Source organism: Ostrea edulis, chromosome 2, assembly GCF_947568905.1.
Source record: "Ostrea edulis chromosome 2, xbOstEdul1.1, whole genome shotgun sequence".
In the NCBI taxonomy this organism is placed as follows: Eukaryota; Metazoa; Mollusca; class Bivalvia; order Ostreida; family Ostreidae; genus Ostrea; species Ostrea edulis.
The window spans coordinates 15569844-15632368 of NC_079165.1; the positions used below are offsets into that span (position 1 = coordinate 15569844).

General features: G+C 34.3%; 2 protein-coding genes across 2 annotated transcripts; one reads left to right on the forward strand and one right to left on the reverse strand.

Moving 5' to 3' along the window:
• Positions 1–9185: 9185 nt before the first annotated feature.
• LOC125679754 (uncharacterized) lies at positions 9186–40081 on the forward strand. The gene is made up of 4 exons (XM_056153315.1): positions 9186–9215; positions 10494–10751; positions 19233–19517; positions 39515–40081. Exons 1-4 carry the CDS (start codon positions 9186–9188, stop codon positions 40079–40081), a joined length of 1140 nt encoding a protein of 379 aa, XP_056009290.1.
• Positions 40082–42340: 2259 nt separating this feature from the next.
• On the reverse strand, positions 42341–60579 carry LOC125679661 (hemicentin-1-like). Its single transcript, XM_056156200.1, has 7 exons — positions 60490–60579; positions 52564–52833; positions 52145–52420; positions 51282–51560; positions 49193–49474; positions 46796–47047; positions 42341–43216 (listed from the first exon to the last, which is right to left on the reverse strand). The coding sequence occupies exons 2-7, from the start codon at positions 52661–52663 to the stop codon at positions 42963–42965; spliced, it is 1443 nt and encodes a 480-aa protein (XP_056012175.1). The 5' UTR covers positions 52664–52833; positions 60490–60579; the 3' UTR covers positions 42341–42962.
• Between the last annotated feature and the right edge of the window lie 1946 nt (positions 60580–62525).

A 62525-nucleotide genomic window follows, 5' to 3' on the forward strand; every position in this document is an offset into this window, starting at 1 on the left:
ATTCCACGTTACACTATTAAAAAAGTTAAAATGGAACAAACATTAAAATAAAACCATCATCATCAAACAACTTACATTAGTAAATAATTAATGTTATAATACGGTTAGTGTTACAATACAATTAATATCACAATACCACTAACCTTAAAATACAACTAAAAATACAATAAAACGAACGACACCATGAAACTAACATTAAAACGTATGCCAAACTAGATATAAAGGTACAATATAGGATCTAAGATGTATTCAGTGCTAGGTGAAGATAACGAACAGTGATCAATCTCATAACTCCTACAAGCAATACAAAATAGATAGTTGGGCAAACACGGACCCCTGGACACAGCAGGGATGGGATCAGGTGCCTAGGAGGTGTAATCATCCCCTGTATCAATGTTATGATACATCTAATGGTGCAATACAACAGACGTCGTCCAACTATCTATGCTTTCACCTCCTAGGCACCTGATCCCACACCCGGTATGATCCCTGGACATACCGGGTGTGGGATAAGGTGCCTAGGAGGTGAAAGCATCCTCTGTATCAATGTTATGATACATCTACTGATGCAATACAACATACGTTACAAGACTAGTAACTTTACAATAAAACCACAGCTAAAATAGTACTGGCGTGATAATCCTACTAACGTTACATTGCTACTCATGTTACAATGCAAAGAAATGTTTCAGAACAGTTCATGTTACAATAAAACTCCATGTACGTTACATCCTGATAATAACCAAGTCGAATGTTTGTATATTCTTTGTTCTTTTAGCGATTTGAAAACATGGGATTGAAATTGTAATTTTTGAAGTCAATTTCAATCCATTTTGGATTGAACATATTTTATTGCATATATTTAATATGCAAAGGGTTCGAATACAAGTTCTAAGAACTTGCGATTTTTCTCACCTACGATTAGTTGATAACATATGCAAAGACTAAAATATATTACTATCATGAGAATCTGCTTGGATGAGAGATATATTTCTGTACAGCAGTAAACATTCCATTTCGAAAGAAAATACGTTACGTCACATAATGGAGGCCTATATCACCTAATATTGCTACACATGCATGGAAAAGGAAAGAGAACAAATGTAGATAACGCCCAGATTTTCATTGAAAATAAATACCAAAAAATTGTATGCTGTAAAAACAACAGAAATTGATTAGTAGATGCAATTCTTGTTTATCGCAAATTATCTATGTAAAACCATTCAATAGTGGTTAACTTCAATAACCTCTATTAGATTCCTTTGTGTGTGTAGTGATCGACTTACTACACATTCTTTACGAGGGTTATGATAATCAAATATATAGACATTAAAATTTACAACAAGTATTCAATGATCACTTCAGAGGCACGTATTGATCGTTTTTCAAAAAAAGGGGGAGGGGGCAGCCAGAAGAAAAACATTAAAAAGTATTGACAAGCATAACATACGGCGTTAGATTCTAATTCGGGAGGGGGGACGTGGGCGATGCATGTGGGATATAGTATACGGGTTGTCTCCAAAATAATGAAAAATCTCCCAAGCTCAGTTTCTTCCATCGTGGGGCATTTTTACTATATCTACAATATATTTCCAATCCGCAGTCGTAGACCCTGTGTTGTGTTGATGGAAGTGAGGTCAAGCGGACCTAACCATGAACTTTCAAGAAACATAACGTTAACGCAACATCAAATTAATTAACGTCCATTCCACACCACCATAATGAATCACATTTATCTTATATACATGTTCGTGTACCTTCCATTGTTATTTACGTAACAGATGAATGAAAACGTGGCAATGACATTTATTTGTTAATGAATCTTTGCATAAAACATTGTACAAGTTATGCAAAGAGAGACAGTATACGACTTTATTCAAAATCTATCAAACCGCAAGTAATACAACAACATCACATAAAAATACATACATTGTTTATTCTTGAATGTAAAAATTATAAATATATATGTATTAAAGTTAATAAATAGAGAAATGAATACTACAACACGTTCATTTAAAGGGGAAACAACTCAAACATAGGCATCGCCCATAGCTATTTTGAAAGATGTGGTCTTCAATGCGTAAATATACTATTACTATTAAAATGAGACTGCAATATTGCACAATGTTTTTAAATATGAAACATTTTAATGCAAATGATGTTAATAAAGAAATAATATGATAATAATAATATTAATAAACCACTCATTTAAAAATCCTGTCATCTTACATCATGTTTAAGTAATTTTAAAGAATGCAATTAAAAATATTTACACGTTATAAAACATATACAAATGTTTTTATTATATTATTTTTTATTGAATACGAGCCGTGAATCTTGCATATTGATTAAATAAAACACACGTTAGGTGTTTGATTTTTTTTCAAATTAAAAAATATATATCCACTCATAAAAAATGAAAAGAAAGTACAATATAATGCTAGATAAAAATGTTTCCATGTGGAGATGATAGAATATGTGTTCAGGAGCGGGTGTGGGTGTGGGTGTGGGTGGGTGTGTTATCTGGATGACGCTGCAACAGACGATGAGTCAAACTGAGACAGCGACATTGATGAGAGCACCACAAAGGAGATGTTTGAACTTCTAGTCTTGAAATAAATAAAACACTTCTTCATATGTACTTGCTTGTTTTATCAGGAATGCAACCTTTAGAATACACATGCACATGTACTTTGAGATGTTTCCCAAGTTAAAATTTTATTTATTTTGAGTACCGGATTTCGATACAATGTACATACATGTCAAAATACATCTGTACAATATTATGTAATATATATTTTTCATGATATTCACAGTTTGGAATTTTGTTCAATATTTCTATCATACATCAAGTTTCATCATAATAATCCCCTCTCTCTCTCTCTCTCTCTCTCTCTCTCTCTCTCTCTCTCTCTCTCTCTCTCTCTTGGTTGATAAGATACTCATCTACTTCTTGGAGTATCATGTTATAAAAAACGTGGATTGGGGTGGACTGAGATATTAAAACATTTATATTAACAAAGCACCAGGTTTTTTTTAAAAATAAGGACCTTATTGTAATTATAAAATGTGTAAATGTTTGTTAGGATGAGAGTCTAGGGGAGAGTTGGGGGTGTTGGGTGTTGGGTGTTATGAGGTGTGTGCGTGTAGTAATTGTTTTCTGTACAATGTATATTGTATGTGTTTTTGCTTGGCCCGCATGAATCTAATATAAAAATAACGTACCCATTTAAACATTATGGATATTGTTTATCAAAATTAATTTCTTATTTGTATTTATAGCAATATGGATACCCCCCCCCCCCCCAACTCTCACACTCTCAACTGTCTCGCGGGGGTTGGGGGTGGGGGTGGAGGGGGTATTACATGTGAGTAAATGCCGCACTTGAATATAAATTTTTCACAGTTATCCATGATTCAGATCGTCATTGCTATGATTTAAAATCAGTGGCAATGTCTTTGATGATCTGAGAATTGAAACTGACAAAATCGTCCTCCGAGTGGTGCATATATGGCGACTCTTACATAGCTCTTATCCTTGGACGAATTTGGCTCCACTTTTTTGGCACGTTGTTTTTGGCTATATTTAGCTCTAAAACTTCATAGTTATTTCGGATTTCAAACATTTCGGTTGAGCATCACTGAAGAGACATTATTTGTCGAAATGCGCATCTGGTGCATCAAAATTGGTACCGTATAAGTTTTACATTATGACCCCTGGGTCGAGGCCTCTGCTGGTGGACTGTTAGTCCCCGAGGGTCGCTACAGCCCAGTAGCTAAGTACTTCGTTACTAGCTTGAAAATACGAATGTATATTTAATTGCTGTTACAACATTTAGAAATTCATTTCAAAAACTAAGGATTATCTCCCTCATGCATAGCTCTTATCCTTGGACGATTTGGCTCCACTTTTTTGGCCCGCTGTTTTTGGCTATATTTAGCTCTAAATCTTCATAGTTATTTTGGATTTCAAAGATTTCGGTTGAGCATCACTGAAGAGACATTATTTGTCGAAATGCGCATCTGGTGCATCAAAATTGGTACCCTATAAGTTTTACATTACAAAGTGAAAAATAGACACGTTGTTGTCCGATGTTTTCAAAGCATCGTTTTATACATGTTTGATAAAATAAAGAATAAAGAACTTACAATAAATTGTAATTGCTCATATACCGAAGAATTACTAATCATATAATGCAATGTTCTGAACTTACCTGTCTCGATCTACAAAAATAACATTCCACTTGATGCGGTATCGGCTTTACTCGTACCAAAACTCGTTCATATTCCGATTTGAAATTATCCAAGATCAGTAGTTTTGGTAACTGTTATCAACTAGTTCAACGTAAATGTATATCAAATATTTTAAAAATATTTTGTTTTGATAGAAATAACCAACCTAATATAGCCATGAAAACTTCGAAGCGTTGACAACGTTATGTAATGATGTTTTGTTCAATTGCGACGTTTAACGAAAAAATCGTTGTAATACACGCTATTTTGAAGACCGGTTACAAAGAAAACTTTAGCGTTATCAGAAAAATAAAAGATAGCTAGAGAAAGTTTGAAGTCTCTAGATTTATTTTACAGTAATATTTATTTGTTTTAAGCATGAGTCATTTTGGCACTTTTTGAGCCGGACTCTTTATAGCTTTACATTCAATGCAGAACATACACAGAGCAAACAGAGAACAGTGGAAACAACAAAGGTTTAAATGACGCATACCTAGAGCACACAGGCACATGATCCCACCTCTGGTACGCTCAGGGTATATGTTAGCCGAACTCTCTATTTTGTATTCCGTATAATAGTTATGTTCGTTATTTTCACCTTTCGTCTGAATGAGTCTTTCAGATTTTGGGAATATAGTAACAATGGATAGAAGAATTGAAGAAGTATATTTAAAACAACATAACCCACTTAGAATATAAGAGGACGGGAATAGGGAAATAATGAATTGGATTCTGAAGTATTTGCATGTTTCAAATATCAGAAAAAATTAAGAATAGTTTTTTTCAGCCTATAATATTTAGCTTCAAAAACACATGTATGTGGCCCAGATATTACTGGCCTCTTTTAAAAGACCGCAGATTATTTTACATGTAATTATTATTATTGTTTTCATTGCAGAGATGTAAATTTCTATTGTACTCATATTTAACTCATCTTTAGAGCATATCAATTTTTACGTAGAAAGCTGTTCTGGAGCTTAAGAGTATAACGTTTCTCAAGAAAATAATTGTAATGCGAGTTATCAGTGGACAAGAACATTAACCTATTGGATTAAAATCATCAAAGTACATGATATATCTAGATGAGACAACCCAGTAAGGGTATATCATGAATTAGTAACATCGGTGAAATACGCTCATACGCTTCTGACATATTTTCATAAATAGAGAGATGATGAAAGACAATAGGAAGGAGAATCAGTAGCATTCTTATTTCGTGTAGGACAATACGCCAGTTTCGAGATACGAACTCTTCTGTGTAGGAGGTGCATTTAGTGAAACTTTGAATGACGAAGTGGGATAGAGTGGACCTACAGTCAGCGAGAAAGATGACGAAATGTATTAAAAGCGGCTTCTCTTTTAATATGTAAATGTGGGAAATACAAGTTATCGAAAGAAATGTTTTACTAAAGTGGAAACATAAAAACAATGTCATATTTGCAAGTAATGTCTTAGATATGGTACTTATGACCAACGAAATAACGTGATATGATACGAATTCAATGTATTTAATTACTCCCTAAATACTTATAACTTACTTAGTTTGTGTATCAGTCGAATTTGGGTGATCTAAGAGTGTATGAGAAACTTAATGAGTACATCCACTTACGCAGTGATAAATATTAGTCCCACTCCCGCGTGTAAATAAATTGTTTCGCGCCTCACAATATACGAGAGTTCTCCAAAGGGAATTAACTCGGGTGTATCTCGAAACCGGTGTATACGGGTAAACACGAAATGTATGACGTAGTCCCTCCAATCTACTGGTCACATTGCTTTTGGTGAAATACAAATATTGTACATTATTCACCAAAAACAAAACTTTAATGTATATCAGTCAACCTTTTCTTTAGCTGTGGGTAACCTGGTTGCATATTTCTATTGTTTACATGCTGTGCAATATTCATGTGACACACACACAAGTCTATTCATATTTGTTCTTTGTCATTTATTCTAAAGAAATGACCTATTTCATCTTTATACGGGAGTTGGACTTTTATGGATGATGGTAGACAAACATAAAGGTAGTCAACTGAAAGATCGATAGGTTGACTGGTTGACGAATTGATAGGTGGACAAGTTTAGAGGGAGACTGATTGTGTCATTGCACATATCTACATGTCCTTATACCTTAGGTGTGGCGATGTGACTTCCGTGTAACTTCGGTAAAATAGGTCTTTTGCGTCTTGAGAAAGGAATTGAGTCTAAAATCATGAGCCAGGAGTAGACGGCTGATGTGCATAATATACATAGTATATTTCCACTATCTTTCCTAGGTAATGTTTGTATATTCAATGCACGTCCCGTTGAGAATTGTTCATTCATAAAGAGACGTCACCAGCTGTAAGTGAAGTATCACAAATCTACACCTATTCTTAGCGGTTATGGCCGAGGCAGTGAGGGATTTTAAAGTCCCAACATACGCCTGTCATGACACGGGACCCCCGCTTTTATGGTTGTATCCGACAGATCCGTGGTTCTTACTTCTAAATGCCGAGTGTTTGACGAAGGAGAAATCGCTACCTTTGTTAATGTATTGGGTTTGACGTGGACGTGGCTCCAGCGTTGTTCGAACCCACGACTTCCCAGTTACGAAGCGAACTCTCTACTACTGAGCTAAGACGACCCGTCATCTAGGTGAGGTACGAATTTAATTACTTTCTTGTATGACTTTGTGGAAATGAAAAATGTAGATTTCAATGTCTAGTATCAATGCTTGCAAATTCTCAATTTTGCTGATTATGTTGAATAGTCAGTAGTGAGTTTTTTTTTTCCTGATTGGATATGACAATCGACAGTTTTGTGTCGTGGAGGATGTGTCAAATGGGGAAGAAAATGTTTGTTTATAGATGTATAAAACACGCGATACTTGACCTCTTTTAAGTAGGTCATTATGGAAATAGCTTTAAAGTGTTGATTGATGGAACATTATGATGATGAATTATGAAACTCTTTCGAATTATACCTTTCAATTGCATATTGGTCTTCGATGGTTTCTTACCAAATGCAGGATCTAGTAAATGTTATGCACTATCTTCACAAAAATACTAACCGCTATCAAAGAGAAACGTCAGGTGCATGTGCTGCAACACATGGGAAGTTGAAGATAACGGGGTGATTTCAGCTTCTCCATCGTCAACTTACATTATTTATGTAGATATAAACCATTATCACCTGCATATTGTGTTTATATCTCACAATTGATTCGATACGCAAGAGCTTGTTCTGCGTATAGTGAGTTTTTAAATCGAGACAAGTTACTGACAAACAAGTTGATATTTTGGACGAATACGGCATATCTTAATTCGTTCCGCTTTTAACATTGATTGGCAAGCCTATAACCAAAACGAAAAAAGAAAGAAAGATAGTCTGCGTTGTAAATACGTTTGTAGATTAGTGTAGTTGTAGTTTTAGATGTGTTTATATGTAGGTTTTGTTATTAGTCAATGTTAATATTGGTCACATCTATTCGTTTGCCCCGAAGAAGGGACAGGTCGTCCCGGAATTTTGACAATTTCGTGGTTCGTGTCGTTGGTCATTTTAGTGATCCGTATATATATATATATATATATATATATATATATATATATATATATATATATATATATATATATAGTTTTCCCCATAGAGTTCACATTTGTGCTAATCATGTTTTGATTTTCATCATCACTGAACCAATATGAAATATAGTTATTAGAGACTGATATGGCGAGTATTTTGCCGCAATGCTCAATGATATTGTTATTAATATTCTATATCACGTGATTTATATATTCAATAATCTCGTGGTGTATTCATATCTCGTGATTTACATGCACATTCAATATTAATATTCTGATTTATAGTAATAACAGCGAGTTTTTACAGGAAAAAAATCCACGTATAATAGAAAATTAGGAACTGGTTCACGTTTTTAAAAAGTAATTTTCATTCTCGATGTTTTTAAAAAAATGAAAATACAACTCATTTAAAGATGACAACCAAAATCTGGGAAATAAATATCACGCCATGAAAAGTATGCCGGTGTGAGGTGTCGCTGTTCATCCTCTCGACAAATTAAAGGCAATAATTTGAAAAAGCAGAATCCGACTTAATTCATCAAACTTTTCCCTAGTTAACTGCTATACTTGAATAATGGAAATACTTATTTGCTTTGTTAAACGGAAGATGAAGGTTGCAAACATTGATAAGAAAATGCACAATCCGATCTCTACAATTATTTCTGCAATGTCTGTCACCCTTATCTCCCGCTTAACAAACCATGAAGATATTTTATGTATTTTTGTATGGTATTTATGCAAATATTTCATAAGATAAAAATGATTATTCAAACGTAACATCTGAAAACAACCCGACCTTGACATGTCTTCATATTTGGTAATGATTTCCATATTTCAACGATGGTAGAGAGAAATAGTCCAAAAATAACCACCTTTCAACACATAAAATAAACCATCACAACAGGAATGAATATTGAATTACAAGTTCACTTACATATCATTGCACACTGCTAGTTTATTTATTAATATTTTAAATAGTACTTCATGAAGTGTATATTCATACGTGGTCAGACAACATCATAAATGAATTTAGCTAGATTGAAACAAACTGTCTTCAATTTAACAGTGGATGTAGATAAAGAGATATCAAAAGATTTATTTAGAATATGAAAGGCTTGCGTAAGCATTGCGTTATATTTCACGCGTATAATAGACAGAAAATATCCCTTATTAAACTCGTATACTCAGTTGAGTAACTCTCTTATCTACAGAAGATGGATGCTCTATGTAAGCAAGAATATACCCAGGTCCGACATCACATGTAGACGGACTCATCTGATGTGTATAAAACTCCGTATCGCAGGTAACCGTGACGATTGATCATGGCAAATAGGTGGATTTATGTTATTTCTCTGATGAGATTCTGCCACATAAATGAAGTGAAATGAGTAGATGCGTTCTCAGAACACGCCAGGAACGATGGTAAGTAACATATCGTGGTCGCTAATTTATATTACAGAAATTCCGACAAAGAAATTATATCACGGACGGCTTAAATCGAAATAATTCCTTGTCTATGTACATACATTAATTACATGTACTTATATTGATATACAATGCTCGCATAGGGCGAGCTAGTTTGAATAATCGCACATGAAATATAATATCAAATTTGAATAAAATCATTCAAAGTTAAAATGACGCATATCGCCTTATTTTCATTTTAGTATTGGCTGGTTGTATTTCAGAATTTTTACAGGTATCTAGCAATTGTTTGCTACTGGAAATGTACGATCCAACATCTACTCTATTTATTTATTCATTTGCGAATTAATCGTGTTTCCTATATGTAATGTTAAGTCTATTACTGTTTGTATAATCAGCGTTATACTTTATTTTTATCTTTTGATGTAAATGGCGTTTCGTTTATTGAGTTGTTTTCTACTAAGCGCATGCACCTTGACAGGTGCCATATCTGTTCCTAGCTTCAACATTTGGCATTGTTTTCGGGTTTTTCGTGGGTTTAGAGGACTATATTAATTTCCCAACCGACGCCGATTTCACTGAAGTGTTCAACCTGACATCTTGGATCGACAATGTAACTGTGGGAGACAAGATTTTGCATTACCTTTTACTCTGCCCAGATCAAGATATGTGTATCGGAGATTAATTCAAACGGACTTATCCTTTCTCCTTACAACTAGCCTGCGTTCCATGCGAATGTGACGATTCGTGCGTGAGAAGAGAAACATGCTGCCCCTCCAAATTCTATAGACAGATACTTGCCCCGGATTTCATTCGATTTCCGCTTACTTTTGATGACAAACAAGGTCCCCAAATGCACTGCCTGGAACCATTGTGGAACATGAACACTGAAGTTAAATCTGGACAGTCGTACTGGATGATCAAGACCTGTCCAGATGGCGCTGCTTGTATATCCCCACCATCTAGAAATATTACGAATTCTACCCCAGTCACGTCCTTAGTTACCATGGAAACATAATTAGTGTTGAATGTGCTCTTTGTAACAATGAAGAATTATCCGACCTTGTTTTCTGGGAGAATAAAAAGTTATGCAGCAGTCGATCCGCCCTCCTGTCAAGAGGAAATCCGGATAAGCTTTTTAAGTCTGTATTTGAACAGTTTCCGGTCTGTAGTGTTGGTTTCTACCCGCCTGCGTCCGTTCAGAATGTGGTGCACTCTTGCTTAACGTACACCCATGATGTGAAATGTGAGAACATGATAAAAAATAATATGCAGAATTACCTCATCGAAGTTTGCCGGGAGTACTACTTACCTTACTATGCTTACAATGGATTCTACAGAAACATATATTGTGCAATGTGCGAGTTTGACGCAAAAGATCTGTACATTCAGTACGAGGTTTTGGGAACATTCAGCGACATTGATATCATACTAACCTCCTTTTCCGCCCTGTTAGATTTTAAGATAGAGGAAAAAGAACCGATCGCTAACAACATGAAATGTGCAGCTAATCAAATATTTGATGAGAAATTGGTAAGTTGTTATTTTATTTCATCTTTTTATTCATAAGTAAATATATATTTTCAAAAACGAATCCATTTAGACCATGATATCAAGATATACCATGACAAAATCCAGGTACATTGTGTATTATGAAAAATTCGTGAGATACCTTGACACAATGCAGGTACATTGTATATCGTGACAAATTCCAGACATATATTAGGCAATCCAGGTATATTGTATTTCGTGACAAATTCCAGGCATATATTAGGCAATCCAGGTATATTACATATCGTGACAAATTCCAGGCATATATTAGGAAATTCAGGTATATTGTATATCAAGACAAATTCGTGGGATACTGTGACACAATCCAGGTACATTGTGTATCAGATAAATAACAAATATGCCGTTACAGAATCTATGTACATTGCATATTGGAAATATTCCAGATAAACCGTGACAAATTACATGTACATTGTATATAGTGACAAAATCTAGATACATTGTATATCGGACGAATTCCAAGTACATGTACATCGTTACAATTTATTATACAAGACGTGAGTAGTATAAGCTCCTCGATGGGAAGTACTCGGCAACTCCGTAACCACAAAGAAACCACGTATGTAGATCGACGCCATCAGAGGCTGTTGCTATCTGTGCATAGATTTAATATTGACGTCACAATCGTACGTTACAATATAAAATGCGAGCTATGGAATGCATCATTTTACATATCTAAGGTATTCTACCACTATCGATTTCAAATTATATTCTATGTACTAGAGTGAATAAGTCATTAACGATACCAAAACTGAATTTGTGTTGAAAATCTAAATAACACAGGGATTTGGTTTTAACTATCTAACTTCATACACATGCGCGCTTCTGGTTAAGGAATACATCGACTAGATGTAGTCTTTGCACCGATCTACGTCTGAGTCTTTTTTCCAGTTACAGGAAATGACGAGTGTGATTCGATTGATAACCTACCTAAATGGGTGGTAAAACGAGTACACTTTGGTATCAACAGAGAACACTGCACTGAGCTCAGGAGGACTATGCCGTCATAATGGCATAGTGGCACTATAACGTAGGGTTGTCGGGCTAGGGATTGGAGCATTATGATGGAAAAATGACAATGAAAAATCGACAAAGCCTGAATAACGTAAAATTAGCTCGGAGGAGCAATACAACGTATTGTCGGCCTGGTAAATAGTGTTAAGAATAACAAATGATTTTAATCCTCTGTAAAAATAACCCATGATATTACGTTGATTGTTAGTTTAGTTTGAACAGTTGTAAGTTTTAACAAAGTTTAAAGTCCGCAATACCACACAAACGTTCAATTTTTATGCTTCCTGCCCAGCTTTCTCTTTTTAGGAGATCGCTTGCATGTTTTTCAAGAGGGTAGTGGGTTACTCCATCTTGCGGAATCCTTCTTTGGTAATGTCGTGACGAGGGCTTTGTGCCCGGTACCTCGCCAATCATAGCGTTTGCCAATTCTAAGATATCTAGGCGGGGACGATCTCTGATCCAGTGTCCTAACTGTCTGTATTTGTAACAGGGTTTTGTTTACTTTAGTTTTCTTGATTTTCTGGGAGCAATATTGCGACCAATGTCCCGTTTCCTCACACGTGTAGTAAAGATTAGTGAATACAGCTAGCTAGTTCCTTCCTATTGGTGGGTCTGTCCGATAGGTCTTTTGTTCCTCGGGCTCTACCTGCTGCTAGTTCCTAAACTATTTTAAGAGAATGCACATGTGTTGGTAATATCATATCTCAGGACGGTGATTTAGTTGACTTTGCCGCCTAAAGTGCCACTGATGATGGCGAACTCTCCCATGGCCAAGGGGGATTTTACAGACCAATCTCTAGTCCTGTGGCATCTTGTGTCTCAGGAAAATACAATCTTAACCCTGGGTCAGTATTAGTCTGGCTGGGTAGATAATCTACAGCCTGGGCCATCTCCAGTTGATTGACAATGTAGGGTTCCTCCCGCTTCTCATCAGTCAGGTAGTCTTTCTGTGGTGCCATTTGCTGTTATACCATGTGATCTATATTCTGAGCTCTGTCAATGATTCTACTTGTTTCTGAACCATGCCTCCTAGAAGGTGCCTGTAGACAGACGGAGCTCTGATACCTGGGGTCCACTCATATAGCCAACATAATTTCTAGAACATTCTAGGGTATCATGTAAAAACCTGTTTTATGTAAACGTCTGTTGCATTTTGAAAAAAAAATAGCTTTTCTAGAATAACTGTGGTGTTATGGAAAAACTGTTCTAGAACATTCTGCCTCGCGATTATGACGCAATTATTGCAGCGCGTGCTACATGTAGTGTGCTTTAGTGAACTGCATTCAACTAATATTGGTGTTTGAAGTAGTGCTGAAAACGGGTTATGTATGTGTATTTTATTTTAGTAGCACTGAAAGGGTGTTTTGTTTCCTTTCTATTTTAATTAATCTGCTGATATTTAATCTGTACAGAATCAACTGTATATTTTACCCTAAGAAGACCGTAAAAGTGTCTGGATGACGGTAGCTGATGATTGATAACGATTTCAATCTAGGATTCACGGTATCAAGGAAATCGCGCATCCCGTATGCGTAAATACTTTTAAAAGTGTAAATGATTTTTTTTTTTATGACTTTGTTGTATGCATCCTGCTTTTATATGTTATAGGGACAAAACTGTTAAAACATATTATCTGAGTTTGATGAGTTTCTCAGATAGGGAATTCTATTTCATTACTTATGAAGAAAATTCTAACAGTTGGATTAAAATCATTTGCAAAAAAAGTTTCTATTGCACATGGAGTATTTAGCATTTTGATAGTTTTACGCGGTGGAGAAATGAATATTAAGAGGTCAAGAAAGTGTGTTTGACCCCGAACTCTTTGGTTCTCTTTTCTTTGGATATCCGGAATAGAATAAAAATACTTTCGATGATGAATTCAACCTTTCAGAATACGTTATTCTGAATATTAAATCAAATGAAATCGTAGAAAACTGGGTCGATAATTTCCCCACTGAGGTAGTCTACCCCCTCCCCCTCACAAATGGACAGCAATGAGGGCCCTGCCGATGGTGGAACAGGTGTGGTAGCAGTACGAAAATCTTGGTCGCAGAAACTGACGTAGAGCCAGTATCTCTACCGACATGAGACCTTGTTAAAGGACCTCAATTCCCCATCACCACCCCGGTAACGCATCCAGTACCACCAGTGACGCCAAGGGCACATACAACATCATCACTGATGCTTGGATATACCCAGGTGCCGTTGAGCGATTCACTAGTGTCACCGGTCGATTCACCAATGTCACCGTCCCAGAGAAGCCATCAGCGAGTCCGATTCAGGCGGCCGTTTCACTAACCGATCGTAGATCGTAAACGTACGATTACGTTTAAGATCATTTGACTCGCACGTATACAAGCGTTTCACGAAACCTATCGTAGTCGTAACACTTACGATTGCGATTTACGTCTGACTTTTTAGAACTCTTTTCTCTATAGAGGTAGATTTAAAATTAATCCTACCATGGAAAGAAATATCCATTCATTACTTCTTCATGGTTTTAAGCATATCCTTATCGTCTGCAGTAACCCATGCAAGTTGTCAACAAAAATAATGGAAATTTTGAGCCCGATCTCTAGTGTAACGTAAAGAAAATTCCTAGAATGTTTAAACAATTGATAGAATAATTTTTATTAACTTTCATGTAACTAAAATTGGGGGGAAAATGATACAAGAAATAGTATAAAAGATTTACATTTTAGAATTTTAAATGTCATGTATCGATCTGCTCATGTGAGCCAAGTTTCCATCAATAAGTAAACTATGTTCAAGATTACTAGTAAAAAAAAAAAAATAAGATAATGAAATGATATTGATAAAAAGAAATAATAAAATGAAAATAAAATTGCAGACAAGTATAGGAAATTTTATCCTGCATCAAACCATGGACATGTACTCCGGCTTTAATCATTGTTATAAAATACGATGTAACACTAATAACATATCTATTCACTTATTTGTATAAATTTCAAACAAATCATGGGCTCAATTTGTTTCTTAAATGACTTGAAATTTATTTTCCCCATACGTTTGTATTTTATATAAAAAAGTTTATGTAAGCATACGCTAACTATGATGCATAATCCAGATCTTTTATTAAAAATTATTATCGATATTGCACTTTATGATGATTGATATTTATGTTGTGTAACGTCCCTCACGTGAAATTTCGCTAATATGGAGACGTCACCATTGCCGTTTTACGTTTTACGGCCATTGATCAGGGAGGAATCTTTATCGTGCCACACCTGTTGTGACACGGGACCTCAGTGTTTGCAGTCTCATCCGAAGGACCGCCCCATTTAGTCGCCTCCTACGACAAGCAAGAAGTACTGAGGACCTAGCTATTCTAACCTGGATCCTCACGGGAGTGCACTTTATAACAAGGGGTCGGAACCCCAAGGGTCCAATAATGACCCTTCCCTTGTCTGTGTATACATATAGGTCAAGTATATATGTTTAATTTCTAATGACCTTCATTAAACTACAGAAATGATCCACTTGCAAAATTGGGATTTTAACCCCTCTCCCATTACCAAATCATTTTATTATCATATTTTTCCTTAAAATGTGCATGTATTATGCAGTTAGTCAGTTGCATCAAAGGTATTGATCTGACGGGGAAAAATAGCTGAGTACGTCGAATCGCAACGTCTCGGATTTAAATCAACTGTTACTAAAGAAACTTAATTTCTGAACATGTCTATGAGAATATTAATGTCTTGAATTCTGCCTAATGTTAAATATACATGTAATCTAACGGTGATGCAGGCAAATGTAGCAATACCCCCCCCCCCCTCATTACATTTCTATTACATGCAAAGTTTGACATATTGACTAATCCCCCCACCCCCACCCCCTCCTCATTTTTTAAAGTATGAATTGATGCATTGCCTATACATTTATTTCAGCAGACTGGTCACAGGGGCTAGGCCCGTTTTGAACCCGAACTCTGTGATACAATGAATTTACTATATTTGTGGTATCACAGAGCCCGGGCCCAAAACGGACTTGACCCCTGTGAGACTGACGCGTAATAAAGAAGGACAACTCTAATTGATTTAAGATTCGGGCTCGGATTGTCAATATTTTTGTGCGAAAGCAGACTGCAAGTCATTGTGATTGTTTTCTTCCTACAAAGTATAAACAAACTCAGTCAGGTAAATACTACCACAAAATGATCCCAGGCGGGCCAGCATGGCGGCCATATTGCTCATTTGCGTGCATGTAGGAGCAATTACGATAGCCCTAGACCACTCGTAGGGTTACGATCAATACTGATCGTAAATCGCAAATCGTAACTTTTAGTGAAACGGTCGTACGTGCTACGTTCACATTTAAGTCTACGTTTACGATCTACAATCGTTTAGTGAAACGGCCGCCAGATTGTCCCGGGCACACCACCACCATCACGATCAGTTATTCGCCTTGCAGTTACGACTTTTCCAGTTAGGCCATTCCACACACGTGTGGCACGTCATCCTCTGCGGGGGCACACAATTATTGTCTCCAAATGGTTTCATTTCGTGTCTCCGATGCGATTCAGGTGTCCCATATGTTGGCAAGATGAGTCACAGTCCTACATCAAGTACAGAGAATGCAGACAATGCCCTGTTTTCTGAGGTGTGTGGTAAAATTAAAAGCCAGACACCACACCCTGGGACGTTGTCCTTTATGTCGGAAAAACGGTCAGTCTAATTCTAGGCAGTAGAAATCCAAAAAATAAAATCGGTTTTAACAGACCACGGTCCCTTTTCAAGGTCACCTACTATTTATGAAAATACATTTTAAATGAAAAACTATTCACAATCCAAAGTATAAAATTATTTCGTGAGACAATCCAAACCTGTTTATCATGAATATAAGCACATTCATAAATTATTTTCTATAACGAGTCCAATTTACTCCATTTAATCTTACAAAGAAACGCAAAAGACTTGTAGGGCAATGTTACCAATGACAATTCGTCAAAAAAAATGTTGAAACAACAGTTTTTGTTGTCCACGGTTGTCTTGATAGAGTGGGATACGTTGAGTATCTTCGCCGTATTCCCAGTGTGCTAGGAAACAATCACATCAGGGTGTGAATAACTAGGTATGATGCAAAAGATGCAAAAAGCATTTTTTTTTTTATCTCTGATGGTTAGATGGGAATTTTTGCATTATCCATTTTTTGTTGAAGAAGCAACTGTCTATGATGTCAAAAAGTATAATCTTTAATCTATCGTGAGGAATGGTTGTGTGAAGAGTAAAAAGTCGCTCGTTTTGATGTTGTTGATTTGAGAAAAGTTTTGTGATTTCAAGTTTATTAAAAGTTCTCTAAAAAAAAAATTTTGAATCTACATTTGATTTACACCACTTCGCGCAGTACGTTTGAAGTTTCTCCTTCACAGCTTTTGATATTTTTGTGAGGAGGAACGATGGGGACATGGTAGAATATTTACTGGATCCAGCAATGTATCTATGTTTGTAAGGGTTTTTATGAAGTTTAGGAATTCAGTATCTATATGGTAACTCATATTCATTTGACCCATTGACTGGGATATTCAATGTGTCAAAAACTGAAGCATCATTTTGAAGAATTTAGTCTTTTGAAAGTGCAGTTGGAGTATAGGTACGATTACCAAAAGTGAAAGTAATGCCAGGTTTGTTTAAAATACAGTTGCAATACTGTCAGCTGGATCCAAAACATGTTCCTCATGTAACCTATCTAATTCTTTTATCACTTCTGGTTTACTGAACAGAGAGGGATAGATATGTACTTTTATTTCCATATGTCTAATGCGGGATTTTCATATTCATCTGATACTTTTAATCCACTATGACAATGTATCATGTTCTTTTTCATATTTAGCCTATCGTCTGGTATAATCCTCAACAGAACTCATAATAGAGATGAAGTTATATCGCCCATTTAAATACCTGGGTTCTCTGTATTTAGGACCTTTTAGAATAAGTGAAGTGAGGTCCTCATTCTCAATTATATCAACATCACCAGTAATGGCATATCCAATTGGACTGTACTTGGAAGAAGATGCAGAAAACACGTAGATGTATTAAATATAGGATGTTCTATATCTAGACACTGCAAAGTTTGTTTATAATTTAAAAAAATCGATGCAATAGAAGAAGTATATCTGTTGGAGATAGTGGGTGTATACTTCAATTTGAAATAAGTCGGAATACACGACTGAACTTTTTATGATGGAGAATGTCGCTTATGTTGACGGCATGTATTCCTTTGTTTGTAAATTTGATCTGAAGGAACTGGCAGCACGATTTAGATCATCCATGACCCGTGGTGGTCTAAAGGCCTGTGTTCGGCAACTTCCTTAATTGATTGATTGATTGAATATTGTTTAACGTCGCTCTCGATAATATTTCACTGATATGGAAACATAATTATCGAGTTCAGTCTATGTTCAGGTGTTGAGAAATCCAAGTATAAGCTAGGGTTCTTGATATAACGCTGTACAACTCTGAATGGAACAGAGCAAACTTTTTTACGAATCTGATGTGGATTTAATTGTCTATTGGCGTAATATAAACGTGAAGCAAACGTGACATTATTTATACCTGGAATTTTATATGAATGATGTCCATGAATGCGTTTCCGTCTTTGAGTATTCCGGTAGAATCTCATCTCATACACGTTATTTCCTTGTGGTCTAGTCAAATTCTCCACGTCGTATACATTATCATTGCATCCATATGGAAATACAGTATCAAGGTTTATATGCTTAATGTGACATCATAAGTTTTTATTCCCCAGAAAAGCCGGTTTTCCATAGCGTCATTAACTTGAGCTTTAAATTAATTAGTTATTAAGAATGTGTTCCTTATAAGTTGCTTAATAAGCACATTCAGCTAGAAATAATGGGTTACTTTTTCTGAAGAATGCGTGATATGCATTCTCAACACTGTGCATCAGACCGACTCTAAATCTAAATGCTTACTCGGGCTAGTTCTACGTCATGCCGGCTTTATTGTTGTTGTTTTTCTGGTCATTGATACGTCATATGTCTCCCATCCTTAACCCGACAATACTATTTCATAGCACTCCTATTGTTACGCCATATCGCTTCCCAGCTAAGTGCGGTGCACTCTGTTGACCCTAAAGTGTACTCAATTATAACACCCATGTATGGGGGTTGTGCTGTTGACGTGCTCTAGAAAAACAAAAGGACACGTATTGACGACGATTTTTGCTCATGTGCTAGAAATTAGTGAATCGTCACGATTTGAAGACTCAATCTGAAAGCCTCCATTTCGAAACTTAGCTAAATCTTGAGTAAAGATAATCATGCACCGGAGCAACTATATAAGGCTCTCCCTCTCTCCTGATTGTACATGTTGTCGGAATGAATGTTAAAAAAAATCAAAAATCACTAAATCGTTACATTAATTAAATTTCTGAATTGGTATATTTTAGAACAAGTGCCAAGACATCGAGTGTGAACCAGAGTATATGTACCAGAACCTGGCCTGTCAGCCCGTCTATACAATACTTAATGAGAACAACTACGAGTTAAACTTAATGGTTGTCCCAACAGATAGTAACAACTCCGTCAACATGGAGCACTGTATACCAGATGTCACTGGAATTCTACAAGACATTATGAGGATCAACAACTTGACAGAGTATCTCTGTAGAATGTCCACGTTGCTGCCTGCTGAATCGGACGTAGAATTTTTGGCATTTGATATAGAACTGTCAGTAAATCATCTCCATAGCGTGGACTTGATGATAAAAAAAATGTTAAATGTATTTTCGATACACCATGAGGTACCTATCCTCCTTTTGGCAGAAGCTCCTCTCATTCACCTATCTCTATCTGTTGTGGGACAAAGTTTTCATGTCCACGGTATTTCTTTGTTTGAGAAATCTACGTCGGACCTTTATTTTATGAATCCCATGACTGGACATGCAATGTTGCTATATTCAAAAATAAACATGTTAGATGGGAATGAGCATGATCCTAGATATCGGTACTGTGTGACAGGCGACATGGTGTCCATAATAGCTGAATGGTATCGCTCTCCAAAAATAAAACTGAAGACAGCAGATGTAAAATTAGATGTGTCAAACTTCTCTGTATGTCTTTTAGAATATCAAGCTTGCTTCTCCTCGATGTATTTCAAAGAGTTCCCTAGCAAACGCGGCGTTGAAATATGTCTCAGTCTATACCTCGAAGCTTCCAGTCATATGTTGACGAATTCAGACGATAAGTTAATGAAATATCTGTCCTTGTCCTGTCTCTCTCTATCATCGCTTGGTTCCCTGCTGACGTTTATCACGGCTACTGTCAGGAATACTCACAAAAAACTTGCCGATATTAACATTATGATATTGGCTGCGTTCTCAATTTTAGCAAATACCGTCTACACTTTCTCTAAGTTTTTTCTGTGGAGCGAGTTGATGTGTATTGGTGTTGGTATGTTGGTTCATTTCTTGTGGCTCTCTGTCGTCGGTTGGATGAGTTTATCTACATTCCAAATCTTTCAAACATTTACCTCCTTCAATAACAGAAACATGAAAGTTAGGTCGCTAGTAATTGTTAGTTTGCTGGTAGATTTTTTCATATGTCTGTCATTTATCGCTATTAATGTGTCAGTAAGCTACATGAAGAGCGACGGAGAAAACCTCGGTTACTCTCCTCGCACCTGATACATAGCTGACCCCAATATGACCCTCTTTACCTTTGCTCTTCCAGTAGGTCTGATTGTTTGTATCAATACATTTATGTTTGTGGTGACAGTATCTAGAATCAGTGGGAAGATTACCATTCGAAAATCAAGGGACCAGAGGAACATACGGTCATACTTCCGGCTTTCCACCATTACTGGCACGGCCTGGTTGTTCGGGTTCTTAGCTCAGTTCACCGAGCTGCAACTGTTTTCTATTTTGCGCACAATTTTCAATGGTGGTCAAGGCATGTTTCTATATATGGCCTTTGGACTCTCACATACTCTGAAGTGTGTCGCGTGTAGTTAGCCTTTACAGTCAGAGAGTCTTGGAAAAAACACTAGTGAAAGTAAGACTGCTAGGTAATGAAGCAATTAATTCTGACAAATGTAGATTGTGTGGGTACACTACAATTTCTGCCATCAATTGCTGTTTATTGATTTCCCTGGAAACTTTGTAGAGAAATTGTTATACAAATATGCCATACACATCTGGAAAGATCAGATTGATAAACTTATCTAAACCATGAGAGGCTTATGGTGAATTGATGACTTCTTATCAGATTTCGGTCAATATGACAATATTAAGGCCACTGGAAAAATCCCCCGTTGGCTTATCCAAACTAAGAGTAGAAATACCATCAACTGAAATTAGCATTCGAAATTCAACATCTTGGTGCCATGACCTTGAATTCGCCATGATGACATTTCTTCAGGGTAAATACATATACTGAAGTCATAAGTAAACAGTGTGTCAGCTTCAATTATACTTTTGTCCCAGTAAAGAACAAGGTACGGTTGTATACATAAAAAGGCCCAAAAAAATTCTCTCTATAAAATGTGTCTGGAATTAACCTTAATCAGCGTTTTAAGAAAGTAAAATAAATGCCAGGTATACTATGTCAACAAAATCAGAATTATAGTTTTAAATGGATAGCATTATGACATCATGAATAAGGCATTTCCCGCCTTTTTCTCAAAATAAGCCTGAAAACTGTCAAATGTCATACAAATTATTGCTCAGGAAAAGATGTGCACATTTGTCGAGCAAAATGAAAATGATATATATTGTGTATTATTTTGAGATGAAAAACATGCTTCAATATGAATTTGCTCGACGCATGCGCTGTATGTTTCCTAAAAGGAAAACCACCTGAATTTGTGGATATTTCCATTGAAAATGGCATTTTTGCAATTTTATGCCAACTTCAAGCTCTCGTCATATGACACAAATCATTTTGCTGATCAAACTGAGTGAATTTTGGGTTTGCTAAACTATTCCTTAATTGAATGCCAGGATTTGAGCTCCAAGTGAAATCATCAATATTTTGGGCCAGATGACTGTAGAAACTGTACCTACTTCTTTGGGCAAATGACCTTGGGCCAGAGCTGTGACACACCCTTAGGTTGTGCCCACTATGAACATGTCATGTTATTTTCTGACATGATTTGTACACCCAAATCTGCGTTTGCGGAAAGTATATATATATTGCTGCTATGAATCATAATTGAACAGGTAAACGGAGTCATCCGTTGTCAAAATCAGTGTGCCAACAGCGGTCTTACAATCCGTAGAAAACACCAGACAGCATTTGACCCAATGATAGGTTGAATTTTCGCAAATTCTATGGTCGTTATAACGATGTAGTTCGTCAATACAACCTATCATTGGGTCAAATGCTGTCTGACGTGTTTCATACCGATAGTTAAGCCGTTCCCAGCACACTGATTTTGACTACAGATAACTCCGTTTGCCTTATCAGGATATATGGTTCACGGCGGGTGTGACCGGTCGACAGGGAAGGCTTACTCCTCCTAGGCACCTAATCCCACCTCTGGTGTGTCCAGGGGTCCGTATTTGCCCAACTATCTATTTTGTATTGCTTGAAGGAGTTCTGAGATTGATCACTATTCGTTTTCTTCGTCTGTCATTACGCTAAAGGTTAGTATAAATAATGATTTTGTGTCTTTTGCCAGGATATTTTTCTTTTTCAACCTTTTTCTACAAATGACAAGCTGTTTAACTTTTGCAATGAAATATTGCCTCGGGTTTGATTGATGTTCAAGTGAAAGGCTATTAATATTTGTCATTATTTGGAGTTTACCACATTTACGTGTATTTACATGCATGATATGTACACAGGCACATGCTTGTATTTATGTGTACACAGGGTCATGCTTGTATTTATGATACATACATGGACACATGCTTGTATTTATGATATTCATATAAAATTGTATTTATTACTATTATTTATTAGTATATTCACACGGACACATGCTGGTATTTATGATATTCATATAGATTGTATTTATTACTATTATTTATTAGTATATTCACATAGGCACATGCTTGTATTTATGATATTCATATGAATTGTATTTATTACTATTATTTATTAGTATATTCACATAGGCACATGCTTGTATTTATGATATTCATATAAATTGTATTTATTACTATTATTTATTAGTATATTCACATAGGCACATGCTTGTATTTATGTGTACATGGGATCCTGATTGTATTAATTATATTTACACGGGCACATGCTTGTGTTTATGACATTCATATAAACTTTATTATTTATTAGTATATTCACACAGGCACATGCTTGTATTTATGATATGTACATGGATATATTCTTTCATTGATATGTACACGGAGAGCATATTCCTATGACTGTTTGCAATCCTCTTTAAATGAATAAAGTATTAAAGTAAATGTACAAGGACATTGATGACCTATAGAAGTGTATATGCTTGTATTCATGAAATGTAAACGGCCATATGCGTGTATTTGTGTAATGTACAGGTACGTGCATAGATGCTGTTATTTATGATATTTACAATTTCGAACACTTAATCCTTTCGCAAACGCATTATCATCGTCCAGTTTCATTATTGGTATTCTTGTTTTAATGACACTGAAAAAAAAAGTTTTCCTTATTGGGTTAGTATAAAAATGGGCTTAATCTATCGCTTTCATCAATTGTGTAAACGTATTACCAACAATTTATTGGCTTCACCCATCTAATGAGAAAAATATATTGTTTCGCAAATTAATTGTATGGTATTGTGGCAGTATCTCCATTTATTACTTAATTATGGATTTATGTTGAATATTTTAGTTTTTTAAACAGGCATAGTTACCCCCCTCTCTCTCTCTCTCTCTCTCTCTCTCTCTCTCTCTCTCTCTCTCTCTCATTTTACTTTTATTTAGTTAATAGTTGTAATAAAATCAGATTGTAATATTAACGATAGACGGTTGTTTGTGGTGCATAAGGGGATGATAATGATCACTGACGATTCTGAAAGTGTGATGATAACCTAAAATGCGATGGTGATACAAAGTGTGATGCCTATACCAAGTGCGATGATAATCTGAAGTGCGATGATAATCTAAAAAGCTAATATAATTTGATATGACACAATGGCAATTTTGTAGAATAGGATTCTAAAGTATTTTGGTTGTCGAAAGCTCGGTGGTGATTTGAAGTGCGATGATAATCTAAAGTGCGATGATAACCTGATACGCGGTGATAATCTGAAAATGTAATTACATTTAAACTGCGGTGGTCACGCTAAAAAATGGTTTTTAAAAGGGTACCTGTAAAGTGCAAAACGAAAACGAAACGAAACAAAATCTACTAAAACGAAACCCACCGAAACGAAACCTAACGAAACGAAACTTATTGAAACAAAACAGATTGTATAACCGAACTCTTTTAAATCATAAATCAATAAATCATAATAATTAAAAATGGTGTATCAGGTCCTTGTGAAAGTTACCACATATAAATAAACTTCGCGTTTCGTTTCGGGAGGTTTCGTTTCGGTATATTTCGTTTTGTTTTGGTAGATTTCGTTTTGATTTCGTTTCGAACTTTACAGGTACCCATTTTAAAACTACCCAGAAGTGCTGAAATGCTATATATGATATATCCAAGGAAAACAGCATGTAGAGTAGTTCGTATTATCGTTTGTAACTGTTTATTTATTTTAGTCTCTATTTCTGAAGGTTTCTAGATCAAATGATTATTGTAACGTATCGTCCGATGTCTTAGTATGTAATGCTTTCTGGTGTTAATATGTATACTTATTCGGGTCTTAAATTTTTTGTTTGTTTATGAAACGTACTGTCTGTGAAACTGTGAACATGTTGTAGAATAAAACGAAATAACTCTTTCCATGCTCCTTTCTTTATAATATTATATATTATTATACTTTCATGTAAATTACTCGAATCTGATTGGTCGAGAAGCATTTGGAAAAAAACATATTGTTACCCTCTGAGAACAGAAAGCACGCGCTCCAGAGTGATAGTATCTAGCAACGGGTAACAGTACTTGACAACGGGTGATATTATAAAAAAAAATATCACATGAGTCAAATTCATGCGCGTACGGTTCGTCGTAGATTGTTAAACGACGTCGTTTGAGCGTTTGTAATAAACACGAATACCCGCATAGATATACGAAATATCGCATGACCGTGATTGATCAAATGTCAACAGACGTACGTTTTTCTGCTTTGTTGTTTATATAACATTCAGTATAATAAAACAAATATTGCATGTAGTTGAGGGTAAAATTGAAAATTTTCATCCCTCGAGAAACCATTGTCAACCTCGGCTACGCCTCAGTTGACAATAGTTTTCGCGGGGTGAAAACTTTTATTATTATACTTTCATGTAAAATACTCGAACCTGATTGGTCGAGAAGCATTTGAAAAAACATATTGTTACTCTCTGAGAACAAAAAAACACGCGCCCCAGGGTGATAGTATCTAGCAACGGGTAACAGTACTTGACAACGGGTGATATTATAAAAAATTATCACATGCGTCAAATTTATGCGCGTACGGTTCGCCGTAGATTGCTAGACGACGTCGTTTAAGCGTTTGTAATAAACGCGAGTACCCGCATCGAAATACGAAATATCGCATGACAGTGATTGATCAAATGTCAACAGACGTAAGTTTTTCTGCTTTCCAGTTTACATAACATTCAGTATAATAAAACAAATATTGCATGTAGTTGAGGGTAACATTGAAATCTTCACCCCTCGAGAAACCATTGTCAACCTCGGCTACGCCTCGGTTGACAATGGTTTTCTCGGGGTGAACATTTTCAATGTTACCCTCAACTACATGCAATATTTATATAATGTTACCCTCTACTACATGCAATATTTATATAATTACATACCAAGAAATGATATTGACATCATAACGTTAAACTAAACAATAATATGACATCGCAAACCAACAATAACTCTAACACTAAAATGTCATACTGAAAATAACATTAGCATCACAATATCACACAAAACAATAACATTGATATCACAACATGACTTTAAACAATATTATTAACATAGCATATTCACAGTAATCTATATCATTGCCATCATAATATCACACTAATCTATATCATTGACATCATAATATCACACTAAAATATCACATTGATATCACAGTATCATATTAAACTATAACATGGATTCACAATATCAAAATAAACTATAACATTGATATCACAATATGACACTAAACTATAACATTGATATCAAAATGTCACACTAAATTATAACATTGATATCACAATATCACATTAAACTATAACATTGACATTACAATGTCACAATAAACTATAACATTGATATCACAATATCACACTAAACTATAACATTGATATCACAATATCACACTAAACTATAACATTAATATCACAATATCACACTAAACTATAACATTGACATCACAATATCACACTAAACTATAACATTGATATCACAATGTCACACTAAACTATCACATTGACATCACAATATCATAATAAACTATAACATTGATATCACAATATCAGACTACACTATAACATTGATATCACAATATCACATTAAACTACAACATTGATATCACAATGTCATACCAAACTATTACATTGATATCACAATATCTCACTAAAATATAACATTGATATAACAATATGACATTAAACTATAACATTGATATTACAATATCACACTAAACTATAACATTGATATCACAATATCACATTAAACTATAACATTGACATCACAATATCACACTAAACTATAACATTGATATCACAATATCACACTAAACTATAACATTGATATCACAATATCACATTAAACTATAACATTGACATCACAATATCACACTAAACTATAACATTGATATCACAATATCACACTAAAATATCACATTGATATCACAATGTCACACTAAACTATAACATTGATATCACAATGTCAAACTAAACTATAACATTGATATCACAATATCTTACTAAACTATAACATTGATATCACAATATCACACTAAACTATAACATTGATATCACAATATCACACTAAACTATAACATTGATATCACAATATCTCACTAAACTATAACATTGATATCATAACATCACACTAAACTATAACATTGATATCACAATATTACACTAAACTATAACATTGATATCACAATGTCACACTAAACTATAACATTGGTATCACAATATCATATTAAACTATACCATTGATATCATAATGTCACACTAAACTATAACATTGACATCACAAATTCACACTACACTATACCATTGATATCACAATGTCTCAATAAACTATAACATTGATATCACAATGTCAAACTAAACTATAACATTGATATCACAATATCTCACTAAAATATAACATTGATATAACAATGTCACACTAAACTATATCATTGACATCATAATGTCATAATGAACTATAACATTAACATCACAATATCACACTAAACTATAACATTGGCATTACAATGTCACACTAAACTATAACATTGATATCACAATATCAAACTACACTATAACATTGATATCACAATATCAGACTACACTATAACATTGATATCACAATATCACACTAATATACAACATTGATATAACAATATCACAATAACCTATAACATTGATATCAAAATATCACATTAAACGATAACATTGACATTACAATGTCACACTAAACTATAACATTGATATCACAATATCACACTAAACAGTAACATTGATATCACAATATCACACTAAACTATAACATTGATATCACAATATCAAACTAAACTATAACATTGATATCACAATATCACACTAAACTATAACATTGATATCACAATATCACACTAAACTATAACATTGATATCACAATATCACACTAAACTATAACATTGATATCACAATATCACACTAAACTATAACATTGAGATCAAAATGTCACAGTAAATTATAACATTGAGATCAAAATGTCACAGTAAATTATAACATTGAGATCAAAATGTCACACTAATTTATTTCACACTAAACTATAACATTGAGCTCAAAATGTCACACTAAACTATCACATTGATATCACAATATCACACTAAACTATAACATTGACATTACAATATCACACTAACCTATAACATTGATATCACAATATCACACTAAACTATAAAATTGATATCACAATATGACACTAAACCATCACATTGATATCACAATACCACACTAAACTATAACATTTAGATCACAATATCATATCAAACTATAACATTGATATCACAATGTCACACTAAACTATAACATTGATATGACAATATTACACTAAACTATAACATTAACATCACAATATCACACTAAACTATAACATTGATATCACAACATCACACTAACCTATAAAATTGATATCACAATATGACACTAAACCATCACATTGATATCACAATATCACACTAAACTATAACATTTAGATCACAATATCATATCAAACTATAACATTGATATCACAATGTCACACTAAACTATAACATTGATATGACAATATTACACTAAACTATAATATTAACATCACAATATCACACTAAACTATAACATTGATATCACAATATCACACTAAACTATAAAATTGATATCACAATATGACACTAAACCATCACCTTGATATCACAATATCACATTAAACTATAAGATTTAGATCACAATATCATATCAAACTATAACATTGATATCACAATGTCACACTAAACTATAACATTGATATAACAACATCACACTAAACTATAACATTGATATCAAAATGTCACACTAAATTATAACATTGATATCACAATATCACACTAAATTATAACATTGACATCACAATATCACACTAAACTATAACATTGACATCACAATATCACACTAAACTATAACATTGATATCACAATATCACACTAAATTATAACATTGATATCACAATATCACACTAAACTATAACATTGACATTACAATATCTCACTAAAATATAACATTGATATAACAATATCAGATTAAAATATAACATTGATATTACAATATCACGCTAAACTATAATATTAAGATCACAGTATCATATTAAACTATAACATTGATATCACAATGTCACACTAAACTATAACATTGATATAACAATATTACACTAAACTATAACATTAACATCACAATGTCACACTAAATTATAACATTGATATAACAACATCACACTAAACTATAACATTGACATCAAAATGTCACACTAAATTATAACATTGATATCACAATATCACACTAAACTTTAACATTGACATTACAATATCTCACTAAAATATAACATTGATATAACAATATCAGATTAAAATATAACATTGATATTACAATATCACACTAAACTATAACATTAAGATCACAATGTCACACCAAAGTATTACATTAATATCACAATATCTCACTAAAATATCACATTGATATAACAATATGACACTAAACTATAACATTAACATCACAATGTCACACTAAACTATAACATTGATATCACAATGTCACACTAAGCTATAACATTAACATCACAATATCACATTAAACTATAACATTAATATCACAATGTCACACTAAACTATAACATTGATATCACAATATCACACTAAATTATAACATTGATATCACAATATCACACTAACCTATAACATCGATATCACAATATCAAACTAAATTATAACATTGTTATCACAATATCTCACTAAACTATTACATAGATATCACAATATCACACTTAACTATAACATTGATATCACAATATCACACTAAACTATAACATTGATATCACAATGTCACACTAAACTATAACATTGATATCACAATATCACACTAAACTATAACATTGATATCACAATATCTCACTAAACTATAACATTGGTATCACAATATCATATTAAACTATAACATTGATATCACAATGTCACACTAAACTATAACATTGATATCACAATATCACACTAAATTATAACATTGATATCACAATATCACACTAAACTATAACATTGATATCACAATATCACAGTAAACTATAACATTGATATCACAATGTCACACTAAACTATAACATTGATATCACAATATCACACTAAACTATAACATTGATATCACAATATCACACTAAACTATAACATTGATATCACAATGTCACACTAAACTATAACATTGATATCACAATATCACACTAAACTATAACATTGATATCACAATATCACACTAAACTATAACATTGACATCACAATATCACACTAAACTATAACATTGAAATCACAATATCACACTAAATTATAACATTGATATCACAATATCACATTAAACTATAACATTGATATCACAATGTCACACTAAACTATAACATTGATATCACAATATGACACTAAACTATAACATTGATATCACAATGTCACACTACTCTATAACATGGATATCACAATATCACTCTACACTATAACATTGATATCACAATATCACACAAAACAATCACATTGATATCACAATATCACACTAAACTATAACATTAAGATCACAATATCACACTAGACTATAACATTGATATCACAATATCACTCTACACTATAACATTGATATCACAATATCACACTAAACTATAACATTGAAATCATAATATCACACTAAATTATAACATTGATATCACAATATCACATTAAACTATAACATTGACATCACAATATGACACTAAACTATAACATTGATATCACAATATCACACTAAACTATAACACTGATATCACAATGTCACACTACACTATAACATTGATATCACAATATCACGTTAAACTATAACTTTGATATCATAATGCCAATCTAAATGATACAATTGACATTGCAATGTTACAATAAATAATAACATTTACATCACAATATCCCACTAATCATTCACATTTACGTTACAATTTCACACGAAACAATAATGAGAGGTGAAGATAACGAACAGTGATCAATCTCATAATAATGTTAGTAACACAATGTCACACTAAACAATAACATTGGCATCACAATGTTACATTAAACAATGACATTGGCATCACAAGAACACTAAACAATTTCCTATGAAATGATTAAAAGTGTACCTTAAATAGCAGGGCAGTAATTGTAACATACATGTAATCCATACCTTTATACATCTTGATATAATCTATCTTTTCAAATATCATACTTTACCTATGGAAAGCAGCAACTTGTGTGATAGAAAGTATTTCTTTTTCACAGTAGTTATTTGAAATCTGAAGTAGTTGTACATGTATGTTTGCAATGTTTTGAATTAGAGATAGATGAGGATTATTATCTCAATTTGCCATCAAGTTCCAGATATCGCACTTAAGGAAATCAGATACTTTTGTATTCTAAAGGCAATTACCATTGACTTAAAGTTTTCATAGTCGTAAAGAATTGAAAATTGATTGCATACTGAAACGTTAAAATCGATCTTCTTCTTGTATATAACTGCGAATTATTCATATATTCAGCACAAGTACTGCTAAATCTAGTGTCTCGCAAAATATCTTTTGTTACGGATTAATTTATATATATATAGTTGCAATATAAGCCTTAGATGAGATTTAAACTAATCAAGACGAATATAATACATTGACAGCTGGTTGGGAAACTAGTTCAATTTTTCAAAGATAATTTGAAATTTAAAAGTGAATTTTCTCCATATATAGCTTTCATTCATATGTCGATTTGATATATCCCTGTGAGCTCGAAATAAAGGACACCACAGAGTCCTCCACTTCTGCTTCATACTTCGATATTTTATTGAAAGTAGACATTAACGGCAAACTGACAACTCAACTGTATGACAAACGGGATGATTTCAGCTTCTCCATCGTCAACTTCCCACATTTATGTAGCAATATTCCATTATCACCTGCATATGGTGTTTATATATCTCAACTGATTCGATATCCAAGAGCTTGTTCTGGGTATAGTCAGTTTTTAAATCGAGGTAAGCTACTGAAAAACAAGTTGATGGTACAGGGATTTCAACAGTCTCGATTGAAGTCAGCATTTCGCAAATTCTATGGTCGTTATAACGATCTAGTTCGTCAATACAACCTCGCATTGGGTCAAATGCTGTCTGACGTGTTTTATACCGATTGTTAAGCCGTTCTTGGCACACTGATTTGACTGCGGATAACTCCGTTTACCTGATCAGGATATGGGGCTCACGGCGGGTGTGACCGGTCAACAGGGGATGCTTACTCCTCCTAAGCACCTGATCCCACCTCTGGTGTGTTCAGGGGTCCGTATTTGCCCAACTATCTATTTTGTATTGCTTGTAGGAGTTATGAGATTGATCACTGTTCGTTATCTTCACCTTGCATGTAAAACTCATACGGTAACAATTTTGATGCACCAGATGCGCATTTCGACAAATAATGTCTCTTCAGTGATGCTCAATCGAACTGTTTGAAATCTGATATAGCAATAAACTTGCTAGAACTATTATAGGGGAAAACAGAGTGCCAAAAGACTGGTGTCAACTTCCTCTAAGGATAAGAGCTATGCATGAGGGAGATAATCCTTAATTTTGAAATTAATTTCTGAATTTTATCACTCCAATTAAATATGCATCTGTATTTTCAAGCTAGTAACGAAGTACTTAGCTACTGGGCTGTAGAAAACCTCGGGGACTAACAGTCCACCAGCAGAGGCCTCGACCCAGGGGTCATTATGTAAAACTCATACGGTACCAATTTTGATGCACCAGATGCGCATTTCGACAAATAATGTTTCTTCAATGATGCTCAACCGAAATGTTTGAAATCCGAAATAACAATAAACTTGCTAGAGCTATTATAGGGGAAAACAGCGTGCCAGAAAATGGAATCAAATTCGTCTAAGGATAAGAGCTATGCATGGTGGGATACTCCTAAATTTTAAAATAAATTTCTAAATTTTATCACTGCAATTAAATATACATCCGTATTTTCAAGCTAACAGCAACATACTTAGCTACTGGGCAGTAGAGACACTCGGGGACTAACAGTCAACCAACAGAGCCCTCGACCCAGGGGTCGTTATGTAAAACTCATACGGTACCAATTTTGATGCAACAGATGCGCATTTCGACAAATATAGCTTCAGTGATGCTCAACCGAAATGTTTAAAATCCGAAATAACAATAAACTTGCTAGAACTATTATAGGGAAAAATAGTGTGCCAAAACAATGGTGTCAAATTCGTCTAAGAATAAGAGCTATGCATGAGGGAGATAATCCTTAATCTGCAATTAAATATACATCCGTATCAAATCCTAGGAGATGGGGGGTCCATATAATTTTTAATAAGGTGGGAGGTGCAATCTAAGTTTCCCTTTCTGCTCAGACTTTTGGAGAGTCCAAAATGTCTAATGAAATCATGTTGTTATCAATATTTAACTAGATGGTAGGGTGAAGTTTGCAACCCCAAAAAATAGCACCCCCCAATCCACCACTGACACTCCATGCAATTACTTGGGTGTAACTTTACAGATTTTATCACATTGTGAACTTAGAAGTTTAACATTAATATGGTCATTAAGGTGACTGTGATACATACTTAGTTTAGGTTTACCAGTACCAATTGATTTTAATTTTGCAGAAGACAAATAGATGTCATCAGACATTAAAGCAATGGAATGGGCAAATACCTTCTGTCAGGAGGAAGAATATTTGCTTGTAGCATACTGTCAGAAGATACACGTATTTATTTATCTGGAATAGTTGGTGCAGTAATGAAACAAAATGTTTTGATATGTTACATAATATTTTATGCTATATGCTAATAGTCATGCTACAATGACCACCACCACCACCCCAACCCCCGAAAGAAAAACTTTAGTATTGATATCAATCATAGTGTTTTATTTTGGTAATTTTACAGTTATAAGATCTTATGCCGTTTAATTTCATTTAATTGTGTTTTGTTTTATCCCCTCTCTTGACCTTGTAAAGCGCCTTAGAACAAATTTTATTTAAGGCGCAATATAAATTTTATTATTATCATAGTTGACTGTTCACCATAATCGTAATTTGCAGTCCAGCAATACATATCCATGTAATTTAACCTTTATCAGGCATCCTACAATTTTGAAATTGGGACTGGATAAATCTAATGGAGATCCTCTGACTTCCCATCAGGCAAGTGACCTCATGACACATATAAGCATTTTGCTGCGGTTTTACTGATGGTTGAGGAGTTTACTGAAAAGGGCATGCTAGCCATCAGAAAAGGGTGTACAGACAACCTTCAGAGTTTCCATGTACCAAAGAAAATGTATGAAGGTGTGTATTATATGTACAGTCAATAGAAGTGCCGCACTACCATGTATATTATATATAAGCTCTGCTATGAATATAAGTGCAGTATTTCAATTTTTCAAGAAATGCAAAAACATTAAATTCTAAGACAGAATATATCGGGCCATGAGAAGGTACCAATAAATCCCTGGTTGTTGTTTTTTATATTGCATTACGAATATCACATTGGGTATGACATTCATGTCCTATTGACATATTTCAAGTTAACTCTCCTTCACTCACCCAGCAATTTTCAATTTCGGGGAGGGTGACTAATCACCATTGAAACAATATTCAATGAATTAATTGTTCCATTTTTCAAGATAAAAAATATTATTTAGGTAAATCATTAGCTGCTGAGAAAATCCCATGGAAGAGAAAGAACACTGATGAAATGCTAGAGGATCCTAGAAAGGAAAAATATTTGAAATATTCTTCAGGATATTCCAGGTATGTGTACAACTGTATGGTGAACTACTGTTCCAGGTCTTCTATGGATATTACAATGAGATACTCAGCTCCTTTCACTAGTCTTCAGGTAATCTCAAAGGCACTATCTACATGTAACAAAAATCAAATGTATTAATATCAGACGTGGAGTAATGGTAATGTAATGGCAGCCAATTTCAGTGCGATGGGCCAGTTTTGCATTACAAGTAATGGTAATGTAATGCATTACTTGTGGCAAATATATTGTAATGCACATAACATTTGCATTTCTTCAAATATTTGATATTTCGGAGGGTTAGATTAGGACAAACAAAAATGTTGGTTTCCACTTTCACTTCCAAATTTTTAAGGAAGATAGGTAGTGAGTTTTTTGTTATTCTATAGGTTGGATTATTTTTGAATGATTTCGTATTCTACTATGCATAAAATAAAGTGAATATCTAGTAAGCAAATACAACTTATGTGATGAATCAAAACATTTCTTCAACTGTATAGTAAACAAACGTTTCTGTGTTTTGGAATCTGTCTAGTATTAGTGCATAATAAATAACTTAATAAGTCAATAAATGATGACATTTGCAAAAGCTGTGAGAATGAAAAAAACGTGTTATGGTCGGCAGAAAGTTTTATGCTCGGTCTAGAAAGTGGAACCCAACATAAATTTTGTTTCGACCTTCTTTCATTGTATTAGTGATTGACTTTTAGACCTTATGAACAAAAAGATCAACTTCATACATGTATATTGTCTGTAAGAGTTATAAAATTATTTGATTAACAACATTTTAGTTCTAATACTCAAGGTATAGTAAGTCAACACTTGCAATATTTATTTGTAAAGTTATCCTGCTAGCATTGAATTTAATAGTATTTACATGATAGAAATGTGCTTCTTAAAACGAATTTGTAAATCTTTAAGAGGAATAAGTGCATACTGTGATACAAAATAGCTGAGGATTAGGCAACTTAAGCATAACCATCTACTATGGGTTTTCTAAAGTTTGACAAAGAAAAGCACACAAATACAATTCTTGATCCAATAACACATTTGCTGGATGGTAGTGGGTAACTGAGTATTTTGTATGTCTTGGAAAGTCCAATTATTCTCTCTACATGTATTATTTTGGAAGCAATTCTCCGGTCTCTAACAACATCTTTTCGCTCAAGTTGCGACTTACCTTTGAGCATGGTAGGATTATTTACGAATACATCCCTGGGTGCAAAAAAAGTCTTGCACCATAATGTCCCGGTGTGCCATTATGCTATGTTTTGGCAAAACATATTGACTCTTGTTTAATGATATCAGATGACTCAATGATCTATCGATCTGATGCTGACCCACCAAAAGAATCACTGATAAAGGAAACAACCCCTCTAGGGGTACAGCCAATCATTGTTTTCAAAGTGTTACGGTGTTTATAACCAAACCAGGTGATTGATTGGGCATTAACAATTGATGGTTTTTTAATTGGAATTTCGATCGCATCAAGAATTACTCTTGTAGTTGGACGTTTCTTTAAAAAGTCGTCAGGCATGTTCTTGTCAATAATGTCTCGGGATGGCCAAATATCAAGATCTTTAAGTTGGAAGTACAAAATAAAGTATCCACATGATAATGATTGTTGAAACTGTTGTTTCACTAATTTCATACATGAGACTAAGTTCATAATCTCCCTTGGTTTGATACAGTTTAATCAAGGTCAAGAACAGCTGATCCATGGGAGAAATAATGGTTGACTGATTTTTGGGATCTAATGATGCTGGGCCAAGACAGTGGAAAAATAATTGGAAATGTTCAAAGTCTGAAAACCCTGTGTAGTAATTGATGGTTTCGGATTTGTTCTAAAGTTTTCAATAGAAAAACGGCCAAGAGTACACGGAACACTTTCATGAGTTACATTCTTATCGCGGGTTAAGTCAGTTTCTACATTATCTATTTCATTATTTGAAGATTCAACTGTGACTTCATTTTGAACATTCTGATGATCACAAATGCTTGGTTGAGTCATGGTCCTTGGAAAAGATTGTCGCCCATTCAAAGTTGAAGATGTAGAAGTAAAGGAAAAACAGATGGGACAGCATCCTCTTTAAGGATTGCCTGTTCCCCTAAAAAAGTTTATGGAACTGTAGCCTAATGAACTGGTAATTATTATTATCGGACTGCTACCGGTATACTTTCAGAGAGACAAAAATATAGGTATGACGTCACATCAATGTTTTCAAATGCAATAGATAATCAGTGTATTTATTCTGTTTCTACAGTATACCAGTGTTGAAAGTATATTGGATTTAATGTCAGGAAACACATTATTAGAAGAAAATAATAATTAGGTCAACTTCCATGCCAGATGTGATTTATGTGTACTTAAATAAAGATATAAACTTTTCTAATAAATCAATAAAATTAAGATAATGTTTAGACATGGACTTGTCATTACAGGATTCCTCCAAGTGACGTGTCTTTAGCACACCTGAAAAAATAACATGCAACCACAAAGCATCATCTTCTTAAACATAATATAGTAAATGACTTAATACTAATAAAAAGCTGAATAAAAACATACATGATAATAATAAAATATAAGTACATGCACAATCAATTTAATTCAATTAAAGCTAGGAAATCATAGAAGGTTTTGAATTGGGAGAAGGCGGGACAAACGCACTCTTTATATGTGAGCCTAACTTGAAAGTATTTCTATAATGTACATGTACTTAGTAAATTGATAAACTTAAATAAAAAATCCAATATTCCTCAATATAAAAATAAGAGGCCTAGGGGCCTATATATCAATGCTTATAGTTTCATTATCTATTTAAATTTGTTTAAAACCCACTGAATTATTTCTCTGAGTAATTTCGGATTAAATATGTATATGCATTGAACTGTGGAAAGACGAATAATTCATTGAAATATCATACATATGGATGTGACAAAATCACTGCTTTTACGAAAAACTACCATGCTTGATACTAACCTAATAATGTGCTTTTATAGTCGGACGAAAGAAAGTGTGCTTTGCATACAACATCAATAGGTCCAAATTTCCATAGTTGTTTTGTTTTGGGATCAATTCGTTTGATGGCGATCCTCCACTTTTTTTCAGCGTATTGATGCCTGGGGAATATGTGTCCTCCAAATCCCGTGCATCCTGGCACACAACAATATTGTGGCATTGTAAACTCGTAACTGAACGATACTATAATAACACTGAGCTAACTTCTACTCGACATTGTTGATACCCGCTACTACACGCGTGCCACCTGGCGACAACGATTCTGGCGGCGGAAACTATTTCGCAGTCATTATACATTTTCTAAATTGGAAATATGTTGAAATTTTCATGACCACAATTGGCAAAATGTTCGCAACATGGTGAATTTCTTATATTTACTGCTTGTGGACGCGCACACGAGCGTTCGGTTTGCTGGTTTGTCCGATGTAATTTTCATTACAGGTAGGTCAAGTCATGCAATATAATCAATTTCAGATTTGCATATCATGTTAGCATTTGGTCTTAATCTTTTTTTACCGCATCTTAGAATTTTTCTCTCTGCCTTCCTCTAAATGATTACATGTACCGTAACGTGAATTTCGACATTTTTGCACAGATTTGGAATTTTCCGTAGTAAATCGGGCGTTTAAAAATTCCCTTCAGATTAGGAGCCTGTCTTCTGCTGTTTTTATTTGAGATTCTTTTATCAGGTTTTTGAGATCTTGGGATTCTTCTTCTATAGGAAAAAATCTTCTAGCTGTTCCAAAAACATTGTGGTTGCGTGGGTTTTGCGTAATTACAAAATGAATATCGTTGTTTACATCGTTTTCTTTGTGTCAGGAGTTTCTTTAGATAGACTGAAGTCAGCATTTTGCAAATTCTATGGTCGTTATAACGATCTAGTTCGTCAATACAACCTCGCATTGGGTCAAATGCTGTCTGACGTGTTTCATACCGATTGTTAAGACGTTCTTGGCACACTGATTTTGACTGCGGATAACTCCGTTTACCTGATCAGGATATGGGGTTCACGGCGGGTGTGACCGGTCAACAGGGGATGCTTACTCCTCCTAGGCACCTGATCCCACCTCTGGTGTGTCCAGGGGTCCGTGTTTGCCCAACTATCTATTTTGTATTGCTTGTAGGAGTTATGAGATTGATCACTGTTCGTTATCTTCACCTTGCATATTGGTGTGTTCCGTGTTTTGCTAATTCCGTCATTAATGAGTTTTTTTCCGGATAATGTTGTCGCCGAAGGTATACTTTCAATTCCTTCAGGAATGTTACGTTTAGTATGGAAGCGTGAAATAAACGGAAATCCAAATATTGATATAAATTTTTGCAATAAACATCCATGATTATAATATACATGTATACACAACCCTACAAAGCAATGAATGGAATCCCCCCATTATACATCAATTTCATCAACTTCACCAAAGCTTTTGATAGTGTTAATCGCCTAGCCCTAGAAAAAACCCTTCGTCATTATGGAATTCCAGATACAATCATCTCCATCATCAAAATGCAATACATTGAACTTAATACCAGAGTTATCTGTGGATCAAACCTATCAGAGGAGTTTAAATTGACGACAGGAGTGAAACAGGGATGTATGCTCTCTCCTCTTCTCTTTACCTTCTGCATCGACTGGATTATGCGAAAAACAACTAGAAGCAAACGAACAGGGATTACTTGGGGTATGACAGGAGTACTTGAAGACCTTGATTTTGCAGACGATATTGCACTGTTATCTCACCGTCATCGAGACATGCAAGGGAAAAAAAACACCCAGCTCGCAAAAACAGCTGAAACAATTGGCCTTCATAGAAATACCTCCAAAACTAAGATCATGAAGGTCAATACCATATCAGAGGAACCTATTTCTTTAAATGGCACAAACATAGAAGATGTCACCAACTTCCCATACCTAGGAAGTAAGGTCACCACTGATGGGTGTACAAGCTCGCATTTCTAAAGCCACAGGAGCGTATGCTGCTCTGCGGAACATCTGGAGGTCAACAAAGTTTAGCACCAACACCAAAATTAAAATCTTCAAGAGCAACCTGCTTGGGGTCCTACTATATGGTGCTGAATCTTGGAAAGTAACCAAGTCTATTTCCAACAAGCTGGATGTATTTCAGACCCGATGTCTCCGCAGAATATTGCGCATCTTCTGGCCTAGCACCATCTCAAATGACGAACTGTACAAAAGGAAAAGCACCACTCCTCTATCCCAGACGATCAGAAAGAAAAAATGGCTGTGGATAGGACATGTATGCAGAATGTACCCAAATTCCATCCCAAGGGTTGCTTTCAAATGGTCACCAACTGGCAAGAGAAAGAGAGGAAGACCAAGAGAGACCTGGAGAAGATCGGTGGAGAAAGAAATGAAAGATAACAACTGTAGTTGGGGACAGGTCCAGAAATGGACAAAAGGCAAACCAACATGGAAGTCTCTGGTGACGGCCTTATGTGCTGACCAGCACGAAGAGGACTAAGTAAATAAGTAATACACAACCCGAGAAATCACAACATGTTCAAAACAGCTAAGCAATTATTCCAAATTCTTCAACAATCAGAAACATTAAATGACCTCAATCAGCTCACAGATATACAAGTGTACTCCACAGCCGACATCAACCACCAAATTCACTAAAGCCAAATTTACATAAAACCCCGAAAAACCGAGGATCCACGACGCGGTCCTTGCCTATGTATACAAACCGGCCACTCCATTAGTTTCAAAAACGGAATGAACTTCAATGTAAATTCAACTATGACGTGTAAATTTAAAAATCTACTTCATTGTGTGGCGTGCATTACATGTGGAGAAAACTATAATATAGGACAAACAGGAACTAAATTGGCTGACCGTGTCCGTGTACATAAACAACAGATCATATATCCTACAATAAGAAACACCGTGTAGTAGCGGACATTTTGATTCGTGCGGGGAAGGCAGTTTTATATTTTCCCAAGAGTAAAAGAGGAAAATGAACAATTATGCAAAGCCAAGGAAAACTATTTTGTAAAACTGTTTAATCCGAAACTAAATTGTTAATGTTTTTACTTCATGTTATTCAACATGTACATTTTATATAGAAAGTCTCCTTTAATGTACAGGAATTTAGAGGCGCTTAAAACTTAAACACTGAACAGTTTGAAATATTTCTGTATTTTTAAATGTGCCTAACATTAACATTGTATAATGTTCTGACGTCACAATCATGACTATATTGTGTTTAACGTTACCAACATAACGTCACAAGGATGACGTCATAATGGAACTTGTTTACATTGTTTAAAAATCTACTGACGAGCCCGCATGGCGAAAGCGCTATAGATAAAAGATTGAGAAATGGATTTCATTTTTTTACTTTATATATATATAGATAGATAAATATATAGATAGATAGATATATAGTAGATAGATATATAGATAAATAGATAGATATATAGATAAATAGATATCTAGATAGATAGATAGATAGATATATAGATAGATAGGTCATCCCAACATTTTATAATTGTTGAAATATCTTTAGAACAGTCGATATGTCCACCCCACACCGTATATATTCTTCCCGTCTATGTCAAGATGCATCACACCGAGTAAACAAGTGCCCTAGGGTCATTCTCATCACCCTCATTTTATGAACGCTTAAATATCATTAAAAATTCCGATCCGATCTGCGCCTCTAAATCATACATTATATAAGCCTTATTTCGTTTCGAGTTTTGTACTGTTTAGGCACTTTTGTGCTTAGAGATTGGAATGTGAGGACTCTCGACCAAAAATATGGCGGTGAATGGGCTATGAAAACAGTATAAATAATTGTTAATCGACAGATATATCTCATGAGGTACGAAAAGGTGGGTAAATTGAGTTGCAATCCTTGTTATGAATCAGTGGGATACAATACGTTTTTAAAACGTGGATAAATAAGTGTTCTGTGGTATTGAAACATGTAATTAAGCTTCCAGAAATATAAGAAATGCAAGAGACACCATAGATCGGAGAGAAATATTCATCCGTGGTTCGAATTTCCTCTATTATATACATATGGGTTATAGTGCAATATCCTTGACCCAGGCTCCTATAAGTGAACTCGAAATAAAATACAGCAGATCACAGGGTCTTTTACATCTGCTTCGTACTTAGATATTTCATTGAACATCAATATCAACCTCAAGTTTATGACAAACGGGATGATTTCAGCTTCTCTATCGTCCACTTCCCATATTTATATAGCAGAATTCCATTACCACTTGCATATGGTGTTTATATGTCTCTCCACTGGTTCAATAAACAATGCCTTGTTGACAAGCAAGTTTATATTACAGGAGTTTCAATAGTCTCGTTTGAATTCAACATTTCGAAAATCCTACCATTGCTATAATGATTCAGTTCGTCAATACAATCTATCATTGGGTCAAATGCTGTCTGACGTGTTTCATACCGATTGTTAGACTGTTCTTGGCACACTGATTTTGACTACGGATACTCCGTTTACCTGATCAAGATATAGGGCTCACAGTGGGTGTGGCCGGTTGACAGGGGATGCTTACTCCTCCTAGGCACCTGATCCCATCTCTGATATATCAAGGGATACGCCTTTGCTCAATGTTCTGTTTTGTATTCCATATAGGAGTTATGAGATTAATCACTGTTCGTTATCTTCACCTTACAAATTCAATATTCTCAAATTATCTGTCGAGTATAGATTGGAATCCGTCTGCAATATCAATGTTGTGAAGAGTGTACACTATCGGCTATTTATATGATACTATTGTTATATACAATTATACAGACATCGAATAAAGGTCAACACAACAAACAATAATTGTTACAGATGCTCACTAAGAAATGTTACAGATGTAAAACGTATACCGTACCAATTTTATGGACCAAATGCGTATTTCGACAAATAATGTCTCCTCAGTGATGCTCAATACGAAATATTGGATATCCGAAATAACAATGAACTTGTAAGAACTAAAAAGAAAAACAGAGTGCCAGTTCTAAGGATCAGATGTTCTACACACGTTTCGTTCAAACACAGTACATATCACCATCAAACTCCATGTAGACATATGTGACTTATATCACTGTTGTTCATTTGAAGCATTAGTACATAAGATAAATTAATACGAGATAAATGACGAAGGTTAATATTAGTGCAGACAGACGATGAATTTCCGTACTCCATTGTAAATGTCCTAATTACTTTTAACGAGTTATTGAATTAAATTGTAAAAAAGAAGTCAAGATTGAGTGAAAATTAGCTCGGATATAAGTTGTAGGTTTGAAGATTGTAAAAGGAATAAGGCACCAGCATTGGCTTCAATCACGTGACACAGAATAATATACATTATCTATTAATCGGAATCTTTGTTTGACTGTATCATTCTCATTTTTAGATACATCGATTTGATTCTATAATATTCCGCCTCCTCTTTCAGTTTCTTTGTTTCCTGATTGTACTTTTCTCTCTCGGCTCTCAGTGTCAATATTTCCTCGTTTCTTATAATACTCCTTCTATTCGTCGTCTTAGCACTGGATAAGGAAGATGTCACATTCTGGTCGGTGACGTCATCCTGGTCAGTGCTCATATCATACATGGTGGAATCACCTGAGAAAATATCGATTGATGAACGTTATAACACATGAGTGGACATTTCAACGGTGTACAAGCTTTGATTGTTTGTGCAATTCATACATGCGTGAACTAATGATTTCTTTTTTAAATGATATGGTGTTTCCATCGAAGCATCAATATGATTTTCCCTTCACAAGTATTTCATCTACACTGACCTTTATTACAAAACTATTTTTTGACGGAATGAATCTTATTTTATAGCATCTTGGTTGATTAAGAACAACTTATCATGCACATCGGAACAGCAATATGTGCCTGCTTTGTTGCTGCCCAAAACTATTTTGATATGGTGACGACGCTACCGGTAGGGCTAACATACACAGGCATGGATCCAAGCATTTTCCATTGGGTCCAACCTATACTAGATTGCACCTCTTACAGTGCTTTCACAATTGGAAGTGCATGGTATAGGAAAACATATATATTTCATATTCTACCACGCCTTAGCAGAAGTGTTTGAACTTTGCAGTCGGTCGCTATGAACATCTGATATAGTCTCTCAAATATAATTACGAAACAACGAATGAAAGCTCTTTAATGTGATATAATAAATCTCTTTAGAGATATTGACAGCAAGGCGCATAGTGATATCATTTGTATTTTATGTAATAATCCCATGTAACATTGATGCATTTTTGTGAAAGAACAATGTCACATTTTCAAATCCAAATCTTTGACACAGACACCCGATGTTTGGATACACGATCGTTGTGATCCATACACACATTTAGATGCATTCATGAAATGTATGAGAACCTGAAAGTGCGTGGATTTTATCTCTTTCAATTTTCAATTCAAGATACACATTACAATTTTGTCAAACTCTAAGTTACACAGTTTTACTGGAATGAACTAAGAAATGAAACTTATAATCCTTTGTTTGATGCATGTATCGCGCATTGATAAAAAGTTTTCTGTCCAATTGTTCGTTTGATATATGCATCAAACAAACAATTATAAGATTTATTTCATATCACTTAAGGAAGTTAGTTCCTGAGCTTTTGAGTACAACTGCGAAGGATGCTACAACCAAGTATTTACTTGTTCAATATTGATTCCATTGGTGTATTATATTACACATTTATTGCTGAACCCTATCCAATTGAAAATTTCTGTGTCAATTCAAATTTTGAAAGGGTATGACAGGGACTATATTTTGTGGCGGAAGGATTCATTAATCTAAAAGTTCTAATTCTGCATGACATCACATTTTCTGTTTCATCCAATGTATCGTCTTTTTTATACTCCTCTACATGTATTTCAGTTTTATAATTTATGATACAGGTAGTTGAGACTTGAAACTACTTCAACTGTTGTGATTCATTAACTAGGTTGATATATTTTTTTCCAAACAGAACACCGATTCATAAAAAAGTTTAGATTAATTTACTCGAAATTTTGTATAAAAATTCAGTATTCTAGCCAATAGTTCAAAAATTGGATCTCCAACTCCCACTTTTTTTAAAGTTGCATTTTAAATTGTAAGACCAGACTTTGACAATTGTGTAACATTTTAGAAATTGACATTACTCCTAATATGTCCTTTTAAACTATCAATTTTGGTATCATGAAGTTTTTCGTATATCAAGTGCGAAGAGTTCATTATTTATTTCCATTACTAGTTTTAATTTATTTTTCTTATCTGTAGTTTTAAAAGTCATTATTATGTATCTATTTAATGTAATGATTGATTTGCGTTGCTTATGTTGTGTTGATATCAACAGAAAAATCAAGTTTAACGAATAAATTCTAAGTGTAAAAGGTAATGTTTAGAACACTATAACTCAATAACAAGCATTGCGACCCCAGTTTTTCTTTTTAATTTCCTAATTCTCCTTCAATGTAGAAATCAAAAATACACTTCCCAAAAATTGCCATTACTCAAAATCTCATGTGCGAACCTCTTTAATTATGTTTTTCAAACATAAAAACAAATGGTTTCTTCCATCAAAAGTTTGAATTAACGTTTTCAAAAGGGCGCGTAGCAATACGTATGTGTAACAATGAAAACAGCAAGAAAACTGCATGGCTGTGCATTCAGGTCAGGTATAGTTACTGTGCAGAATTAAATGGATTATGCACCAAATTAAAGGTACAATGGTTAAAAGCTGAATTAAATATAAAGGAAAGGAAGAAGTGGTGACCAGATTCATGTTGCATTGTGTTGCAGGAGACGTTGGAACGCAACTCTGCTCCATTTCAATATGAAGTAAAAAGCTCAACACCTCTTCATGTAAAACTTATACGGTGCCAATTTTGTTGCACCAGATGTGCATTTCGACAAATAATGTCTCTTCAGTGATGCCGAACCGAATGTTTGAAATCCGAAATAACTATGAAGTTTTAGATCTAAATATAGCCAAAAACAGCGTGCCAAACAAGTGGAGCCAAATTCGTCCAAGGATAAGAGCTATGCATGAGGGAGATAATCCTTAATTTTGAAATGAATTTCTAAATTTTATAACAGCAATTAAATATACATCCGTATTTTCAAGCTAGTAACGAAGTACTTAGCTACTGGGCTGTAGAGACCCTCGAGGACTAACAGTCCACCAGCAGAGGCCTCGACCCAGGGGTCATAATGTAAAACTTATACGGTACCAATTTTGATGCACCAGATGCGCATTTCGACAAATAATGTCTCTTCAGTGATGCTGAACGAAATGTTTGAAATCCGAAATAACTATGAAGTTTTAGATCTAAATATAGCCAAAAACAGCGTGCCAAACAAGTGGAGCCAAATTCGTCCAAGGATAAGAGCTATGCATGAGGGAGATAATCCTTAATTTTGAAATGAATTTCTAATTTAAAACGCACTCGTTGACCGAGCCCCATATAACGCAATTCAATTTCATTAATATCTCCTAGATCAAAAATTGCCGTTTGCTACGTCATGCTATCGAACTCATAAAGCAGAAGTTACACACCTGGAACTCGTGTAATCTGTCTAATTCTGTTAATGGCCTACGTCATCAAGTTGAACATTTGCTACGTCATCACTAAGCTTATGTATGTTGTCTCTTTAAATCAATTTGTATTTTATTCACATCTTTGGTTGTGTTTATTTTTGATAACAATGAAAAACAGAAGTCAAACGAATGCATTTTGTTGATAATACTTGTGTAGAAATTCCATTTCTATAAATAGCACAAATATTAGAACGAAGAAGACGCATTTCAGAGAAAAATAGTCCCACGTGCTTAGTGCAGATGGATTTTGAAATTTTTTTAAAATAAGAAATCAAACGATTTTTTCATCCAATCAGCATCGTTGTTAAGTGGCCACTTTAACAGTTATTAAATAATTATATTACAAATGAGAAACGAACTGTTGTAGCCAATCCGTTGTGATTAAACGTATAAAAACACGTTGGATTGCAGTCAGCATGATAAATTAGGTATGCGCGTCCCTGGTAATGAATTATATTTGCCATATCGCTGGTGTACTGAATGTTCCCATTCATTGGACCATACGATGTAGAATATTATATATAGTAGACAATACATGAAATAGAGAAACTAAATAAATTCATATTACTCCTGAAATACCTACATTGTACGTTCAAATCATAGGATTTAGAGGTTGTTCCAAAGTAGTCTCTGACTGTACAGGTGTATACTCCATTATCTGTCTTTAAAAGGGTGCTAAAGTGAAGACGTTCCCCATTGTGAATTAACTTTCTATCGTGGAACCAATGGTAGGATAGACATCCATCTTTGCAAGTAGCCGAACACTCCATTTCAAACGGCTCGTGTTCACTTCCACGTGGAGGTTTTGTTGTAATCCTTGTATTATCCGGTCCCTCTAAACAGAGATAAGCAATGCACGATTGAGAAATACATACATGTATGACAACTTTATGACAAACAGAATAATTTCATCTTCCCCATCGCAACTTCCCATATCTATATAGCAAATTCCATTATCATCTGCATATGGTGTTTTTTTATCTTTCAACTGATTCGATACGCAAGAGTTTGCTCTGCGTATGGTCAGTTTTTAAATCGAGGTAAGCTACTGACAAACAAGTTGATGGTACACGAGTTTCAAAAATATCGTTTAAGGTCAGCATTGCGAATTATATGGTCGTTATAACGATCTAGTTTGTCAATACAACCTATCGTTGGGTCAAATGTTGCCTGACGTGTTTCATATCGATTTTAGACCGTTCTTGACACACTGATTTTGACTACGCATAACTACGTTTACCTGATCAAGATATAGGACTCACGGCGGGTATGACCGGTCGACATGAGATGCTAACTCTTACAAGCCACATGATCACACCTCTGGTATATCCGGGGGTCCGTGTTTGCACCAACTCTCTATTTTGTATTGCTTATATGAGTTATGAGATTGATCATTGTTAGTTATCTTCACCTTTCACATACATGTATGATGTATAGTGACTCTTATTTATATATTTCCTAGAAATAGCTTAGTGGTGTGAATACTTTTTTTATTTTGCTATAGAAATAGACAATATGTAACGGCTAGTCCAAAATTAGATTGTGTGCAACTATCAATAATAAGATATGTATTGATGAACTTAATCATCATTTGATCAACTTAAATATGTAAAGAATCTTTGTACATTCATATCGTAATGATTTATATATGGGAACCCGAATTTCCTCGATGCGAAGTACATGGCAACAACAGTCCTTAATAAATAAGAGATTTTACTCGGCATCCTTACCTGACATAACACTGTCATCATTTCCTAAGTGTTTCCCTTACATTTGTACCATGCTATACCCCATGATATATCCATAACACAACTTATTCCCAAACTGAATAAATCTCCCATCTCTCCAAATATGGCGCTAAAACATGCGGTACCACGAGAGTCGCTCGTACTGTAATTCGGCCCTCGTCAACCATTTGCTATAAAAGCCAGGCATTTGAGACCAAGAGAAGAGAAGAGAAGATAGAGACTTAAGATACACTTCTCACTATAGAATGGAGCCTGAAGAGCCCAAGAGGATGGTGATTAATCAATTATCACTGTTGTAGTGTATTACCCGACTAGGATTTGGTGCCACCCTTTTGTGATTATTAGTCTTTGATCCGGCTGTACTGTTGCATCTATCCGGGTATCCCATTGAACCCGGTTAACTTTATATACTATTCGGGTTTCCCACATTTGATGTTTTATATATATTATCATAATTTATTATTTCATTAAATATATATGTATTAATTAAGCCCATCTCGTGTTTGGTTTTAAATTATTCAAGGTAGATCTAAGAAACAGGAGACCCACGCATAAAATTATTGTAACCCAAGTCATTGACGGACGAAATGTTACAAATGAAATATCACGAATAATATATTTGACTTGTACGTTTACATGAATGATTAACACAAGATACACATGACCTTATTCTTCGTATGATCAGTTTTTAAACCGAGGCAGGCAACCGACAAACAAATTGATGGTTCTGTGGTTTCAACAATTTCGTTTAAAGTAAGCATTTTGCAAATTCTATGGTCGTTTTACCAATCTACGTTGCCAATACAACTTATCATTTTTTATACCGATTGCTAGGCCGTTCTTCGCACACTGGTTTTGACTACGGGCAACTCCGTTTACCTGATCAAGATATAGGGCTCACGGTGGGTGTGGCTGGTTGACAGCGGATGCTTACTCCTCCTAGGCACCTGATCCCATCTCTGATATAATTGGGGTCTGTGTTTGCCCACCTCGTATTGCTTATGGGATTTATGAGATCGATCACTGTTCTTTATGTTCACCTTTCATTAATATCTTTGTGTTTAGGTTGCAATATTGATGGCTCCAAAACAAACCATACCTCACACTTTTCAGCCGTCTTGAAAAATCTGATAAATATGATCGATGATGCTCGAATTATATTTTTTATCCTCCATATTTCTATAAGGTTGTTATAATTTACATGCCGTGAATTTCAATCAAATACTACTCACTCTTCATGTCGACTGTTATCCATCTACTTTCTCTTTCGCTGACATCGTTCTTTGCCACACATTTAAAGCGTTTATCACTGTTATACCAGAACCCTTTATTTGCAAATAACGTGTCGCCTGTATCAAAGACTGTGTCCAGCCAATATGGCATCTCTATCTTCCACGTGTAGTTACACTCTGGCAGACAGTCCGCTTGACATGTGATATTCTCCAGTGGTCTTCCTCCTCGTCGTGAATAATAAACGTTACTGCCTGGCATTATTTTCACAGTCTTAGGCGAATCTAAGATTATATGGTACATGTATATGTAATTAGTTCAAAATGTATTAGCTTTTACTTCTTTTATGAATTATGGAAGAAAGGAAACGAAACAATCCACTTGCAATGTGTAATTAGTTGATGAAATTGTTTGCTAATACACAGAACTGTTTAGAATCATAGTACTTTCCTATAATCTTACATTGTCTGACATTACTTTCACTTCTTGGGGGAATCGAAAATGTGTTGTTATAGGTATTAATATATCACCAAATATTATGTAACGTTTTCTTAATTTTGGAACAAAGGATAAACAAAACACTCTACTTAGAACATGTAAACAATTTATCAAAATATTCCAAATTTTACATGGCGAATTAACAAAACATTGTGACATATTTCACCCGAATACTAGTAATCAATCTAAGGTGCCGTATCTTAATTAAAGACTAAAAATCCCCAAAATCTACTGTCTAATGTATTTAAAAGCGTTCACATAAAAATTAAGGTTATACATTTTCCCAGAAGCTCATTTTAAAGACTTTATCATTTGTTTTGTAAACAGAGATTGTGGTTTGTTATTATTGATGAAATTTTTAAAAGAAAGGGATATCGTTCATTATATCTTTCATATTTTAAGCAGTTTTGGGGTAAAATGTGTCATCTAAAAGTTAAGATTTGTAACTATGCAGAGTTAAGATGCTTTATATCACAAAATCAATATTTCACTTCTTTGTGTGTATACATAAAAAGAATCGAGTCTTTGTTTACATAACACATATATAAGGCTAAAATAAAGATTTTGTTCGATGTTAAAATCCAGGTTAATATTTTGTCGGTATAAAGGCTATACAGAACAATAGGAATTGACAAAATCTACGAATTATATACGGGTATTAAAGGAATACTAATCTACTCAATATGGAGAGAAAATTAGGAAGGAATTACGTTTATGGTGGATATGCGGAATCGTGCGAATTTTTTCTATTAAAAACATCATGGGATATTTACAGTGTGAAGTCGTGCAGAATGGCGATTTCATGATAAACATGAACTTTACCACCCCCCCCCCCCCCCTTCCATTGCCCGAATTGATCCTTTCTATCCTGTTTCCGTCTGATTGTCTTTTATTGCTGAATGTGCCCCTCCAACAGCCTGTAGGCTTTCCCATCGGAGAATACATAATTAAATAGGAAATTAAATTGAAACACATGTTGTAATTCCTACGATAATATTCGAAGATTACGGTATGTATAGCTTTATGTATTGAAAAAATCACAAACACATGTTAGAGTTCGTTAAGAGAGTTAAAGACACCATGAAAAATGTCCATCTGAAAGTTACAAGTTAGTACGTATTCCGCAAAATAAAGTAAAGGTATGGGTTCTTCTCAATAAGTTTAGGTACTTGAGAAAAAACAGGCGTTTTAAATCTTAGAATACATGTAAATGATATACAGTCAGTGTTCGTTATACAGTGAAAACTGCCTAATTTGATACCTGCGTAATCCGTTTCACTGTGCATTCCGACCCTTATTCTCATTTTCAATGTCAGATTTTCATTGATTTCACACTGTTTATTTCAAAACACTGTGAATTCGGACAAAACACTTGTCTCCCAGTGTATGTCAGATTTAACAGGTTCCATTGTATACAACGGTATCGGACCTGACTGTCGCCATTCTATGATGTAAATCTTTGAATACATCAAACTCGTATTGACATACAATAATAACAATATCGCTTGAATTAGATACCATTGATACTCATCATAGATGTACACGACGCAAGAGAAACTGACGAATAATTCGTTACATATAGATGATACTTACAGTGAACTGTTACTTTCACTTGTTTAGAAGACACAGTCCCTTCAATTCCACTTGTTGCTGCACATCCATAATTACCAGAACTCCGTCTGTTGGATATAATATAAATGGTCTTCCATCGTTGAGGAGACAGCACTCCCCCATCTTTATACCACGATATGCTACATGCTGGATTGCAGTCGGACACACAAGTCAGCGAAGTACCAGTATATCCCTCTCTCAGAACAATTTCAGCATCGGCATTTGTCAAGCCCTTCATAATTCTGACGTTTCTTGGTCCATCTTTCAAAAATGCGTACCAAACATAACAATAAATAAGGAAGAATGAGGGAAAACTAATATTGTCCCAGTCTTACATACATTTGTAGACATGTAATTAACCCAATCAGAAGAGGATGTTGATAAGAAATATGGCTAAATGACGGAACACGTGGGGTGAACTTTCATGCTACAATTTACCTACAAGTATGTACTGTAGATGTTCTTTCGCGGGGTCATTTTTCCGCGCATTAATTATAGTGCGAAGTCATAATTTTTTTTTCGGAATTGTATGTGGTATAACAGATTTATATTCAATCGTTTCATTATCCCTGTATTTTTGTCTTCAATTTAACAACAGAGCCATAAATTAGTTGTTGATCTACCGTACCTCGGCGTTCGCCGTGAATTGCGGTATTTATGTAGACATGGACGATGCTTTTAACCAGAAAAAATACTTTGTAGAATATGCATATCATTTATTTTATGCAGTTAAATTAATCTTCTGCAATGAGGTTGATAAAATCAAAGTAGTTAGTACTCAAGTGTTTCGGGCTGTATAAAGCTGTTCATCCCGAGTTGTTTAAATTAGAAAAAAAAATACTCACATAGTATATGCAGATGAATGTCTTCAGCCGACTCGGTGTTGTCAGATAATATACATTTATAAATTCCATCATCTGAGACAAGCGCTTGTCGACTTGGAAATATGCTCTGGTTAGGATGAATCGTATTGTAGACCTCGGAATTCCTCAGAACCCTGATGATAGAAGAACCACAGCCTCCATAGTTGCAGTCAATGGTACACACAACATTGGATGGAAGATTACGGTTTACCTCAAGTGTAATATTCTTCTTTATAGATGATAACCTGACAGTCCTATCTGCAATAGTCATATTATTCAGGGAATTCTCATTCTCCAATTATGCTTCACTGTTTTTGTAAAAATGAAACTCATGTAGTAAACGTAAATTATGATTAGATATTTTTCTACAGTATTATAAGTATCATTGATGTTTGACGTACATTTGATATCAAGTGTGACTGTGTTAGACGAATCGACACGAGTCCCGAACACAGGATTCCAGACTGTGCAGCTGTACTGTCCCGAGTTTTTTCGATCCATGGTGAGCACTTTTGTCTTTCTTGAAGATAACCAGCGTCCGTTGCGATATAACGTCCAATAATTACATCGTGGATTACAGTCTGCATTACAAGTAATGGTTATTGTTCCACTTCCTTTCCATTATTCCTCAGTGTCAGTGGTGTACTGAATGGTTACGTTGCTGGGACCATCTATAAATAAAACTAACTAGATCGTTTGTACTTTGTACAATATCTCCAAGAAAGATATTCCAAGGAATCAAATTTGAAGCTAAAGATTCGTGGGTCTGAGTGGTCAATTGAGTTTTACACTGCTTACAACATACATAAAAATTGAGAATTGCTGTGTGTACACAATATTGGATTAGTCCTCTGACATTCCAACATTCATCTACCCCACCCCACCCCCATCCCAATAATTTTTCCCTGATCACCACCTGACTACTTTCCTGTTATTTTTTCATGTCACTCCACGACAACACCCTGATCAGCTGTCTCTGGGTTTTAGATAGTTGTGAAAACAAGTGAATATTGTTTATTTGACCCCCCCCCCTCTCTCTCTCTCACTAACATGACCAAGGCCACGAACAATTACATTTGTCAAATCTTCAGTAGAACTTCTCCCTCTCTCTCTATCTCTCTCTTGCTCGGGACAAACGGACAAGTGTTTTATTTAGGTAATAAAAATATATACAAAAGAGGCTACCAATACGTGCACTTTTACACGCGTACACACACTGCAAAGTACATATTTGTTAATCTTAGGGGTGAATTAGGGCAATTTCTATTCGTTCATTGATCTGATTCATGAAAGGTGAAGATAACGAACAGTGATTAATTTCAAAACTCCTATAAGCAACACAAACTAGATAGTTGGGCAAACACGGACCCCTGGACACACCAGAGGTGGGATCAGGTGCTTAGGAGGAGTAAGCATCCCCTCTCGACCGGTCACACCCGCCGTGTATACATAACGCGCGACAAAATAATGGGTAAAGCAATTATTCCCAAACGAGGACGAGTTAATTAATGATGATCACCATTGCAAAAATCACTTCGTATTTAGTGCTATTCCTAATTAAGCAAGATGTCTCAATTAAAAACATTCTTACATCGATATTTATCTTCAGATTGTACTCGTGTTTCAGATTGTTCTCGCGCTCTGTCATGTTATTCCAAAATGAATTACAATAGATTCGCAAAGTTCTAAAACGATATCTCAAATATACCTCACATGTTTGATATAGTTATCAAATTTTGATTAATGTTATATAATGAATATTTTTCGTATATTGTAATTGCTAAAATATTAGAATTCTCAATCATAAAATCTTGCATCTTGAAAAATCAATCGAATTCTCGAGTTGTCGGAAGATATCTTAACTCAACCAGAGTGTAATATTCGTGTTTGTTCAGAGAGAGAGAGAGAGAGAGAGAGAGAGAGAGAGAGAGAGAGAATAATAAAATCAAGAAATACAAAACACTCGAATAACATTTCACTGTTAGCGTTTTCGGCTTTAATGTCTATTCAGACAGTTATAAAAAGAAGTGATATAATACGTGTGTACACAGTATTAGACAAAATACAGGTATAGGTTGAAATAATGCCTTTTTCTTCAAAAACAGCTACAAAAGAGATTTAATGTACTTATACATTTAGGTTATTGGACTAAAATTAAATTCATACTTCATTCAATGAATTTCATAGTTACAAATGACAATTGTTTTCCAAAAGTAGCATTAGTCAGTATTTAACATACAAGACAATGCAATACAAAGGGAAGACAAGTCTTACAAATAAGCAATTTTGTACAATAAATGTACTTCACATTGACAGGGTCATTTGTTTCGATTACAAGCTGGGACATACTTTTTAGAAAAAGTACATTAATAATAATGCATTTAATATTACTGATAGCTTGGGTTTTAAAAAATCAAATGATACCTTTGATGTTTTTATTCTTCAAAATGGTTGGATTCACGCAAATGTATTGACTACAATTACATTTATATTTTTTCAACATATTTCAAAGCTATAACTGACAATGGTTTTAAATATTGACAAGTCAAAATTAAATATTGACAAGTGAAAATTAAATAGTGACAAATAAAAATTAAATATGCAGAACATCAATGGGTAGTCAACCCCTAAAAGGTGACATCATGCCACAACCAGTTTTAAACGGGTTAAATAATCAGAAAGACAGTCACTCCCATTTTCAAGTTCCTAATCAGAATATGATCATTTAGTTAACTCGGTTGAAAAGGTACATTGGGTGGAATAGGTAGTACTTTCTTAGTTAGAGAAATCCGGTGACACATAATCTGCAAAAGAGCGGACGTAGCTAATATAACACAATAAAATTTATAAATAATTCTAGAGATAAAGAACCCACAAAGTGAAACCTAAATGGAGGAAATATGAGATAATAATGCATGTGTGATATACAATTGCCGGGGAGGGGGTGTAGGGTAGAGTTCACAAATTAACAATATTAATGTTATGTAGGAATTTTCGTCAATCTAGGAGCGTTTTAGAATTGAAGGGGGAAATGTTCACATGTTTAATAGATACCGTTAGTAAAAAATGATAATCATAATGATATATAAAAACTCACTACATATTATTATATCACATTCACATTACATTTTTAACTTATACAACTCATTTTATTCAGCAAAAGTTTGACTTTCACAATAAAGATACCAGTCAGAAATTACAGTTGATGCAAGGTGAAGATAACGAACAGTGATCAATCTTATAACTCCTACAAGCAATACAAAATAGATAGTTGGGCAAACACGGACCCCTGGACACACCAGAGGTGGGATCAGGTGCCTAGGAGGAGTAAGCATCCCCTGTTGACCGATCACACCCGCCGTGAGCCCCATATCCTGATCAGGTAAACGGAGTTATCCACAGTCAAAATCAGTGTGCCAAGAACGTCTTAACAATCGGTATGAAACACGTCAGACAGCATTTGACCCAATGCGAGGTTGTATTGACGAAATAGATCGTTATAACGACCATAGAATTTGCGAAATGCTGACTTCAATCGAGACTGTTGAAATCCCTGTACCATCAACTTGTTTGTCAGTAGCTTACCTCGATTTAAAAACTGACTATACCCAGAACAAGCTCTTGCATATCGAATCAGTTGAGATATATAAACACCATATGCAGGTGATAATGGAATATTGCTATATAAACGTGGGAAGTTGACGATGGAGAAGCTGAAATCATCCCGTTTGTCATACAGTTGAGTTGTTAGTTTGCCGTTAATGTCTACTTTCAATAAAATATCTTAAGTATGAAGCAGAAGTGGACGACTCTGTGGTGTCCTTTATTTCGAGCTCACAGGGATATATCAAATCGACATATGAATGAAAGCTATCATTGTTAATAGACAAAACGTCATCGATATATCTCATTACCACAGAACTTAAAACATGTATAAGATATTCATGTTTGATTTGACTGAAATCATGACATGAGAAAATATTACAGGTTTATTTTAAGTAAATGTGAGAAAATGTAATAATCATATGTTGATGGGTACACTACAGTACTAAATCCGTGTATATTATTATGTCAGTTTTGAAGTTATAATTACATTTTTGTATGTGTATCGTCATTCATGAAACTTGTAGAAGATTAAAGAATGTAAAAAAAAAAATAGCTGGGGGGTTTATATACCAAATGAACTTCAGTAGGACTTTTTGTTGAAGTTTATAGTATATGCTTGGAGATGTTGTTGGTATATCCCTTTGTATTTGTAATATAAACTGTACAATTTCCATGTTAACAAATGAGTTCTTTCCACTCGTGTTTAAAATCAGCATTCACTTTTCCCGTCTCTTTTTTTAATAACCTCCTAGTTTGTTAGGATTCACTGTTTTCGCAACCTGATTTTGAATTGAGATCAACCTCATTATTAATTACCAAAAAAACTCTACTTTCATCTTTTAATTCCTACGGGTAATTGTTCACTGAACTCTGTAGTACAAGTCATCAAAATGCATACTTACGTAAATCTAAGGGATTTCTGAAAATGGTTGTAAAGTGTTTCGGATTTCTTCTCTATTATGTTGGTGTGTTTTGACATGAATATATGTGACACTTGCTACTTGGTATCTATCAGAAATATAAGTAGTTTTTTCTTCTTTTCTGATTTTAGTTTTTTGTTACTTCTTTCCTTCCTTGCTTGACAAGTATCAAACTATAAATTGATTTCATTTTAGTGGTATTCTAAAATTGTTTCGTGCAATATTAAACTAGAACATATTAGTTATTCATTAGGTATGTAGTTGTTGTGAATGGTAGGCTTGGGAGTTTCCATTCATTTCTATCTGGTCAGCATCCGTCGTGCGTTCACAATTGAGCACTTAAACCCGATACTACCATTAAAATTATTTTCAAATTTTCAAACACTACCAAAATTTCACCAAATTTAAAAAATCTTCTTCTTTACAACCTAACATATGTTAGTAAAATCAATTGCATAGTCATGTAGAGCAAGAAGATCTTTACCAAATTTGTAAATTTCATGATTTTTGGGATAGAGATTCTGACTGCAGGGTTGGACCAAACTAGGTAGATAGGGTTTAGGTGTAAAACATTTCGATAGTACATGTATCTTCTTTGATGCTATTGATACCAAAATTAAAACTAAATAGATATTTCAAAGAAGCAGGTATCCCTTTACCAAAATGTAAATTTCATGATTCCAGGGATAGGGTTTGGTTCCCGGGACAGGTTGGACCAAAAGTATTATAATCGTTTTTGTGTTTACCAATGTCATATACAGTTTATATTTCAACATACACATAATGAACCATCTCAGGACATTGTTTCCCATCCATATCTGTTATTTCCTGATCGAAAATGTATCATTTAGTTGTGTGATAAAAAAAAATGCATGGACTTCCTCTCTTGTTGTTTCTAATCATTGATATTACAGACAGAATTTATGAAATCAGCTTAGCGCTTTCCAGTACTTTCAGTACTTTGATTTATATATACTGAACTTTTCAAGTATAATCGCAATGTTTTGCATAAAATATATTTGGATTTAGAATATACATGAGCATAATTATGATATACTATTTAGTACAGATGTACAGGTTTTTTAAAAGTATTTTTGGTTCTGATAATTGTAACATTTGAGACATCGCCACTCCCATTCCCACATTAAGTGCATGTAAAATGCATAAAAAGTAAATTGTGTTTCCGGTGTTGGCGGAACCTTCGTTCTCAGTATTGGGCGGGGTAATTTAACGACGTGAAGAACTATATCATGAATTGTGGCATCTGTAAGCGAAAATAGCATCTAAAGAAAACAAAGAAACCTTTCCGCTCAATAACAGTATCTGACAAAGGCTACTCACAAATTGGTGTAGATTTAATTGGACCATGGGAAGTTAAATTTCTTGAATACAGTCATGCCATGAATTATTTATATCGATTCCTAAATTTAAGGAATTTTAGCTTCATGTATGTCATATCAAAATGATTGACTCAAAATTAGGTAAGATGGGTATCTAAATGGCGTATAAAATATCCTCAGTTTTCCAAAAATATTAATCAGTATCACCATTACCTAGCATAGCTACAGAACTTTAGATCCCTGAGAAGATATTGCGACAGATCTGAGAGCTACAGATTCCCCCTATAAAACCCCTCGTTTTACAGCGCACAAAAATGCGCTCCTTGTATTGCCATATGTTTGCATAACCGTCTCCTAAATTTAATGTAAAACAAATCCTAACATATTTTCCTATTCTACTTGTGTCCAAACATGCCTTCAAATATTCATGAAAGACTCATACGACCCAAACAATCATTATTTTTTTTAAATATTATTTAGTTCGTTGACATAGCAATGGTGGGCAACTCAGTCAATTCGAATCCCGGTTCATCTCCATACTTGTACAATGTCGTTAAGATATGAACTAGTATCCCCCAGATCAATCTGATAACGCCTATAAGCAATTAATCCAAACTAGAGAGTTAGTCAAACACGGACCTTGGATATACCAGAGGTGGGAGCAGGTGCCTTGGAGGAGTATGAATATTTAAAACAGTCATATATAGTATATCAGTATTAGCCAATGTTTTCAACAGTCATATAGTGACTCAGTATTAGTCATTGTTTTAGATAGTCATATAGTATTTCACTATTAGTAATTGTTTTAGACAGTCATATATTATTTCACTATTAGTCATTGTTTTAGACAGTCATATATTATTTCACTATTAGTCATTGTTTTAGACAGTCATATAGTATTTCACTATTAGTCATTATTTTAGACAGTCATATAGTATTTCAGTATTAGTCATTGTTTTCATCAGCCATAAATGTAGTATATCAGTATTAGGTAATGTTTTAAACAGTCATATAGTATATCAGTATTAGGTAATGTTTTAAACAGTCATATAGTGACTCAGTATTAGTCATTGCTTTAAACAGTCCTATAGTATATCAGTATTAGTCATTGTTTTAAATAATTATCTATAATATCTCAGTATTAATCATTGCTTTAAAAAGTCATATATAGTATATCATTATTAGTCATTGTTTTAAACAGTAAATATACAGTCATATAGTGTATCTCACTATTAGTCAATGCTTTAAACAGTCACATACAGTATCTCACTATTAATCATTGTTTTAAACAGTCACATATATTATATCAGTATTAGTAATTGTTTTCACCAGTCATATATAGTATTTCAGTATTAGTCATTGTTTTAGACAGTCATATAGTATTTCACTATTAGTCATTGTTTTAGACAGTCATATATTATTTCAGTATTAGTCATTGTTTTAGATAGTCATATAGTATTTCACTATTAGTAATTGTTTTAGACAGTCATATATTATTTCACTATTAGTCATTGTTTTAGACAGGCATATAGTATTTCACTATTAGTCATTGTTTTAGACAGTCATATAGTATTTCACTATTAGTAATTGTTTTAGACAGTCATATATTATTTCACTATTAGTCATTGTTTTAGACAGTCATATATTATTTCAGTATTAGTCATTGTTTTAGATAGTCATATAGTATTTCACTATTAGTAATTGTTTTAGACAGTCATATATTATTTCAGTATTAGTCATTGTTTTAGACAGTCATATAGTATTTCAGTATTAGTCATTGTTTTCATCAGCCATAAATGTAGTATCTCAGTATTAGGTAATGTTTTAAACAGTCATATAGTATATCAGTATTAGGTAATGTTTTAAACAGTCATATAGTGACTCAGTATTAGTCATTGCTTTAAACAGTCCTATAGTATATCAGTATTAGTCATTGTTTTAAATAATTATCTATAATATCTCAGTATTAATCATTGCTTTAAAAAGTCATATATAGTATATCATTATTAGTCATTGTTTTAAACAGTAAATATACAGTCATACATTGTATCTCAGTATTAGTCATTGCTTTAAACAGTCATACATTGTATCGCAGTATTAATCATTGTTTTAAACAGTCATATATAGTATTTCAGTTTTAGTCATTGTGTTAAACGTTTATATACTGTATGGCAGTATTAGTCATTGTTTTAAATGTTTATATACTGTATGACAGTATTAGTTATTGTTTTAAACAATCATACAGTATCTCTATATCAATCTATTCATAGTTTTAAAGAATCATAAACGTAATGTCACATCACATGTATTAGTCATTGTTTTGCACTGTGATATAGTAATGCGGTAGTATTCATTATTTTAAACATCCATGCACTCAAAACTAGCTTGTTCATTTTTGTAGATAGTAGACGCATACCAAAGATAATTAAATGTACAAAGCAATCTGAGAAACGATTCTCACCTTGCGCTAATGACAGTATTACATGTGCAGAATATAACACAAGGTAGGTAACTCCCCGTCTTTCCATCTCCACTGTGTGTTGTGAAATATGTCTCCTATAGAGAATCAATGGTTATAAATAGACATATACACCTAACCACACTTAACATATCTTAAATATTCCACTTGAAAAGGAACAGTAATCGTGTTATCTGATGTAACTTCATGTATTATGAGAGAAGTTAAGAGGTATATCAGTCTGTCATGGGTTCTCACGCACTTGTAGCTACCATTGTGATGTAACGTGACCAACATTACTTAGGGAAAATTTAGCTTCTTGGTATCTCTAGTGTGAAATGGAATCTTATCATCACATCTTGTTGAAACGAAGAGTCCAAAATCATCTAAAGATACCTATTTGAATTGTATAGTCAATGTATTGTTAATTTGTAGATGAAATGACTAAAGCAAATATTTATCAAAGAAAAGACCCGATTTAGCCGCCGTTATACATGATATGTTAACTGTCCGTTTCATATTTGCAGTAAAGTCTCCTTGTGACATTTGTATCAGTATGACGTATACACTCTACTATAATAATACGATATTGCTCATGAACTGAATGTGTCGACACTAGCTAGAATAAACGAAAAGAGATAAAACGAATTATATGTCATTTGATGCATATGGTATGATTTAAACAGATAAAACTGTTTGACCGAAACACTAAAAAAAATATAGGGGGAAAAACTCGTAATGAAACTGAAAAGTAGTGAATGATGATGACTTATCTGGTCCCTGTAAAACACAAATTCTAAACCATTTAAAGGAAGAATTTACAAATCTGATATTATTTTAAAGAAGACATGTTGTCCCATTTCAGTCATTTGTAGTACTTAACCTATCAAGTTATGTCTCAATTTTCAGTTTTATATTATGACCCCTGGGTCGAGGCCTCTGCTGGTGGATTGTTAGTCCCCGAGGGTCTCTACAGCCCAGTAGCTAGGTACTTCGTTACTAGCTGGAAAATACGGATGTATATTTAATTGCTGTTATAAAATTTAGAAATTCATTTCAAAATTAAGGATTATCTCCCTCATGCATAGCTCTTATCCTTGGACGAATTTGGTTCCATTTTTTTGGCACGCTGTTTTTGGCTATATTTAGTTCTAAAGCTTCATAGTTATTTCAGATTTCAAACATTTCGGTTGAGCATCACTGAAGAGACATTATTTGTCGAAATGCGCATCTGGTGCATCAAAATTGGTACCGTATAAGTTTTATATTATGACCCCTGGGTCGAGGCCTCTACTGGTGGACTGTTAGTCCCCGAGGGTCTCTACAGCCCAGTAGTTAAGTACTTCGTTACTAGCTTGAAAATACGGATGTATATTTAATTGCTGTTATAAAATTTAGAAATTCATTTCAAAATTAAGGATTATCTCCCTCATGCATAGCTCTTATCCTTGGACGAATTTGGCTCCACTTTTTGGCACGGTGTTTTTTTTTTGGCTATATTTAGCTCTAAAGTTTCATAGTTATTTCGGATTTCAAACATTTCGGTTGAGCATCACTGAAGAGACATTATTTGTCTAAATGCGCATCCGGTGCAGTAAAATTGGTACCGTATAAGTTTTATATCAATTGCTTTGGAAATTATCACTTCTTTGATCAAGCACTGTAACTATACAATTCTAACTCTACAACCATGTTGTTGAGTTGCAACCAGTTGAGATACTCCTCACAAAAGTAATTATCTGTAAAATTTACAAAACCCAAAAGAAACCTTGTTTTTCTGAACCTTGAAGCACCTTGCATATGTCTGTCAAACACTATGCAAAGCTTAATAACATATCGTTCACAATATAGGAAACCGGGCTAGAATACGTCCCTAGTACCCCGTTTTTGTTGTAAGAGGCGACTAGATTGGGCGTTCCTTAGGATGATACTGTAAAAACCGAGGCCTCGTGTCACAACAGGTGTGCACGATAAAGATCCCTCCCTCCTCAGAGGTCATAAGAGCCGAGCCTACGCCTAAATCTCCCAGCCCTTCATTG

Coding starts and splice junctions, on each gene's coding strand:
- LOC125679754 (XM_056153315.1), top strand. CDS start 9,186: ATGCGTTCTCAGAACACGCCAGGAACGATG. Junction 9,216..10,493: donor AGAACACGCCAGGAACGATG/GTAAGTAACATA, acceptor AATAATATGCAG/AATTACCTCATCGAAGTTTG. Junction 10,752..19,232: donor AAATATTTGATGAGAAATTG/GTAAGTTGTTAT, acceptor GGTATATTTTAG/AACAAGTGCCAAGACATCGA.
- LOC125679661 (XM_056156200.1), bottom strand. CDS start 52,663: ATGGATCGAAAAAACTCGGGACAGTACAGCTGCACAGTCTGGAATCCT. Junction 52,421..52,563: donor AGTCACACTTGATATCAAAT/GTACGTCAAACA, acceptor TGACTATTGCAG/ATAGGACTGTCAGGTTATCA. Junction 49,475..51,281: donor AGTGAAAGTAACAGTTCACT/GTAAGTATCATC, acceptor ATATAATCTTAG/ATTCGCCTAAGACTGTGAAA.